We start from the raw sequence: 69,815 nt of genomic DNA, 5'->3' as shown, positions 1-69,815 counted from the left end.
AGAAGATACAGCGACTTTGAGTGGTTAAAGAATGAGCTGGAAAGAGACAGTAAGGTGAGTGAATAATAATTAACAATGCAAGTGCAGAGATTGCATTGTGTGACTTGACCATATAAAATAAGTAATCTGATTATTATTATTATTATTTTCTGAAACAAAAATATGGTGATTAAAATGTTTACATGCGCTTGCACGGCTATTCTACATAAAATTGTTATGAGGGCCCAAATTTGGCGGTGGAAATGTCTACGGTGTTGACTTTGTTTCATGTGGAGTGTGGACTTTTTTTCTCCTTTTTTTTTTTTCTTCTGTTCTTTGTGTCGACCCCTGCCTCCTTCAGATTGTTGTACCACCTCTGCCAGGCAAGGCCCTGAAGAGACAGTTGCCCTTTCGCAGTGATGAGGGTCTTTTTGACGAGTCATTCATTGAGGAGCGAAGATCGGGCCTGGAACAGTTTATCAACAGGTCAGTTAGTCACAAAATTACATTATAGGCGGGAGTCTTGGGTGGAGGGAGACGCGAGCAAGACGTCATTGTGTTTTTTTCTATCGCTGAACTTGTATCAAAGCCATTGCTGTCGTTTCTTTAAGTTTTTCTATCCACTTTAGTGAGCTGTTTGTTGTCAAAACTGTGTAGCCCAACACAAGGCTTAATCTAATCTGTGCCTGGGAAAGGAGAACCAAGCAACAAATCCATGGCTGCTTTTCCACAGTGTTCGTGAAAAGCATTTTAAAATGAGTAGAGAGTGAGTTTACAATGTTTGTTTCTGTGTTTCTGTATAGAATTGCAGGTCACCCCTTGGCCCAGAACGAGCGCTGTCTTCACATGTTTCTTCAAGAGGAAGCCATTGACCGTAACTACATTCCTGGAAAAGTACGACACTAGGGTTATTGAGGGATACGGGCAGTTGGGGGTTAAACTGTTGGGGCTGTAGAACGGACTGCCTCTTGCCTTCTCTTCCCTCCTAACTTCTCTTAATCTCTCTCTTTGTCTGTCTCTCTTTCTTTCACTCTGTGGATATTATTACAAAGTCATATCGTCTTTATCTTGGAGTTAGAGCATGAACTTCGGCAACACATAGAACATGTTGACGATGTTTCAGACAACTTTGACTCCTCTCTTCCGTGTGCGTTTATTTTATAACTGTATATTAAGAAAAGCACCTGTCAGTAGCATTCATAATATCGTTAATATTTGGCACTAAATAGTAATTTGCAGGAATGGAAACGGTGTACGATACATTCAGACTTTCCACAGATGAGTGTCATATATTCATGATTGTAATATAATGTGAATAAAGTAGAATAACGTCTAAATATGTGTGCTGGAGCTAATGTGTACCATAAGGATGTATGCAGACTGTAAATGAGAATTCTGATCCTGTTTTGTTCTCTTTGTTTTTGTTTTATTTTTTAGGTATGAATGAAGTAAGTTTGCTTTATTTTATTCTGTCTCTAAGAGCTTTCTGGAATTAAAGGTGGTTGCATGGGCACTATCAAGACCAAAGGCGATAGTTCACAAATACTTCAGTAAAACAAAACTTAATACCACATGTTAACAGAGATCTGACTGCAATCTGTCATTTCACTTTGTAAGTACAGCCAGACGTGCTCTCTGGTGCATTATAAAAACATGTTATTCCCCCCCCCAAAAAAAGGATAATGTGATTGTGGTGTGTTGCAAAGGTAACTGTACTCTGCAAGCCAGTTTTCAAGCGTTTCTTTTCTAACAGTAACCACTAATGTAAACAGGGTTTAATAAGAGTGCTGAAGTTAATGTGTTTCTTCTAAACTGGCTTGCAGATGTTTCTCATTCCACAAATATCAGGCCAGTGGAAAGACAAACCACCACTAGTATGAGTTATGTGAACTATTGTTTAATAGGGATTAAATACTGTACATCACCTACAACCTCAGCTCTTTTAAGACATTTCTTGTCAAACTAATTCAGATACACTGTCATTATCAATCACACTAATCCCTGGCTGCATGGCACACTTGCACGCTTTCTTTGCAGTACATTTGTGTTAGCCTCGCTGATCAAACTCTCTTACACGACTCTGATCACAGTTATGTTGCTATACCTGTTGATTCTGATCTTTTTTTTTTTTTTCTTTTTTTTTTAAGATGGGTTTTTTGTTTTTTTTTTCTTTTCAGACTTGGATACTGTACATTTGTACAGAAATATCTACGTCTGAAAAACAAATCGGCCAATTGTACCATCATGTAAACCTTGACACAGTATGTCCTGCATTTTGTGTACCAATCAAATGTTTACATGTGCAGTTCATTAGACAAAGTTTATGACTAATGAACTAAATCAGTTTAAGTTATTGTCCATACATATGGCAGCAAAAGAGGGAAAAAAAAAAAAAAAAAAAAAAGCTGCTTATTGGTCACATAAAAGTCTTAAAACGGACAGCATCATGGCATATTTTGGCCCCCCAAAAAACCCCAACTACATTGCATGATGCTTGTTGGTGGCATGTGCTGCACAGAAGCTCAGGAAAGCACTTCGCTTATGGAAACTGCATGAACTCCTCTGTAATGTACCATGTTAAGCTTGTATTAGATTTGCAATCACAACTTCTTTACCTGTCTGACTGATTGAATAAGAGTCACTTATCTTTCAGTCCAGAAAGGTTTTAGAGTAGAAATAGTTCTCCTGATCTCCCGATGCACGTAAAGAGTAGAAGTTGGCATGTCCAGGGTAATTCCTTATTATTGCCTTATATATGTATACTACTATTAAATGACAGACACCCCAGTGTTGCACTTCTCTTCAGTGTGTTTTACTGTTTGGCTGTAAAGCTCAAGCAGCTCTAAAAACTGCATGGTAGAGATTAAACGGGTCTGTCTTGTAAGTGAGACGTTGAGTCTCAACGGGACTACCTGTGTAAATAAACGTTTAAAAAGTAATGATGAATGAAAGTAATGATCATCTGAGAAAAGCTTAGTTGGTGAAAAATGATGCAAAAGAACAGGAGCTGTCATACTGTATGGACCCAGCCTCATCTGGTCATCATGTGATGCTTTCTGCAGATAATCACATTAGTCAGCGTGCATCGTTAGGCTCTATTTAAAAGAGTGTCAGTCAAAGAACACTGTCGATTGCACATTGGTGTATCATTTCTCATGTTTTATTTTTAATCTCTCTCTTTCTCTCTCACTGCAAAGACGGTACAGTCTGCTGCACCTGCCCCGTGTACATTTATTTCTACATCGCGTCATAAAGCTGATGTCAGACCTCGTAAGTGTCAACGATGTAGAGAAAACACAGCTTTCTGCTCCTGGAATGAAACTTAAGAGATCCAATGTATAAATTGTTTGATGTTGTATCTTCATTCAGTCATTCCACTTACTGTATGTACACTATTTTTGATCTAATAATCAGTGAGGAAAACATGCTCCATATATCTTTTTAGCCATTTTTTTGTTTGTTTGTTTTTGTTTACAATGATTGTTTTTGGAATGTCCTTTTTTTTTTTTTTTTTTTTTTTTTTTTTTTTTTTCCATTCGATTACTTTAAAAAGAAAGTAATTTCTTGCTCCTGTTTTCTTTTGCTAGCTGAGATGTGATTTTGATGATAACCTCCCAAAGTCAAGCAACATGTAGCATCATAAAAATGATGGCGACTCCAGTCACTCCAGTCGCTGTTTTTTCCCCTGAGTTTGATATTTCTGGACATGCTCTTACACAGGATTGTTTCACAAATACTTGTTGAGTTGGGCAAATAACCATGTCTAAGCACTGTGATAAGAGATTTGTTATATGAACAGACATTCATTGTTTAAAGGCAGTAACAGCATCTGGTTTATTGAGCTATAAAATGAGGCTTGATTTTCTTTTTTTCTTTTCTTTTCACCTGTATTCTTCTTTCTCTCAGCATTATCGTGAAGTGTATTAATACGTTGCCATCATTGCAGGAACTTCATTGTTAATTCTGTCCACTAATTAAATTTCCTGCTGCCTGCTGTGTGCTGTCTCTTTTGACTTTTACAGCAGAGAAATGGGAGAAAAAGTCAGGGGAGAAAAAAAAGTCAGGTCAGTGAGCAAGAGTAAGTCAGAGGAGATTAAGTGATTGTAGGCTGGCAGGTCTTGAGTTATTCTTTATATCTTTAGATTTGTTCGTGTCGTCTTCTTTTTTTTTTTTTTTTTTTTTTTAAAAGTGGACTTGAGGATTAGTTGTCCAGGATTTCTGAAAGGCCAGGACATTGGCTGCATTTACAGGGAATAGTTTCTTTTCGTTTTTGAACTACTTAACACTGAGCTATGATTAATTCAAGCATAAAAAGGCACCTAACCCAATGAGCTAGTGTTGTTTACACATGAAAGCCAATTTAAAGGGTATCTTTAGCCAATTTGTTACCAGCAACCTGGCACAAAAAACATTTGTTCCCAATTTTTTGTTAAGTATGAAAACAAACTGACAATCATGAAATTGCATTTTTGCATCAAGGTGATTCACAAACAGCTATTAGCTGAAAACTTGGCATATATTATGGCATGCAGTGTGTCCTTAAAAAATGAGAAAAAATGGTGGCAGTTTAAAAAAAACAAAAAAAAACAAACAAGCAGAAATGAATAATTTGTGAAAGTAATTTCCATAAGAAATCCAGCAAAGACCTGACATAGGACCTGAGAGATACATCTGACGCTTCAGTTGCTCGATCTACTGTTCGCTGGGGCCTCGTCATGTCTTGGTGAAAGGGTGGCCGTCAAGAGGCCATTCTTAAGAAAAGGAAATGGGGAGAAAAGGCAGGTAATTTGTTATGCCATATTATACAAAAGATTTCTGGTTTTAAAGGAGATGATCAATATGAAGTCCTCTGTATATACTGTCAGGAAAAGGTACAACAGTGACTCTGCAGCCATCTGTAAAACACGGTAAAAGCTATGTCATGGTTCAAGGTGATTTTGATCCACCATGCAATACCATCTGGAAAGTTTCAGGTTTGCATCCACTTTGTTTTTCCCCATGTCAGTGATCCCAAACACACTGTAAAATGTTGTAAAATGTTGTAAAAGCATAGCTAGAAAACCACAAAAAAGCAGGTTCAGAGCCCAGATATCCTCCTTATCGAAGCATTGTGGGATCATCTTGACAGAGAATGCTACAAAAGGGAGAAACATCCAAGGAAGAACTTTAAATGCCTTCAAGAAGCCTGAAGACTACCAAACTTGTCCAGAAGGCCGCATAAAGAAGTTAGAACGAAGCTTGCCTAAGAGAGTTCAGGCTGTGTTGAAGAATAAAGTGGTCACACCAAGTATTGACTTTTAAGCTTGGTAGAACTCCTGTTTTCCTAGTAAAATATAAAGAAATTAAGGGTGGCTCAAAAGACTTTTGCACGTGGTAATTCTCTGGATGAAAGTATCTTCTTGATGTCAGAGGAGAATGGGCAGACTGCTTCGAGCTGATAGGAATGCAAAAGTAATGCAAATGGGAAAATGACAACTCTTTACAACCAAGATATACAGATGAGCATGTCTGAAGGCACAAGATATCAAAAGTAAACAGATGGACTACAGCCACGCTGGGTGTTACTTCTGTCAGCTAAGAACAGGAAACTGAGCCTACAGTTTTCACCAAAATTAGACAAGAGAAGATTGCCTAAGTCTTGATTTCTGCTGCATTCTGATGGTAGGATAACCATTTGGCGTAAACGAAAAAATGGCCTTAAACAACACGAAAGCATGGATCCATCCTGCCTTGTATCAGCAGTTAAGTTTGTACCTAATGAAGTGGCCAAGGAGTGTATAACGTTTAGTTGTAGTCAGTTTACACTGCAGGTTTGGAGAAAACTGGAACTCAAACTGCCAGACTACTTTCAGCAAAGGTTTGTCAGGGTGTTTGTAATTCTCATTAGCATAAGCAACAGTGACCTAAAAGCTTGTTTTTATCTGTGACACACATGACCACACAAAGCTGCCGCAATGTTGATACAAACAAACAAAAATTTAAGCAGAGAAAAAACAGCATGTAAGTGTGTATGCATGTATGCATACAAGTCGTTTTAGGTTTTACCTAAGACGGTTTTTAAAGTCCTCTAATCGTTTTCTTGCTGAGGTTGTTCTTCAGGAAATGCCGGGATTAAACGGCGTAGGGAAATTCTCGCCACAGGTGGATTAACGTTGTCCCAGAATCTTGTGAGCTGCAGGTGATCCAAAGTAGGCATGACTGTAATTAGACACAACTGTTTCCACATGAATAAAAATAAGTCCAGTAGGTTCATAGAGAGCACAGCCTGTGTGCTACACAAGGCTGGTAAAAGAACACTGCCAGTGTTTGATTAACAGTGCAGAGTTTTGCGTTCTTAAATTACAGTTTTTAGAGGGTCTGCTATTTGTAAATTATACAAAATCCCTCTTTAAGTGTGACACGCGTGCTGTTCTATACCTGTTACACTAAATGTAACATTACAGCACTCACTCACCAAAAGATTCACAATAGATGTTAAAATTGTTCCAAAATTAGAATCTTTTAGTGAACTAAAGAATGTGCCTGAACAATGACATGCATGCAGCGGCCATGACCTTCCTCATCTGTGAGCACAGTGACCTATAGAAGACGTGAGCTTTGAAGTGTTGGCCTTGTCCTGAGTAATGATAGTGTGCAGACAGGATGAGCACGCATGGCCAAAGCAGAGATTAGGTGGTGTTTGGTTAGTCGTTTTAACTGTGGAGCCCAGTTTGTAGCCATGACGCTTGTTGTATTTGCTGAGACACCCAGTTGGGTTAGCTTGATAAAGTGGAAGTAAATTGAAAGAGCAACTCAAAGCACAATGGCTGGGTAAGGACAATAGGTGAGACGAGTGGCTACTATAGTGCCATCGGACAGCGAGAGCAATGGGTGCACAGGAAGAAACTGCAAGAGGTAGCTCTGTACATAGACTCTTTCCTGTTGTGTCCAGTATAACAAAAACAAACATTTACAGCAACAGGAGCCCCAAAGACACCTTTTCAGTTCATTTGGTTTGTGGCGGTGGTGCTATAAATGTCAACAGAAAATCATAACATAACCAAAAGTTTAAAACCTTACAGGTGGGCTCTTTTTTATTGCTAGTCCTTTATATCAAAGTTGTAGAGGAGCAATGCCAAAATGCTTCACTGACTAGATTCCTGAACATTTGACATTAACATTATATGTCCAAGTCAGAGATCAGGAAATATTTAAATAAAGACCCATTCCTGGAATATCTTTCCCATTATATACAGCTGTAGTCAAAAGTTTATGTACACTTGTATGAAGTATGAATGTCATGGTAATTTGGGGCTCCATTTATTTTTTTTGAATTGTTCTTTTTCCAGAGTGGAACGATTGTACAGTGGATCTATGAATGACTTTACAAAACAATAATTGAGGACACAAGTTTGAATTTATTTTGGATTTTCTCTGATTCACTTCAGATCAAATGTATACATACAGGCTCAGATATGTACATACACCTCTTCTAATGTTTGTTTAAATGTCCCTTAGCAAGTTGCACCTCGACCAGATGTTTTTGGGAGCCATCAACAAGCTTCTGACATAATTCTAATTCTCGATGTTTGACAGGTTTTCTTTGCAACATTGGTTAATTTTAAGTTCATTTAAATCGGCTGTTTTTTTGGCACTGACTCGGCTTTTAAGCCACAGGGTGGAGGCTGAGGCTTTTGGGAAGGCCATTACAGAAGCTTAATATTAGCCTGTTTTATACATTCAAAAAAACTGTCCTGTTGGAACATCCAGTTGTGTCTAAGTTTCAAGCATCTAGCTGTTGATTTGACGTTAAGGAAAGAATTTGGAGGTTGTCCTCCTTCTTCATTATTCCATCCACTTTGCGCAGTGTACCAGTACCTCTGGCAGCAACACAGGCACATGATGCTACCACCAACGTTCTTCACAGTTTGTACAGTGTTCTTAGGTTTGAAAGCCTTACCTTTACTCCTCCAAACATACTTCTTTTCATTGTGAACAGCTCAATCTTTGTCTCATTTGACCATAAAACTTTTCTCCAGAGGACATTTGGCTTGTTCATGCGGTCAGACAGAAATTTCACTTGAAGTTGAAAATTCTAATTTTGGAGTGAGTCTTCTTATTGGTCGGCACCCTCTCAGCCCCTGGTGTTACAAAATTCACTTCACTGTGAACAGTGATGCTGCTGTTCCAACAGTTTCCAGATAATGGCAGACTTGAGCCTTGGTGGTTCTTGGGTTGTTTCTGAACATCCTAATCGATTTCCTCTCATCTGAGGGTGACTGTTTGGGTCTTCTTCCAGATCTTAACAAAGTGGTGACACATCCAAATATCTCACACTTAGATTTGTTTGAACTGATGATCCTTGAGTTGTTTAGAATCCGCTGACAAAGTCTTTCCTCACCAATGAGAACAGGCTTTGCCATCGTCAAGTTAAAAGACAAAGTTCCTATTTTTAAAATTTGTATATTGTACAATCATTCCACTGTGAAAAAAGAACAATTAACAAGAAAACAAAACAAAATTTAAAAAAAAAAATACTTAAAAGCCCCAAGTTACCATGACATTCATGTCCAAGAAGAGGGTTAGGATGTAAACATGTGTCACAGCAGTGGAAATATTTTGCTTATGTGCCATTCCTAAGATCAGTATTATACTGTAAAGTCCGCCTGATGCAATACTGAGCTATCTTCTATGCTTTTTCAAAGCTACCACTCAGAAATTTTGTTCACTCTGCGAGGCATTTCTTTAATTCTGATGCCACTCGGTCTTCACGTTGCATCAGACGTCACAGATGATGCCACACAGACCAGCACTCATCCATGCAGCTACACACTGTAAACTGCAGTGCACACGCACACACACACGCTGCAAAGAGGCAGCGAACAGACTATCAGAGAAACATAATTTGATTATCTGAATTTCATCAGGCCACATGTGAGATGACATTTTTTTATTATTATTATTGCATAATTAAACCTAAATAAGTGTGTATCATAAGAGCAGCTCGAGCTAAAATTACTTTATTTGACACCATTGACCTTCAAGAATGCGCAGGTCACCAAGTGCACATACACATGAAAGAAATTGTTTATATTTCCCCCCTTTTTCTTTTAATCTGTGAAACAAAGCAGCAGCGGATATAGTGCACGGTCGGAGTCACGCCTATACATAGTTTTCCACGAGGGGCGTCCAAATATGGGCATCGCTACTACAGCATGTGCTCATATACAGTCTCTCTGTTTATCCCGATATTTGGTCTGTAAAGCACTTGTAGGCGACATAAAGTATATAAAAGTATACAATATACATTAATATGTAAAGATTACTTCACTACTGTGTTTTCAGAAAGTACAGACATCTAACTTCCATTCATGAGTGGAAAGCTCCACCTTGTGATGACGTCACTTGTACACATCCTCTCGCGACTGGTAAAAACCGCACCAGCGAGCGGGTTGTTTCGTCATCTGCTCAGACACCAGCGCTCCTATCTGTCGTCTTTCTTCCTCTCTCCACTCACTTTAAAACCACCAGAAGACATTAAAGGTAACGACGTCGGCTTTTGTTTAACACAACAGAAACGCGTTTTTAATCTAAGATGTACTGTAGTGACATTTTTCTATCTAAAAACGAGCTTGTACTTACGATATAGTAAACTGATGCAATCCTCCTCGTGTGTTGTCGGATGTAATTGGCGCAATGTTGAACAAGACTAGGACGACACTGTTCTTGAGAAGCTTTATTATGTTTTAAAGTCAAATATTTCAATGTGTTTTTTCTCTAACCGAGCGTGAAAAACGTGTCCCGGTTATTCACTGTACTTTCCGCTTTAATTTGTCATTTGAGCGGGGAGTCAGCTGTCTGCGCGAAACGTTACCCGGAAAACCGAGCAGAAACAAGAAACTTAATGAAAGGCGACCATTGTGGAAAATGTGTTTAATTGGTTTCCATCTTCTTTTCAGCACACTCGGACGCTTATCCGTGTTATTAATCGTGGTTTTCATTCATTGTTTTGGTCGTGGTGGGCTAGCACGCCGTGCTACTAGCGTGCTACAGAGACGTGGAATGACCGTAAATGGTGCTTTTAAAGACCCCCGTAGCGCCGAATTTTTGAGAATCGCATGCATTATTCTCAAAGAACACTAATCTTTAAAAATAATAATAACAACTTGGCTAGTTCACGTGCATATTTAAACTGAGCACACCCAACCAGAGCCACTGCAAGAACTCGATTTGTAAGATTTTTTTTTGTAAAGCCTAATAACTGAATACCAATGCAACATTTACTTTTATGTGCAAACGTTATCCAGAAGATTGTTAAATCCAAGCCTGAGCCGTAACGCCGCACTTAAAAAGATCACCAACGTTAAAACCACCGCCATTTCCCGCTTTCTTGCGTCAGGTATGAAATGTATTAAAGCCAATTGCTGCACTTCCTATATTGTTGAAAGCAACACTGGCACCACACGAGAGCTTCCCAGCCACGTAGATAGGTCAGTGGTGTTTCGGTCGCTTGACAGATGGGGTATTTTATCCATATGGACAGCTGAACAACGTCGGCACTGCTCGTGGGTAAAACAATTTTAAACTCGTGATTTTATTTATTTATTTTCTGGTAACCTCGTGCGCGAGTGGCAAAGGGAGAGACGTCCTCCTTCCGGGTAATGTCACCTCGGGAAGGTGTGCCATTTGTGTTGCATCAGCCAGTTGAAAGCCAAGCTTTAGCTGGAGTAACTAATGATCAACTGCATTAATTGTATTGGAGACAAGGGTGTAGAATCAGATAAGAGTGTGTGTCGAGAGTATTCACACCTGCTTGACTGCGTTATTGTGGTTTCAAGGGGTCAGGTTGTATAACCTTGTACCAGAATGCCACGTTACTTTAGGGGCAAAAAAAAAATCAGAAGACCACGGAGATCGCGGAAATTCGGTTTTGAAAAAACACAAAGTCGCCATTTTTTAGTATAATAATATAATAACAACACATAGCAACTCATAACAACACATTATTTTTTTTTATCCTGCTGCTAAACTAATTTCCCCTTGTGGGACAATAAAGAAATTGAGCTGTAAGATTTGTGTTGCTATTCAATTCAATTCAATGTTGTTTTTTCAGAGGTATCCGTCCAGTTTCTGTGGGACGCTTCCTTCTCTTTGTTTTGTTCACGCCATTTGCATCAAACTAAATATTACTAATATTACAGAGTCAACAAAACCCATCAGAGCTGTGATTTACAGCAGGGTGTACTCGATAAACTGCAGCAGTGTGAAGCTGTAATAGTCGGAGTGAATGATTTCTCTCATTATTGGTTGTTTGAATGAAATGCTCATAAATTGAAGTGAAGCACAAATTTTGTGTGCACGTGTGTGTGTCATTGCAGGAAGGGTGTGTGCTAGTCCACATCAAAGGGTCTTCGTGTGACATGTTCTGGGAACATTTTGATTATGGTTAAATCAAAACATTCAATAACAGGGGAAGGGGGGTGCAAATGCTGCCAAACTCAAGAAAGATTGCACGTCTGTTGTGCTACAATGCGGCACATTTCGGCGTGAGTGTGACAAATTGGTAGTTTTGTCCTGCTCTTGTCATAACTGATGATGTTAATGGTGTTGGCAGTGGTCATGGGAAAGCGGGCAGGCTCTCGGTTTGTCACATTCCATTTCACAGCGAGTCCGGTTTTTGGCAAGAGGGGTGGTCTCCCCGCCAGGTGATCTGTGGGGTTGTTCAGTTCAGTCTCCATGGTTTGTCTTTCGTCACTCGGCCTTTTTGTTAACCCGCTGTGCACCTCATATCATCCTTATTGTCCCTGAGTCTAAATGTACTGTTCCTGTCTTCAAACAGCCGGGAAATAAAAACACTGTGTCGTGTTTGAGAGGATGTAGAGCAAGCCGCGATGCAGTGTACACTCCAAATAGATCCGGCCCCACTTTGCAGGGAGCTGAACTTGGTGTTTGTTCAACTGCTGCACCCCACAGATTAACTGAAGTTGATATTTAAGGAGTGACACTAAAGATGTGGATTATTTTGGCAATATTTTGCTATATAAATCCAGCAGTGGATTTCACAAACTAGTGAGCAGCATAGAGTGAAGACACAGCTTGACTCGGTATCACTATCAGCAGCAGTTGTTATTTGTCAACAGTGGCAGTCAAAACAAAGCCATGTGTTGCTCATGAGGATAGAATAAGGAGCAGCAACAGGTTGTAATGAGGTTAGCAGGTTTGTTACTACTTCAAATAATCCTCTTAGTCCTTGGAAGCACTTGCGCCAATGCTAAGTCAAGTAACAGGACTATTATCCCTGAAGCCTGTTGTAACCGGACCGTTGTTGGCCAGAGCTGCTGCTGGTCATAGTCCCCCAGCATAAAGAGCCTTTTAGTTTGGTCCTCAAAAAACAACAACCGTGCTCAAGCTTAGTTTTAAAAAAGCGATAACAAACACAGAAGTGATCTTGGCAACAAGATTCATGCATCATCTTTGGCTTTACAGGGAAATGCTTGTGTTTTCACTTTAATAGCAGGAGCATGGGGGGGGGGGGCGGAAAAGGGAGGAAAAAAAACCCTGCTGGTTATAACCTTAGTCTTTCATACAGGCGTGTGTGGGCTAGTGGAACATGCAGAGGGTACATTTGTGAGCCACACTTCCACACAACCTGCCCCACTTGCACAAACAGGCACCCTCGTGAAAACCACAAGGGAAAGATTAGCAACAAGCTGACGTGACAGAGGTGGCATCCGGGGCTATGGTGGCTCGCTTTAATGAGACCACCCTTAATTATGCTCAAACAGTAAGAGCGCACGTGTATGTGTATGTGTGTCCTAAAAAGAAGAAAAATCATTCTCTTTTGCACGGTTGCCATTGTCCCCACTGAAGGGTCCCGTGTAGCGTTGGGTGAACCCCCGAGGAGATCTAAGGCCGGTCGGGCACAGTAGTTTGGTAATAAATGTTTATTGACAGGACACCGAGCACCTTAGATCTCAGTTCCTGGTGTGCGAGTGGGAAATGCTGCTGGAATGTCACACCAAGTGGGGAGCGGGAGCTTTTCCACCATGTACCAGTTTCCCATCAGTCTTCAGAGGGGAGAGTGTTTATTATGGCAGTCATCAGGTGCTCTCTGTGTTGTTTTTATTTCATTGTTTGACAGTGTTTTGAGTTTTTTCTCCCAACACTTAACTGTACCAGACAGGATATTCTCTTTTGAAATAGTAAGCCTAGAAATGCTTTGATAGTCCGTTTCTGTTGTTTTTGCAGTATTAATAGAATATTGTCATTGTGCTGAAACATCGTGGGAGCTGGGGAAAAGGAAAAAGACTAAAATTGGATCATAATGCCGCCACAGCTGAATGTACATTGCTTTCATTTTTATGAAATTGTACACCTGAAATAAGTTCTCAAGGCAGAAAGATAAAGAAGCACAAGCCTCAAAAGTCCACTGTACATGCCGTAGTTCTCGATTCTCTTTTTTTCTCGAGTCATATTTTTGATTTTTTTCTTTTGAGCATCTGCAGTTTTTCAGAAGCTTCCCATTGATGTCTGGGTTTTGTTTTCTTTTTTTCTTTTCTTTTAGTTTCTAGTGGTCACGTTCTCAGCATGGATTCAATTTCACTCTGAGAACTTCACCCTAAGCAGTAGAGATTTTAATACATTCATGATGTGAGCAGGGGACTTTTTTCCTATTTTTATAAATGTATTTTATCCCTGAAGCTCATTGGACAGAAGGTGGAGGACAAAAACACTTAAACAGCACTGCTCAAAATGGTACTGTGTGGCCCTCCGTCTTCAGTTTTTTACACACTTAATAGGCATTAAAGGGCGTTTTTGATGTGGCCGTCCTCGCTGTGCCGCTGATTCAGTCCGATCTTTGCCGCTGGGTTAGGATTTCACATCTCCTCCTCCTCTTTGCAGACTGATCTGTGAAGTAACTGAAAGGCCTGACATGGGAAAGAATCGGGTGTCGTTGCTGTAATAGCCTCAGACGCGTAGCTTTTAACGCTGCTCCGCCCTCAAAATCCTGACTTCAGCCCTTCTCTTGGAGAAACTGCAGATCAGTTGCACACCAAGAAAGAATGTTTCATTGATTGTTCTTTATTATTTATTCTTGATTATTGTTTGTCAAATCTTATAGTTTAAAGGTGCGGCCTGTGGGCCCAGTGTTGGACTTAAATTTGTCAAACCCTGCCCTAATGAGTTGTGTGAGCTTTTAATCACCAAGAAGCTCAATGTTTTTGTATTTTCTGTTCTTTTGGATAAGTAGATATGCTTCATGATGCAATATCCTTCACCTTGGTCCAGTATATTATTTTGTTGAAATGTTAATGATTAACCATACAAGTGTAGTATTTTGCTGATAAGATAAAAGTTTACAGCGTTCTTATTGCTCTGAGCATGTTTTTGCCTCGTGGACCTGCATGTGCGTACAAGACTGTTTACTGTAAATAACAGAGAGTGAGTACATCTAACATGTAAAGTTTAATATTTCTCTGTAATCTCAGTGACGCTGCAGAAACCAGATCCAAGGAGAAAAAAAAAGGGTGTAAAAACAACACGACGACATGATGCATTGAGCCATTTTAGACAGGACAAATGTGTGATTGCTACTTCCTGCAAGTCACACTCTGTCGTTCTGTCGCACACCCTTCTCGATTTGCAAATCTCTGGTCTCCGTGTAGCTTTTCTGTGGACATCTGACAGCTTTAACCCCACAAAGTGACACGTTACTTCTGAAAAGCTTGCATGAGTTAGCAGCACGACAGTGAGTCCTGGCTGCTGGCGATCAGTTTTATTTTGTTTTTAATCTCAGCAAGAGCTGCAAGACTGACATTTAGCATTTTGTTAGTGCTGCGTAAAGCCAAAACCAGTCTAACCAGTTTTTAAGCACATGGATTTCTCTCTCTTCTGCTTTCCATTTGGAGTAAACGACATCTTATTTAGATAATCAAATTACTACTACTACTGCTGCTGCTACTACTAATACAACTACTTTTACAAAGCAAGACTTCAGACTCAAACGGCAGTATGAGAACTCTGAATAATCTAAATAAGACTGAAGGTGGTCAGGCAACATTTTTTGGGAGTGTTCAGGGTGTTGCTTGTACACACAGTGTATGTACCGACCAAAAGGTTGTTGAACTGCAGGCCTCGGCCGATTACCTTCACTTACTTTTTTGACATGTACACGTGTCAGTAACCCCAGATTTTTAGTTACATTCACTCAGTTATTGACGTCATTCTGCCAATAAAAATGTGTCCAGTCCCCCTCAGACAAACAGAAAAACGGTGTCTGTTTAGGTTACATGTTGCATAAAGTGTCCTTGGCATGTTATGAAGCTGCTTTTGTGTGTCGAAGAAACTGGTGTAATGGTTATCTTTCACCCTGTGAGATCTTGGCAAACAAACCCTGGCACAAAATGTGTTGCTGCTGTCCTTCGGGGTGGTTCATTGTGTTATTTTTCTCAATCAGATCACTGATAATGCATGTAACAGTGAAAACAGTGTATTACATTCTGATTAGTGAAACGGCACTGTCACGAGGTTGTGTTGGAACCTATGTAGTAGTAGTCCTCCGTTTGACCAACCCCCATCACCACTGCACACACTTTCCCAGGCGTTTCCCCGTCTAGCTCTACCTGCTAGTTGACTCCTGGTATTTTCTCGCAGTAAGGGAGTGGTGAGGAATAAGGTTAGGTGTTGTATCAAAATAATTTATTATTTTTCGGGGTGTGTACCATGGAAGGTTTATTTGTCCAGGCAAACTTGAGATTTGATTAAAGCCTAACAGGCTAACGCTCGGATTTCTTTTGTCTTCATGGTTCCTTTGCGTCCCACTGTGTCTCGTGATGTGTAACTGTGCTTTAAAAGGTGGTAGTATTCCAGTGCAGTTTGCAACATCTCCGGGGCTACCTCGGTTCACTTGAAACACACCTAAAAACCTGCCGAGACATTGCATATGATACAATTTATTTTTGTAGCCCAGCTGGGAGCGATTGTGTTGCAAGATTTGATATATTCTCCGCCAGTTTGAACACTTTCCTGGAAAAAAAACAAAACAACTTTGCTACTTGGAAAAAGCGAGGTTTTCATAATCCCTCTGCACCATGCCAAGCACAAGAAGCTGTAAGAAGCGTAAGCTCTGGCTCGTACTGAATAGCGCCCTGTTTTGAGCTCTTGTTTTCTTGTGTTTCCTCACAGGTAATCTGCTGCTGCTGCTAAATTCTGTGACCACAGCCTTTGCTACTTCCTGATCTCTGTGTCGAAGCGACTGTGGCCTGGCTGATACGAACACGAAGGGAGCAATACTTGACGAGTAACTTACCCATCCATCTGTCCAAACTTCTCCCCTACCTGCCGGTCACACGTGTTCTGTTTAAGCTGTGTCAATCACACACACACGCACTCACACTAGAAGGATTTAAAACGCATAGCCTGCTTCTGCGCCCACACACAGTCACAGCAAACATGGCCAGCCATCTGTCCACCTTTGGCAAAATCCTGCTGCGTCGCAGGAAACTAGACTTGTCAAGTGTAGAGACCCAGTTCGCCCGCTGCTTGTCCACCCTGGACCTCATTGCCTTGGGAGTGGGCTCCACGCTGGGTGCTGGTGTCTACGTCCTCGCTGGTGAGGTCGCGCGAGAGAAGGCGGGACCCGCCATCGTGCTCTGCTTCCTCATCGCCGCTCTGTCCTCCATGCTGGCCGGCCTGTGCTACGCCGAATTTGGCGCCCGTGTCCCTAAGACGGGCTCCGCATACCTGTACAGCTACGTGACAGTCGGAGAAATCTGGGCCTTCATAACAGGATGGAATCTCATCTTGTCTTATGTCATAGGTGAGCCTCAGTTTCACTAGACTGAGATGTGCTGTAGAAATCCACACATTAGGAGTCATATCTTGTCACCATATTCTTAAATAATCTCTGGTATTTTTTTTTCCCTTCTTTTAGGTACAGCCAGTGTGGCCCGGGCTTGGAGTTCAACCTTTGACAACCTGGTGGAACAAAAGATCTCGGGCTTCTTTAAAGCCTCCATGGCAATGGAGGTGCCAGGCAAGGTGCTGGCAGAGTACCCGGACCTGTTCGCCCTCATCCTGGTGCTGCTGCTCACTGGTGAGTCTGCTTATTCTTAGTGCTATGAGGGGATAACTTGCTCAATAATAAGGACATTTTTGGGATATAAAAAAACTTGAGCAGTCCAATAAAGGGCTATCCGCCTTCATTTTAACTGCTTTAAACTCATGAAGCTGTTTGAGCATCAGACCCTTACTGTTAGTAGCATTTTAATGCATACAAGTGTGTTTGTTCTTCCAAAGATGACCCACTGAAACCTCCAATATCGAGTACTTTTCTCATTTAAAATTAGGCTGTCAGCTTGGTCGTTGCACACCGCGCTGAAGTAGCCGATTGCGATCATTGCATCCAAATCATTGCACAACAGACAACAGTTTTCACACTAACATCACAGCTAGTGTGGCCTGCCAGTAGCAGTGTTAGAATGAATTGGTGTCGCTGACTGATGGTTTGTTGGAAGTGAAGTATGAAAATGTCCACCCACGTAGCAGGATGTGTTGTTGAAGCTTCACTCTCTTGTCTCCGTCTACTTCCTGCCCTCAGGACTTCTGGCCTTTGGCGTGAGTGAGTCGGCTCTCGTGAACAAAATCTTCACTGGGATCAATCTGGTGGTTTTGGGGTTCGTTATTATCTCCGGCTTCGTTAAAGGGGACACTAATAACTGGCACCTCACAGAGAACGACTACAGGGAATTCATAAACAGCACCAATGGCAGCAGGGAGCTGAAGTGAGTGTTTGATGGCTGATTTACTTCTCTGATCCAATCCTCTTTTATTGTTTAACTTCATGTTTCTCCTCATCTGCCTCCCAGGTTGAAGCAGGAATACGGCAGTGGTGGGTTTGCCCCATTTGGACTTAACGGAGTTTTGTCCGGTGCAGCCACGTGCTTCTATGCCTTTGTGGGCTTTGACTGCATTGCCACAACAAGTAAGTAGTTTTGATGGTTATGAAGAGTGTTGCGTTACATAAAACTTTTCCTTTGTAAGGCCAGGAACTCTGGTGTGTGGGGAAAACCCCGCCCTTGGATAGTACACGCTAACATAATCAGCTTTTGTCAAGGCGTTCAAGGGTTATTTAGGCGCGCCAGTGGGATCCCACTCATCTTTCTCTTGCTTTGTGTTCCCTCAGGCGAAGAGGCAAAGAACCCCATGCGCTCCATACCTATTGGCATCGTGGCCTCGCTGCTCATCTGCTTTTTCGCCTACTTCGGCGTGTCTGCCGCTCTCACCATGATGATGCCGTACTACCAGCTGAACACTCAGAGTCCTCTGCCCGAGGCCTTCAGCTTTGTCGGCTGGGGTCCTGCTCGATACATCGTGGCTGTCGGTTCTCTCTGTGCTCTGTCCACCAGGTGAGGAAGGCATAACCCAAAACATCTAACATGTTTATGTTCACATGACTGTAAAATGTTAATGCAAACTTCCAATCCTCCCCCAGCCTCTTGGGCTCCATGTTCCCTATGCCCCGTGTTATTTACGCCATGGCAGAGGACGGGCTGCTGTTCCGATTTCTGTCTAAGATGAGCGCTCGCACAAAGACCCCTGTCCTGGCTACCATTGTTTCTGGTATTGTTGCAGGTAAGATAAAGATACAACTTTCAGAGACATTTATGTTTGGGCATATTTCTCTTCATGTTTTGGACACGCAGATTTGTTTGTTTTGTTTCTTTGTTTGCTGTATCAATGTACAGATACTACTGGTAACAGGAGATTGATACCAGCAGTATCTGTTGCTAGTTTTCCAAGTTCACAGAGCTTCCTGCTGCCTCAGCTCTGTCTAGCAGCCTATCTCACAGGCTGACATGTCAAGATCAATACTAGTTTTGCAAATACTGATATTTTTGGTGCTTGCAGCTGTCTAAGATCTGGTCTTACTTCTCCTTCCAGCTCTGATGGCCTTTCTGTTCGACCTGGCAGCTCTGGTGGACCTCATGTCCATTGGAACCCTTTTGGCGTACTCTTTAGTGGCCATCTGCGTCCTCATTCTCAGGTAAGCACCTTTATTCTCCACCATCAAATTCACACAGAGGCTTGTAACGTGGTAATCATGTGTTAAATACTCTGTAGCAGCTGATGCACTAATGCCATTGGCAAGCACCCATAAGTTTAAAAGCACAGTTATATCATAATCCGTGTCGAGCCAAAGAACAAGGGTGAAGGCAAGGAAGCTTTACTGGCTCTCACTTGGCTGTGGGCTCATTTTCATAGTAGCAATAAACAGGAAGCAATATATTTAAAGTAACAGAAGCAGTTGTGTGTGACGTCTATGTTAAGTCTGTCATTCATGCTTCTAGGTATCAGCCAGGTACCCTAAATTCACCCAGCCAGCTGGAGAAGCTTATGGAGGAATCGGAGAAGATGCCTGTGAGTGGAGGGGAGAGTGGCGATGAATATGACATGGAGATGGATCAGAGGCCACTAAAAGAGACATTCAGCTTCAAGCTGCTCTTCTGCCCGAGTGGAAAGATCCCCACAGTCCTGTCTGGGAACATTGTCTACGCTACAACTGCTGTCATCTGTAAGTGTGTGAGCGAGAAGGCTAAAACAATCAAGTGTGACGAATGTGATCCAAACCTAGTACCAGGTGTATGTTGCAAGTGTTAGCTAAGAGAACGCCCCATAGCCATATATGCTTTGTATTCTCAATGCGGGAAGGTGCTACAGATATCTAAAAGTCTGTGCGGGCTAGCAGCTAGCTGTGAAATGAACATAAAGTTCTCCATGTTGTCTCATAGTCCGGAGCACGGACACAATGAGCTGTCTGAACACTCACGTGGTTTGTAGTGATGCATTTTGGTTCGCTTGGAGTTTGCTGAGAATTCCTCTGTGTGAAAACAAACTAAATCGCATGGGAAAGCTACAAGCTTACAAACTCATCATCTGATTTAGATCAGAATAAACTAGGTGAAGTAACCAGTGTAAGTAACTTCATCTCCTGCTCTCCCTGCAGCGATTTTGATGACTGTCCTGTGCGTCATCCTGGCCAACTGTTTGCCGGAGCTGCTCGCTGGATATTTGGGTGTGGTGGTGCCGTGCATTATTTTAGCTGTGCTCTGTGCCGTCTGCGTGATCATCATCTGGAGGCAGCCAGAGAGCAAAGAGGCTCTCACCTTCAAGGTAACTTTCCATTTTTTGGAAGCACAGGACGTTGTTGTTTCTGAGACTGATTGGACGCCTTGGGCACATGTTGTTACGATGTTATCTGAGAAAGTGTCTGAAGTTTGGCCTCTGTCTCTTTAAGGTTCCTCTTCTTCCCTGGTTGCCCCTGTTCAGTGTTTTCGTCAACATCTACCTCATGATGCAGCTGGACTTGGGTACATGGTGCCGCTTCACCGTCTGGATGGCTTTGGGTACGTTCGAGCACTACACATCCTGTCCTTCCTTCTGTTGCCCCACATTAATGTGCCCGTTTTATAACTTCCATCCGCCTCTTCTTCTTCTTCTTCCCCCTTCAGGTTTTGCCATTTACTTCTTCTATGGCATTAAAAACAGCAACGAAAGCGGCAACAAGCCACCCCCACGCAAATACGAGCTCCCCGTGGAGAACAATGCCCCAATTTACAAGGGTGCCCCCAACAGTGACCAGGAAGCAGGCAGCAGCCCTTGATGCAGACTGGCACAGACCTGGGGGAGCGTTGCAGAGCTTCCACACTCATGTTTGGCCATGTGGTTACCGCCAAATGTTGCAGTGTAGGCGGCTTGGAACATTGCCCTGGGTTTGAAGGAGGAGAGGCAAGAAAATGCGACACACATCTTACCTCTGATTTTTAGAGGCTGATTTAACTTGATGGTTAGACACACGGAGCCACTTCTCACTACGTGCCCGTTCTAACCCATTTCTCCTTAGCCATAGCCCTCTGGAGACATTTCGCTGCCTATGAGAAAATGCTTCGAATGGACCCAACAAACACCTATGAGTTCATGTTTTCAGTTATCAGAAGCTGTAAACTGGAAGAATGTTACACTTCTCATGTTTGCTTCCTTTTCCGTTACTCCAACCCCCCCATCCGGCCACAAAGAACCACAGTGTAAATCGCTATGACTTAAGCCAGTCAGTTTACAACTGTCAGCTACACTTCACGTTTTCTTTTCCTTTTTTTTTCCCTTTTTAGAAAGAAAAAATAAGCAGAAGGTGCAGACGCATCTGTCCGTTAACCATCTTTCTGTAGAGTTCACCTTCCCTGCTTGTTTGCATCGGTGCATTTATGTCCGCAGCACGCAACGGATGCCATCTTACTCACTGTGCAGCTCAGTGTTTGAGTTGAAGTACATGCTTTACAGATTTTAAGGAGTTCGTAAAGACACTACCGCCCTTGTTGGCTCCAACCCCAACTCCCAGAGACCCACCTTACAGCATGTGTACACGAAATCATTGTGGAATCGGTTAAATGCGCCCGTTTTATGTTATTTTAGAAATTTTTTTTTTGGGGGGGGTTGCATGTAGACTGCATTTTTACACATTTTGAGGCCTTTGATTTGAACCTGGTAAATACAGGTTGTAAGCAAAGAGAAAGTAAAGTCAAGGTAACAAAGGAAAGCAGGAGTTGTGAGATTTTTGTTTTGTCTTTCCTTCTGTTTTCTGGTATTTAGAGGAGGATACCCCATCATCTATCTGTTTGGTTACAAATGTCTATTTTCCCACCCAAGAGCTTTTTCCAATGTCATGGAAAGCTCTCTATGAATTTTAAATGATCCGCGTAGACTTCCTGACAGAACTGCACCCCTGTGTGCCTCTTACCTTCGTCGTCCGATCCTGCGATGGACGGATACTGCGAGTATTTTGGTGTCTGGGAGCTGGGGTTGTTTTCTGATAAAGGACCCATATCCAATCACTACTATAACACATTTTTTTTTATTTATTTTTTTTAAATTTTGTCACCTTTCTTTTGCTTTCTACTTCCTTGTGAAAAATAAGTATTCTTGTTTCCTTTTTTTCACAAAGGTTCTTGTTTAGTTTCAATTGAAACTTGTTCTTGGCAGCTTTGTCTGTTGAGTACTCATCACATTTATTATTTTAAACTTTAATTTTACTGCATTTTTTTTCTTCCTTGGTATAAAATGTTAATATTTAAATGTTTCTAGTATTGTTTGCTTTCTCTTTTTTTTTCCCTTTTCATATAAACTTTAATCAGTCAGTCTGCTTTTTAGATGTTAACGTATTTTAATCATTACATGTACAGTTTAGAGTGCCGTTCCCTGGGGGCTTTGTTTTATTTTGTTTGGTTGGGGGTTTTTTTGTTTGTCTTTGTTGAAAAAATGTCGTCAATCGTCACATGATTTTAATTGTACTTGCCGACCAAATGATCTAGCTTTTGGGACCCGTGCGTTTTCCAGAAACAAGGAGTGACCCCTTAAAGCTGGTCTATAAATTATTTTTCAAACCTATTTTTGCCCATGTCAATAGTCAGTAACTTATTGTCAAAAGTATTTGTTTGTTGTTGTTTTTTGGGGGGGGGTCCTAGTAAAGTGCTTTACTGTAGAGTGTACAGTATTTGTTTAAAACTGTATCTTTATTTGTATAATGCTGTAAATTATATGAATTGTTTCTCTAAAATATGACCAATTATAATTTGATACGGTGAGGGTTTGGAATGACACTTGAAGGCATTTTACGAACACTTGACGCTTGTGCTGCTGGAAGCCACATGGAGGGGGAAAAAAATCCCTGCTTTCTTCAGATAAGATGGTCCCAGCGGACGCTTTCCCATAAGACATGACAGAACTTGAAAATTAGTGGAGAGGGGAGTAGATTTGGATTTTTAGATGTTACTGAAGTATAAACTGGTGCCTGGAAAAATAAAAACCCATCTGTCAGCCTGTGGAAGGTGCTGCGGCTGCTAAGAGAGTCAGTACTTTCAGTGTAAACCCCGCTCTACATTTTAATGCTGCTTGCCGGAAATTCATTATCGGAAGTATTTTGTGACGCGGCCGTGCCTCGTGTCACTCTGTTCTTTACAGCCAGCTCCTGTGCCTTTCACAAAAGGAAAAACAATCATCCCCTCTCTCACTGCTGGATCATTAACAGCAGCAAAATATTTCTTTTATATCCTGTACATATCGCTGCCATGTATAAATGTAGCTGTATTTTCAGTGTTTGTTTGTTTTCTTTTTTTTTTTTTAAATAAAAGTGATTGATGATCACACCTGATTTACCGTCTCTGTCTTGTGCACTTCTTGGTTTTCGTAGAAAAATGTCCGTGTGAGTTGGCTGTGTTGGAGGCAACTGAAGCACATTTTTGTTTTTTCCATGAGTCATCGATGACTCACGTAACTATGTCAACAATGCAGTCTTTATGAGTTATGCCAGGTGCCAACCCTTTTTAGGCAGTTTGACCAGCTTTGTTACGCAACTTTAACCAATTAAATTCTTACTCTGTTAAATTCTCACTTTCGGCTCAAAAAGTTTAGACTGTTCGGTAAGAATTACCTCATTGCATCATTAGATAATCACTGCAACCAAAAGAATTGACAATAAGACATTAACTGGACACTTTATTAGATACACCTCACTAGTATCAGGTTAGATCCCCTTTTACCTTCAGCACTGTCATAAGTATTCATGACATGGATTCAGCAGGTGGTGAGCACTGTTGTCTCACAGAAAGAAGGTCCTGGATTCAAATCCACCACCTCTCTGGGGTGTTTCTGTGAGGAGCTTCCTTGTTCTCGCCGCCCTTCTCCCGCACTTCAAAGACAATTTGCATTACCAAAACCAATTTGAGATGATCTGAGCTTTGCTACGTGGTGCTTTGCAGCCATCAGACGCCAATACTTATGCAGTAGCTTTTCCTTGCAAACATCAGAGAAAACTGAAATATTAGGTATGATAATTCTGACAAGAAAAGCGAGGAATAAATAAAATGTAGAATAAATTCAAACTAGTTAGATACATCTAAAAATGAACACCAGGAAAAGATGCTTATAAAGGACAATATTGAAATGAGACAGAAAAGGCTCATAAAAATATGTCTTTAAGAAGGATTTGTAAGAATGATGTATGACAGTGAGCTCATCACCTCAATAGTGAGATTGGGTTGGCTGTAGGTCAGGAAGTGGACTCTGTATATGTGATACCCCGCTACTCCCGTCTGCATTTCAAAGTATGAACTCTAATCCATCTGTGTGAGTGTGTGTGTGTACGACATGCTTGGGTATAGAAATGGGTGAACGAGGCTTGTAGTAAAAACTGGATAAGCTTTGAGTGCTCAGAGTAAAGAAGCAGTCCATGTACCTAAGAATGGTCACCCTTGGTTCTCAGTTAAGACTGTGGGATGTCCAGCAGAGCCTCAGCTGAGCTTATGACTCGAAATACACTTTAAGAGTCAACTATAAAATATTTAATTAAATTCTAAAATTAACATTAACAGATAACCAATGAAGAGAAGCTAAAATGGGAATTAATAACCATTAATTCTGTTTTATCCATATTTAGGTGCAGGAAGCTCTGTGCCATGCTGAATTTAATGTCTTGGATACAGTCATTCAGTGCACTGACTTTAAGATTTTTACTGTGGTTAAAAGAAATGTATTAGAGTGAAAATGCTGTGCTATGCCCGCGGATGACATATACCAAGGGTAACATGTACAAAGAAAGATGCCTGAGGACAGACCCCTGAGGTACCCCACACATAACTTCCATTGATGGTGACGTCACGTCCAAGTGACTACAGTAAAAGACCTTTCCTGTGAATAAGAATAAATCCACCTTAATATTGAACCAGAAATTTGAGATGCTTCAGAGAAATACAGCGATCCACAGTTTCAAACGCAGCACTCAAATCTAATAACACTAAAAGACAACTAATCAGCAGATCATTCAGCTCTCTGATTCCTTTCTGTTTAAAAAAGCAATCAACTGTTCAGCACCGATCATTTCTGATCTATTGATCACATTTCTCCAGAAAAGGGTCCATGGTTGACATGAGCGGTTATTTGTGATACTGTTGCCATCCTACCAGCTTTAATAGCTCTCTGGCCGTTCTCCTCTGACCTTTGCTACTTAAATAGGCACGCTCTCCCAGAGAGCTACCACTTACTGGACATTTCCTTTTCTCTGGATCATTCTCTGTAAACCCCAGAAATGGAAAATCCCAGCACACTAGGAGATTCTGAAACACCAGCCTGTCTTTCTTCCCCATTCTGGTGTTCAGTTTCAACTTCAGCGGGTTGCCTTGAGCATGTCTACGTGCAAGTTGCTGCCACATGATTGGGCGATTGTTAACAAGCAACAAGAACAGGTGTACTTAATAAAGTTTCCAGTGAGTCGTCCTTACTTTAAGAGATTTAAATGCGACATTTTCCATCTTTTACTCCCCGGGAGGAATGTTTCGTTTTATTGCTTTGAAGCTGTGATAGATGTAGGGTTGCACTTACATTTTCCATGCGACTGAATTTGAAAATCACAACAAAAATGTGGATTTTAACTTCTTTGTTTGTCTCACCTTTGGTAACAGGATGAAAAAGAAAGAAAAAGGAACACATTTTGGAGAAGGAAGAGTCTTTTTTAAAATCTCTACACTATAAAAATGCATAAGAGCTGCTCCCTCCTCTCTTCTCGACACACTAAGGCTGCGCTCTAGTGGTCGCACACTGCAACGTGCCAATCTGGAAACAGTACAGCTATGAACCACTGTGGCAAAGCTGTGTGTAAGCTTGAAAACCTGCACAACAGCGAATCTCCAAAGAAAAACCTTTTCACTTCCAGGCATTTATTTCCAGTGACGATCGAGGTGCATATAATGCCACAACAACATCAAACGACCAACCTTGTCAGGATTTGGTTACAAATAAATTATTCACACGTTTAGTGTAATGTGATATAAATGTGTTTCCCGCCACCTTACACTTCAGACGTCAGAGCTCACAGGAATAACACACAGCTGACTGCATATGAAATCCCCCTGTGAAAAAGCCTGTTCGATGGTTAATGCCACCAAAAAAAGTTAAATCTGTACAGCTGTTGTGAGTTTTAGTCAGTTTTTTTTTTTTCGTTTTATGCAGTTTTGTTTTATTTTTCACATCTCTCATCCATTCTGCTCCTACAGTGAAACTTCAACTATTGAGTTACCTACAATATATCAAAGATTAAAAGGAAAAAGCCCTTTCTGTCTTTGGAAATTTTCAATTAAATGGACTGAGTGTATAAATGAATTTTAAACAGACTCCAAAGACTCGTACTGAGTAAGTACTGAATGAATTAAGAAGCAGTTCATAGGAAGAAATAGTGTTAAATGTATGTGTCAAACAATAATATTGAAGGAATCTAAAAATGAAATAACTATAAATGTTACTTTATCCATTTCAAATGTATGTTCATTATCTCATTACACTGATTTTTTCCCAATAATATCCCTTTTCATTACTCACGGATGTACACGCTGCATGCATGATGAAACAGACACGGCTCAATGGTCTGGTTTTTTTCCATCCAGATGGTTGCTTGTTTTTTTCCACTGTATTCTAATACACGCGAGTCACACAGTGAGGTGAGCCGCACAAGCTGTGGGCTAGTCTGTTTCCTGTGTTTATTCACAGCACAAACCTCTGGGCGTTTGTTTAAGAGGGATGCTGTGAAAGCTACAGAGAAGCCGTGAAATAAAATCTAATGTGGGATAAACTTAGATAAATTGGATTTTAAGGTCCCATCACTCAAAGTGTTTGGTGTCATTTTTCTGTCACAGGAACCAATTTCTGTTAAGCTTTAGCCGTCAGACAGATGGCCTCACGTTTGTCTCTAGAACATTTGGGTAACAGAGGAGTGCATAGTCGTCTCAAAGACTGCAAGGCGCCTGGTCCTGCAGCTTCAAAAAAAGAAAAAAGAAGCACAGATCATCACCCCTCCACCACCGTGCTTCACAGCTGGTAAGAGGTGTTTGTGCTCACATGCTGTGGTTGGTTTGCTCAAAATGTGGAGCTGTGTATTATGGCCAAACATCACCACTTTGGTCTCGCCTGTAAAGGACATTGTCCCAGAAGTCTTGTGGTTTGTTCGGGTGCAGCTTTGCAAACTGAAGCTGTGCTGCCATGTTGTTTATAGTGAGACGAAGCTTTCTGCTGGAAACCCTTCCAGACAAACTATACTTGTTCAGTCTTTTTCTAAGCTTACTTTCATGAATTTTAACGTTGTTTTTTTCTCTGAGCATTGTACAGTCTGACCCTGGGGTAGATTTGCTGTGGTCTCCATTCACCTAAATGTTTTGCACTTGTGAAAACATTCAGGGGGGATGACAGACTTCAAATTGTTTGTAATGCTCACAAGGAGGCCATCTGATTGTTGGAGTTTTCTCTGTTTTCTCTGTATTATTGTCCTTACCTTATAAAATAAAGCACCTTGAGGCAACTGTTGTTGTGATTTGGTGCTATATCAATGAAATTGAATTGGAGTGATCTTATAACTCTTTCCAGGGCAGCAACAAGTGATTTTATAAGTTCATTGCTGATGCTTTTTGTCCTCGGCATTGTATTACCTTGTACCTGAATGCTCCAGATCTGCAAACTATCAAAACATGTGCTTTAATAGTGGTGCTTATACCAGCTGATGACCAATTAATCAGGGCATTTTAATGAGAACTCCTTGCTGCTACTTACCTTGTTAATTCCTGTGGAAGCAGTAAATGTGTACTTTGCTTTTCCACACACTGCGTCTGCATTTTTGTTTAATGTTTGCTGATAAATAAATGTTTTTGGATTACCTGAGGTTGATTTTTTTGTTAGTTTTAGCCTCATTTTAGGGGCTTTAAGGGACCAGATGATTTTTTTAGTAACATCCTGACACACAAAACCTTAGAAATGAAAGGAAGCTTCACTTTCTTTTTACTGTGACTTTATATTTATTTCAAATTGAACACTATGGGGATCTATACAAAAGGCTTTTGGACAGTTTCTCACCTGTTCTCACCAGTAACCCAACACGGAGCAGTAAACATGAACTGAGAACTTGCCATATCGATCAAGTCGTCAAGGCTAAAATAAGCAGCTACAGTAACGTTTTTCTTCCAGCAAAGAACAAATGTACCATTAATCATTTTCACAGTGCAAACTCGTTCCTCCGCGTTCAGGTGAACAAACGAGACATCTGAAACTTTGGTTCGCTTGGAGTTCACCGACCTCCACCTTCTTTATGCGTTAAGCCACTCAGATTTGTAGTGCAGACGTACAATCAGTCGGCGAGGCTGCTGCCTCTTTCTGCCTCCTCTCTCCAGCCGAATATAGTCCACAACGGGCTGCGGTATATTCAGAGGCATTTGAGGAAAAAAGGAAGAGGCGTGGCTCAGTCGTGGCATCGCTGATTCATCAAATTAAAGTCACACAAGAGTATAAATACACTACACTGATAGTCTTTTATACATGTGCAGCTAGAGAAACGGAACTGGCCACTGGAGTATAACTGTACACATCAGGAAAGGCCAAAGGTGGAGTAAAGCTTAAGTGTCGGTAGCAGCTGCAAAGACAGCAGGATGACTAGAGTTACACGCATGCACACAGAAAGATGAAGTGGCAGGATGCTTCTTGTGCTTCTACACCTGTTGGGAACATCAACAAAGTGCTCCAAGTTTGAGCCTTAAACAGGCAATTGAATGTTAAAATAACGTCTATATGAATAAGAATGTAACTGAGCAGGGGAAACATTAAAGTCCCCCAAAACTGGCCTGAGAGCAGCCATGGCAAAAACGATCTTGTACATATGGAGTCCACTGAAGTATTACCACCTCTCACCCTAACGTGCTGCAGCCGAATCAGCAGTAGCACTGCCGGCTGCTCTTGGTGACCTCCTCAGAGGAGTGGACGGTGTTGGGAACAAATCCGCTCTTGACGCCCTCCCAGCCGTCCTGGATCTTGATGTCCCCGTTGCGCACCAGCTCAAAGATGTCCTTCGTCAGATCCACAAACGCCTGGAGGAGGAATCACGAGCAGGCTCAGCAACAGAGATTATTTTCATTCTGATCATTAATTCTTAAAATAACTGCAAAAATGTCAATATATGCTGCTTATAGCGTATTAGGATTATGCATCTTTAAGTCTAAGAGAACCAACATTTTCATGAGGAGTTTTGCATTGAATATTTCAAATTGTTGTCACTTATTTCACCATCACTGCTTACTTTTAATAAAAGTACCTCTTTTTCTTTTAGACACCCTGCATGCAGACGGCAGAGAGAGACAGTCTTCTTCGTGCTCCTGTAGTTATTTATACCACCCATATTATTGTTGCAAAGCAGAACCTTTCCTATAATATCCCACTCTTTCAATTAAAAAAAAAAGATGAACTACATATGGAATAAAAACAAACAAAAACGACACCTTCTCCACATTGATGGCGTCCCGTGCAGAGGTCTCCACATAGCGCATCCCGTAGGCCCCCGCCAGCTTCTCCGCCTCCTGCTGAGTCACCTGACGCTGGGCTTCCAGGTCACACTTGTGGCCGACCAGCAGGAAGATGATGCTGTGCGGCTGGACGTGGCTCTGCGCCTCCTCCAGCCAGTTGTGGACGTTTTGAAAGGAGCGGCGGTTTGTGATGTCAAAGAGCAAGAGGCCACCCACTGAGTTGCGGTAGTAGGCTCTGGTGATTGACCTGCACAGAAAGAGGTGTGCAGGAATGCAGACGTGAATAACTGGCAGAAGACCACACCCACAGTGGAAAAAAACGGTCCCCTACAAATGAACAAGTTGCATCTGTTTGAGTAGTTTTTGCTAAAAAAAAAAAACTACCGTTATACAATTTGTACCGATTTTTTGTTCTTTTCTTTCTTTTGCAGATGAATACAGGTGAACCTCTGTCCGTCCTTATTTCTGACACATTTGGTCACTGTCATGGCGGAAGACCCATCCATGACCCATCTTTGGTGTTTTGGCTGAGAGAAGGAGGTTCTCATCCAAGATTCTGGTCTTTAAATCAGTGACGTTGTCCTGTACTCTTAGCAGAAAAATGTTTCCACCTCTGTGCTTGATAGTGGGGATGGTATTCTTTGAATCATACTCAACATCTCTCTTCATCCAAACACGAAGGGTAAAGTTGATGCCAAAGACCACCTGATCACATCACTTTCTCCTAAGCCTTCTCTCAATCATTTGTTCACCGGCAAACTTAGCACGGGCCTGTAAACGTGACTTCTAAAGCAAATTTTTGTGAGGCTGCAAAAGGTCAGTCCATCATGACACAGTCCAGCGACATGCAAACCAATTATATAACATTCATTGAATGTGTTTTTTCTGGATTTTGTATTGATATTCTGTGTCTCGACATTAAAAACTACAATAAAAATTAGAGACTGTTCATTTCTTTGTAAGTGAAAAAACTCACAAATTCAGCAGGGGATCAACTAATTATTTCCCCCATCTTTTTAAAAATGTTTTCTTTTAAAAATACACTCTGATTTCCATGTTTACACAATATCAGCATGAATCAAAAAGCTGGCAGCTGGGAATGTAGGCCATACTGTTATATACAACTCTTTCCAGCTTCTTCAACACGTGATTAGCATCAGGTTGAAAAAAATCTACTTTTTAATATTTTATTTGTATTTTGTGGACTGTTTTCGTTTGGCTGCAAGTTTTAATATTTTATATCATTGAATTTACATATTTAAAAGTGACCCCTTTAAAAAAAACATAGTCATGACTTCATGAATTGTTTTTTTCCCATGATTGCCAAATCATTAAAAATGTGAATTCTGAACCCAGTAAAGGATTAGACTGGAGATATTCTGGGTTTTTGGTTTGTTTGGTTTTTGTTTGTTTGTTTGTTTTTTAATTATTATTTTTCTTTCCAAACATGCAGAGCTACCCGCTGTGGCGACCACTTTTTGAATAAGGGAGCTGCCAAAAGTAGATTCTTTTTATTTCGAGACCAGCAAAAGACCCAAACCAGCCTCAGGGAAACACAAGCTGGTGTACTGCCTGTGCCAGTCCTGAGCTGGATTAATGGGAGTGTTGCATCAGGAGGGGCAACCGGCATAAGATTTGTGCCAAATAAAACATGCGGATCCATCTGCTATGGCGACCCCTTTGGGAAATAAAGGAGCAGCTGAAAGTCTCCCCCCCCCTCCACTGTGATCCAATCCAACCAAAAGAGCAAAGTTTGTGGCTTCCCTATCCTCTCTCTGACTCTTATTAAGATATTAAAATGATCACAAATATAAACTTTAATTTTCAAATGAGGTTAAACAGCTTAACTACCCAGCTGGTTGAGATAGTTTTCACCTAACAAACTTTTAGTTTAGTGTTAACAGCAGATGGACAGAGAACTCATGCATTAATGTTAATGAAGGAAAATGTCAAAACATGTCATCTTAACGTGGCCTAACTGAGCTTTAATGCCCATCTGACGGAAGCATGTGTAGTGTGTGCTTTTGAAGTATGAGGAGAGTCTTGTTTATAGTCCGAAATCTAGTTTTTGTGGACACATGAGAAAGAAATCAGGAGTCTGTCTTTACCTGAACCTCTCCTGTCCTGCCGTGTCCCAGATCTGAAGTTTGATTCTTTTCCCCGGCTCGATCTCCACAAGACGGGAGAAGAAGTCCACTCCGACGGTCGGGTCTGACACCTGTGCGAAGCGGCCCTCAGTGAACCTCCGGATCAGGCATGACTTGCCGACTGTGGAGTCTCCGATGACTATCAGACGAAACTGGTAAAGCCATATAGTCTCCATTTCTCATTGAAATAAGTTCTGCAAGACAAAAAAAAAAACCCACTCACTTAGTCAGGGTCACCCACAGTAAGCCCAATACTGAGACTAAAACGAGACTCTTAAAAAAATGAAATGAGCATCCTCTCCTCACAAAACCAAATATTTTACATCATCTAATGGAAGGATTTTTGTAAATATAAAATCTAAAACATCAATTAAAATCCTGCTGTTCATGTCTTCAAATTTGGATCCTTCAAAGGGGATGGAAACAGCTGTAGATTAAACATCAGACTTTAAAGCTTCCACAAACCCCTCTGTCTTTTTCAGAAAAAGAAGATCTGCTTAAATGAGTTTAAACAGATCAAACATTACATTTAATCCAGAGATTGTGCTGACTAGAAGGATATTTTTTGGGATTATGGTTTTCCCCTGAACATGGGAATAATAGGCTCATAGCGTCTCAGCAGTGGCCATGTGATTTACAGATGGGTGATCTAATTTGAAAGAGGGAGGGGGAGGCCACTCCTCTCCAACTCAATAAACAGTGGCGTAGTCAGCCCCCATGTGGATAGCAGAGTGGTTGTTATAGAGCAATAACACACAATGAGGCCTTGAATAAAGCCAGAATTCAGGTTTAATATAGTTGCTTAAAAATCACCATAGATAGGAAGAAGGCGTCCTGTGCTACTAATGATGCAACAAACTATATGGTTCTTTATTTAATTTTTTTTGTTTTGATCACAAGGCCCAACCCTCTTAGCTCAATGAGCATTCTCTACTTAGTTAATTCTTTTTCTGGACAACAATTAAATTAAACAACTAATAAAGTGTGACCTACCTCAAGTTCAGAGCTCAGTAGGCCTACTTGAAAAAAAGAAACCCCATATTGATGATTATGTTTCCAAAAAAGAAGAAAAAAATGACCCCTAATCTAGCACTGGTTCTGTTGTTGCTTACAGAAAACCCCAGGCGGTAACATACAGAGCATTAGCAGGGCCTCCGGTGCAGCATCGCTTTGTGAGCCGGTTTAAAGGGTGAAAACGGGGTGAGCGGTGTTTGGCCCGACAGGTGATCCGATCTTCTGGCTCATTACAGCGGGGCTGTTGATATTTCCGCGATGATCCGCCGATGAAATGGCAGCAAAACACAGCAGCAGCATCGCACTCACGTCTCTTCCTCGCCCTCATCAGTACCATTACCGTAATGGCGCGCACAGCAGCGCAGCAGCAGATTCCCGGGGCGATGCATTCACGTGCTATACGGAAGAAAAAAAAAAACGGTAAATAAGAAACGAACACACATGAGATTGTTTCATATCAGTACTTACTACTTACAAAAATATATTTATAATTTTTTTCCCCTAGACCTCCAGGGTGACAGCGAATGATCAGCCAGTGGAAAACAACTAAACTTATTCTATTTGCTCTTGTACTATAAGTACAATATTTGCTGGAGTATTTTCATTTTAACCTACTATGTACTTCTATAAAGAAAATGTATTTTCTTTTGTTAAACTGCATTTCAGTACACTAAAAATAAGTATATGCAGTATAACCACTATTACTCTTCTGCACATGTCCAAAAATTGCCTCTTTAACTTTGCCTCCTCTTCTCTCCAGAGCACACCTCCACCTCTCCAGCCTCGCTTCCACCCTCTTCCTACTCTCACTACAGATTACAATGTTGTCTGCAAAACATCATAGTCCACCCCCACCCTGAACCCATCTGACTTTCCCACCAGTCCACCACCACTCTCCACATACCTCTGTTATCCCTGACTTCATCATGAAGTACCACATTCCAACTCCTTCTGTACTTCTCATATCAACACTCACAAAACAAAAATGGCACCTGCAGTGCTCTTTCTCAGCATGGAGCACTGATCGTTCTTGCACGTTTTATTTGATCTTATTCATTGATATTGAAAACTCCATTCAGTTCAGAAGTAAAGTCCAACACATTAGCCTGAAATCAAGTTTGGATTCTTTGATTTGCATTTGGTTTTCGGGTCCATTACAATAACGGTGCTGTCTGACTTTAGCCATGATGGACACTCCATGCAATCACGATGTAGGGCTACAGAAATGATTTAGTCATGAAAACATTTATTGCTGCTTTTTAAATAGTAAAACAATCTAATATTTGCTAACTTCAGCTTAAATCGATCATTTTTTTCTAATTGAAAACATCCAAAGACGTCATCGATCCATTTTACACAACTTTCTGACATTTAAATGACAGATATTAATTTGTTATTTGCAGAGTCGCTTTATTCGAATATTTTAAAGACATCAGATGGAATTTAAAATGAAGCTTATGTTTACGAGGAGTGTGTGAACGCACCATGAGTTTTCTGCTGAAGTTTGCAGTTTGCTCTGAAGTAAGCGAACTCACGCTGTCCTTATTTTATTTAGACTGTTGGACTCCGGTGATTGCAGACGAGTGCGACCGCTTCTCGACGATAGAAGATCACGTGATAATATTTCGGTTCGCAGCAGGACGGAAGGAAATGCCTTTACTGTAGCTGCTCTGTGGTTTTGATGTGTCTCAGCATCCTTCGGAAAGTTTTCATAATATCACCGAGCCTGCAGCCATGCAGCAGGAGCTTCTTTTCAAAGTCCTGGTCATCGGAGACTTAGGAGTGGGGAAGACGTCCATAATCAAGCGTTATGTGCATCAGATCTTCTCCCAGCACTACCGAGCCACCATTGGGGTGGACTTCGCCCTGAAGGTGTTGCAGTGGGACAGTAACACTGTGATCCGGCTACAGCTGTGGGATATTGCAGGTCTGTCAAACTTTAACGACCCACTGGTTTAAGGCTTATATATATCAGGTGATACAACGGTGTGTGTGTGTGTGTGTGTGTGTGTGTGTGTGTGTGTGTGTGTGTGTGTGTGTGTGTGTGTGTGTGTGTGTGTGTGTGTGTGTGTGTTTGTTTTGGGGTTTTTGGGAACAAGAACCATTTGTTTCACCATCAGCAGCCGTGAAAGCTGCTTCTGGAAGGAAAGGCGCTTTGCAAATTCACTTGAGAGGATATTTAGAGGAGAGTTAGAACATAAATATCTTCATCTTAATCTAACTCAAGTCTTTTTGTAGTGTCATAAATAAGAGGATAACACTTTTTTTATTTAAGAAGTGAAAGGCAGAAGAAAAACAAAGAAAAGAAAAGCAGATTTTCCACCCAGTGAGTGTGTTTCTGTGTGTGTGTGTTGGATGCCTGGGTCACTCCCTGCCGTTTGGTGCCTGGTTGAGGAATGTAGATCCCATGCTCATAATATCAGGCACATGATGGCAGCTGCTGGAGACTAAACACACACACAGAGCTCCATAACTGGCACTCATAAACCATGACGTGACTTGATTTAATTTGATGGACTTGAAAGCAGTCTTTGTATGTGCGTATGTCTGATTGATGGCGTCTCATCCCAGGACAGGAGCGGTATGGGAACATGACTCGTGTCTATTACAGGGAGGCGGTGGGAGCACTGGTGGTGTTTGACGTGACGAGGGCCTCCACGTTCGACGCCGTGCTGAAGTGGAAGGATGACCTAGACTCCAAGGTCAGATGGCTGAACCCGCAGAAGCATAAAGCTGGGCTTTTCTGTCTTCACCATCATTCTCTCTGTCTTTTTTTTTTTTTCACCCACACGTGACTGATCGCATGGTGGTTAGTGCTGTTGCCTGAGTTCAATTTCACCATCGGGTCGGGGTCTTTTTGTGTGGAGTTTGCATGTTCTCCCTGTATTTGCGTGGGTTCTCTCTGGGTACTCCGGCTTTTGCCCACAGTCCAAAGACATGCACTTTGTGTGGATAGGTTAATTGAAAAATCTAAATTGCCCATAGGTGTGAATTCGGGAATGAATGTGAGTGTTTGTCTCTGTGTGTTAGCCCTGCGACAGACTGGCGACCTGTCCAGGGTGTACTTCGCCTCTCGCCCTATGACAGCTGGGATAGGCTCTAGCACCCCCGTGACCCTGAAAAGGATAAGCAGAAGCAAATGGATGGATGGATGGTTGGTGACTGATCGCAACTAAAGAGAGAGACAGAGTTTTTAGCCCCTCCATTCATCTGTTTTCTTAAATGTTTATGCAATTCGGGGTCACGGAGGGGCCGGAGCCTATCCCAGCTGTCACTGGATGAAGGGCAGAGTGCACCCTGCACAGCTTGCCAATCTACCACTGACTCAAAACCTCTGTTATTTTCTTTGCAGTATTTCAGTGTTTTTTCTCCTTCTCACAGGGATCCAGCAGCGTTTCCCATAAAAGGCAAAAACCTCAGGTTGCTACATTTACCCACATGTTTTCTCCTTTTTACCCCTGCATCACTTCTAGTGTTGTTTTTGGGATCTTGCATTGGGAGCTATAGTTGCATTAGTGCAGTGAAAGTTGGAAAAAAAAAGCCCAACAGATCACAATCGTGCTCTTGGTTGATATTCAGGTTGAAGGGTCCTCATTTTTATACAACAGAGGAGCGAACAAAGCAGAGCAGAGGCGACTCAGCAGATGATCTGAAAGACGATTTTGGGCAAATTTAAATCAGGTTTTTGCTTTTTTTTATGGGAGTAGTCATGCACATTTATGATCTCCTTTTGTATATGTGGAAAATTATCAGTCATTGTTCAAATGTAGATTAATGCCACGGGCTTTTGAAAAACCTTGCACTTTGATGTGCATGAAATGGCAGAAAATGAAGAAGCAGAACTTGAAAGGGAAATAAAATGTACAACTTATTTTTTGCAGACTGTTGCATGAAAAGCGCGTAAAGGGGAGCATTTTTGGACAGAGACATCATAAAAGATGTGAGAGGATTTCAGAGGGTGAACACGCACCTCTGAAAAAGCTTCCTGACACTTTAAAGCAGACAAAAACCACTGCATGATGAGAACAAGCGAAAATTAGCACTCTAGTCTCTTCAGCTCGTATAGCTGTCAGTAATACTTTGTTATTGGTTTGCTTTTGTGTTAAAATGTCTTTACAGAAAGACTACAGGGCACACTGATACTTTTCTGTTTGTGTGCTTTAAGGTAAGACAGGGCCATTTAACAATTTATTTAAAAAATAATGTGATCCAGCTCAACTTTCTTCTGTCCAAAGGTGACACTGAACCATGGGAGGCCAGTTCCAGCTGTACTCTTGGCCAACAAGTCAGACCAGCTGGTTTCCCAGCAGCCCAAACTCGACGTCTTTTGTAGGGAGAACGGCTTCGTCGGATGGTTTGAGACTTCTGCAAAGGTGTGAGAGAGGAGACCCACGTGGCTTTTGATGCAATCTCTGCAACAAGCTGTAGATTTTCTTAGACAGATCGTTGAGTACACCAAAGATTTCTGTGCAAATTGTTAAAGGTTAGAGGTCTTTCTTTGACTAGCCAAATGATAACTCTGTGCCATACAAGCAAGGCCCAAAATCGGGTTATATTTGCATATTTGGGGGGGAAACTGGAGCAATGTTATTTCAACAGAAGCTTCCTGTAAAAACAAACGATTCAAAAAATGTTTCACTCAAAGTCAGACAGGTTTATTTGCCGTCCTCTTGGGAGGCAAACAGAGGAATTCCAGCACTCTGGTGTGAACTAGACTCTTTTTCTTCTCATTTAATGCCTTTCCAATGAGTTACACACAAGAGTGTGAGGTAAAGGCTGTGATGTAGTTACTGTACACAAAGGTTCATGTACATAAAGAGTGACTGACATGTGGGCAGTTTGAAAGAGAGCTGTAGATGTGTGACAAATGAAAGGAAAAGCCTGGACCATTAAAGCCCTCAGTGAGGGGCTCTGATACAAAGTTATGCTGTGGGGGGCGTTTGGGTCCACAAATCAACACAACGCTGTCCTGATTTCCTTCATCCTACAATGAAACATGCTGCTCACACTTAGAAATCAAATAATATGACATCAGTCCCCTGCCAAGCATGCATTCCTAGTCCCAAAGAGTCTAGCTCTGCTCTAAATTAATGCGGTAATAGTAATTTTTTTTCTTGGCTAAATCACTATAGTAACCTATGGCGAATGCTTAACCTGGCCAGGAGCAATTTATGTGCAGCGTTTCAGTTTAAAATCAGCTGAAAGCGTCACATTTTCACTGATTCCAGTGCGCTTTAGGCGTTGTACAGATTCTGGGCTGAAGGAAAAAGGTTTATAAGTTGTACCTTACACCACTAAATGAGGCCCAGCTGTAAAGTCGAGTCGCATTCTCACAGGATTTTGCTGGCATTCAGTCGGTGATGCAGAAAATGAATGTTTACGCTCGGTCGTAGATGTGCCGCTATGTCTGATTTAAACTGCTGCGATGGCAGCTACTAGAACCCAAAATAGTAAACATTTATATTTGTTGGCTATTTATTTCTGAGAATACCTGTTAAACCAATACAATTAATTGACTGCATCACTCTGTGTAACCGCTGGTGTTTCAGAGCTTTAATGTGCTGCCGTCACATTAGAAGTGAACGGCAGCACAGAGCGGTAAAATAAATATAATAGAGTGAGATATTTTACCCCTTGGTGCGTTTTTGATGCTGGTAAATTCACAACATAAAGATAGCCTTATTTGCAGCAATGTTGCATTTTATTGCTATATTCTCTATAATTTTTAGAGATCACCTGTTCCTCTGATAATGTCTCTGATTGGAGGAGGCAGTGCTGAATTGCTCCACTGGAATAGGCTCTCTTACAGTATGTGAGTGTGCACAGAGGCTGAAGCAGAAAAACTGGGTTAACAGAGAAGGCGGGTAACCACTGCCATAATACTCGTTATCTCTGACTGGGAAAAGCCTGGATATTGAACTTTATTCACCGTAAACCTCTCAAAAAAATCTTTGGAGAACAACAAAATCAGATTGCTAAGAGAAGTAGCGATCCAGCTGTCATCAATCCAGCTGTCATCAATCCAGCTGCCTACTCTAAGGTTGACCTAGATGTGTCAGACGGCCGCCCCTCCCTGAGCCTGGTTCTGCTGGAGGTTTCTTCCTGTTAAAGGGAGTTTTTCCTTCCCACTGTCGCCAAAGTGCTTGCATCTGGTTGTTGGGGTTTTCTCTATATTATCGTAGGGTCTTGACCTTACAATACAAAACACCTGCAAGCAACTGTTGTTGTGATTTAGTGCTATATAAATAAAACTGAATTGAATGTGTTGTCACTATATGAAAAGTAAGGAAAATTACAGCTTCTATAGGACTCATTCTGAGTTTAATATGAATGTGCGTCCATGGCAATCAATTCAACTTCTCTTGAGATATTAAAATCTGTGTGTGTCCGCTGCACCGGTTGGCTGTAAAGATTTCATCACAGCTGTCTTACTTTTTCTATTTTTTTTCTCACTCAGGAAAACACAAACATTGAGGAGGCAGCCCGCTGCTTGGTAGAGCACATTCTGAGAAACGAGGAGAGTCTAGTGACAGAGCGAGAACCTGGTTCGCTCATCCTGTCCGGATGCGCCACGACATCAAAGCAGCATCTTGGCTGCCCCTCGTGTTCAAAATGGTAATGTCTGACATCAACAGGCGACCAAGACGGGAAGGCCACGAGAAATGTTTGACTCAGGGACCGCTTTAAGAAAAATTCTGGCTCAGAGTGATAGATTTGATTTTAAAAACATCTTAAAAGTGTTTAAAGTCTTTGAAGTTCTGTGGGTATCAAAATGTGATTTTTATTACTTTATTTCTTTATCCATTTTTTTTGTCCCTCCACACAAATTTTAACAATCTTAGAAATCAAAACACTAAAAAAAAGACAAAAAAGTTGGTACATGCAGTTTTTATTATTGGCACTTTCTTGCTTCTTTAACTTGCTTTGAATCGACAGTGTGACACTGATATTTGAACTGACGGCTCTCTGTGGCACTTTCGTTCTGACGCTGATGTAACATGAAAAATAATTCCAAACTTTGATTTTTTTTTGCCTGCAGTGTGAACACAGACACGAAAACATGAATCTTCCTTGCGTTATTTGCACTTTTCCTCGGCCTACGTTTCTATCTGTGTTTAGCCGCTCACTAAAAATGTCAACGTCATGAATACTGCATTGTGAGCTTGAGATACATAAAAGCAGCTGCTCAGCTTTGGATAACATATAGACTGGGAATTGGGAAAACAGCCTGACTCAGGGAGGGGCTTCATACTGTTCAACTCTGCTGCTTGAAGCACTAATACTGACCTCAACTCAGCTGGGACGAGAAGTCATATACAGTCTCTTTGCGTATGACTCGGTAGCATTAGCAGTTTATAGCAAGCACACTGTGTTGGCTATGTTTTTTTAATAGGATTTTCAAGGACCTACATCACTCTCTTTTGTATATGGATTTGAGTGAACATTTAATATTGGGTGGGCCACATGTGAGCGCCACACTCTTGGCTTCAGAAATAACTGCTGTATGGGAATGAAATCTCTTTGCAACAGCTATCGCCACCTAGTGGCTTCAGATAGAAGGCAGGTTTAAGATACTTTCCTACTGACTTAATTTTTCCAACCCCAAAATTAGCTCAATGTTTTATATTGCCTATGGGGGCATTTGGTCTAATATCCACTGCCAAGCCAATGGATGTGGTGCATCAACAGTGCCTCTATGATAAGGCCCAGATATTTGAGGAGATAAGCCCAGAGCAGAGGTGGGCAATTAATTTTCCCACAGGAATCACATGAGAAGCTGGAACTGCTGTGGAGGGCCACACCAATCAGCTTGTTGAGATATGAAATTAATACTGAGCAGAATTCAGCTCATCTTATTGGTGTGGGTGCAGTTTATCATGTGGCCCCTGTGGGAAAATTAATTGCCCACTGGTGGCCTAGAGGAATAATAATAATAATAACAATCATAACAAAGAATTTAGCCAACAATAACACTAAGTGGGATTTTTTTGCTTTGCACCAATCTCGTTGAATATATTTTCCTTCTACACTGCATCGTGAGCTGATGAAGTGGAAAATCTGTTCTGGCACAGTGCTGAGGAAACTAAACAAGAATCCTTTTTAGTCAGGAACAAACAGAGAAGTATCGGGGACCCTGGAGGGGAGACAGTTTAGCAGATATGGCCACTAAAAAGACCATTCAATTAGCTGATAAGATACTAAAGACTGTTTCTGAATTCATTAATTAGAAACAGCTGTAAGAATAAAACAATTAAGACATCTGCGGGTCCTCCAGTGCTCTGCCTCTTCCTGATATACTGATGGATATTCAGTTGGCTGCTAATTTACATGTGTTGCCTGTATTTTAAATGTGGTTTCAGTGAAGAATCTCATTTTTGAAGTATTTCACTCTTAACTTTCACCACAAAATCTTGGCTCTGTTGTTCAAATGGGACATTTTCTTCAGCTTTAAAATCAACTTCTTGTCAGTCCAATAAAAAAACATGTGGTATGTGCTACTCTTCTTCTGCACAGCCGCTTTTGTTGAGCTTGTCTTGTGTGTTATTTGAAGGTCCATGTTTTCAAATTAGGCATCTGTTTTATATTTTTCTTCACTGCCTTTGATGTGCAATAGCACTTAAGCCCTTAAGAATAAAAGGCATTTGTCTGCACCCTCTGTGGACCAGACTATGTGTATATAGACATGTACTTGACATACTTCTGCATATGTTTTAAATGATGATCATTCAGGATTTTTGCCTCAACTACATGTCACTTAAATCAACACTCCTTCAAATGAACAATAATACTGAAAGAATTATCCAATTAATCTGTAGCTATTCATATAATGCATTTAACTTTACTTTAAAGCAAAGTTTCTCTTCCTACAGCTGCATGCTTCTGAGGATTTACAGTTGTTCTCTTGATGTCATTCTGAAATTAATATCTTTAGGTTCTAGTTTGTTGGCAGGGAAAATTTGAGGTTGTTACTTTGCATTTTAAGGAAATGTTGATCAATATGTTTCAGTATTTTAGGCATTTTTTATACCAAGGTAAATAACTGAGCAGCAGATTAACTTTAAGATTGTCTATTTGTTGTATGGCTGTAGTCAAACGTTTACATTCAGCAATCATGGGCATGAATGTCATGGTAATTTGGGACTTTTAATGATTTCTTTGACCTGTTCTGTCCATGGTACAATGATTATGCAAGCATCCTCTACCAGACACTTTTGGTAGCCGTCAACGAGCTTCTGGCATAATTCTGGCGAGATATTTGACCACTCTTCTTGACAGAATTTATAGACCTCATTTAAATTGCTTGTTTTCCTGGCACAGGACTAGTCCATAGATTTTCTATTGGTGTGAGGTCGGGGCTTTGGGAAAGTCATTCAAGAAGGGATCATTGTCCTCAATTTGAAGCTGATCATTGTGATCATGTTGGAAAATTCGGAGGTAGCTCCCCTTCTCCATTAAACCGTCCACTTTGCGCAGTGTACCAGTACCACTGGCAGCTAAACAGCCCCAGAGAATGATGCTACCACCACCATGCTTGACAGCTGGTGCATTGTTCTTAGGTTTGAAATCCTCACCTCCTTTACTCCTCCAAACATACCTCTTTGTCATTGTGACCAAATAGCTCAACCTTGGTCTCCTCTGACCATCAAACTTTTTTCCAGAGGACGTTTGATTTGTCCATGTGAGCAGCTGAAAATTCAAATAGAGCTTGAAGGTGTAATTTTGGAGCAGGCACTTGCCTTGTTTGGCGCCTTCTCAGTCCAGTGATGTAAAACACACTTCACTGTGGACTGCGGCACTGCTGTTCCACAAGTTTCCAGCTCACAGTAAGCTTGCTAGTTCCTGGTTGAGGGTGACAGTTTGTGTCTTCTTCCAGATCCTGGTAAAGTGGAGATGGTGACACATAAAAACAACTTTTACTTATGTACAGTAGTTTGAACCAATGATTTTTGAATCCACAGAAATTAAAATAAATTGACAAAACAGGGACAGAGGTTCCTGCAGGGTTTAAATTTTAGCAGTGTGAATATTTTGTGGTCCAGAGAATATCTTCTAAAGCTTTCTGGATAACACAAGGAAATATTTTTTAAGCTATTTAAGTAATATCCTCCTGTGAGTTATTTTACCATTATGAGAACACTGTTTCATTCCAGGAACTACATTTCACTGTAACGGTGAAAAGATATTAAAGCAAAAACGATTACTTAAAGCTCCCTCATAGTATTAAGTTAAAAACTGGAGGTGGAATATTGGTGGGGAATTATTTACAATAAACGTCACCATCTGGTTTTCCTGGGATTTAAAAGCACAAACTAAAACACACGGGGTCAGAGGCACCTTTTCATAGGAGGTGTTACAGGAATAAAACATCTTTTTGTGTGTTGTTATTATTAGTGGTTTTTCCTCACTATGTGTCTACATTTCATTGGACAGCAGATAATCAGCGCGAGTTTGCACATCACACTCTTGTGCTGTCCGTATGCACTAAGGTGATAAACCAGCTGATGCTTTTCTCTCCTTGAAAAGCCTTCTGCTTTAAGATGCCCTCCCCGGACCCGAGAGGTGGTCCAATCGCCCTCGTTTCTCAGTCACCTGATTCATGTGCTGCCATTTTACACACAAGTTTGACTGACAAAAAAAAAAAAAAAAAAAAAAAAAAAAAAAAAAAAAATCAGAATTGGCCTATCGGAAACCTCAGCAGAGAAATACACCCTTTTGTAAAGAAGATTAAAAAGACTGGGGATAAAAATCACAGCGGCTGAGGTTTGATGCAGCCAGCGCGGGGTGCTGTGTGCGGATCAGAGAGGCGCTTGCAGTCGGATCTGTGCACACGTTCAGAGGAGATACCGGGTGAAGAAGAAGGAAAAGGGGAGGGAAAGGACAATGCTACAGCCCGTGTCTTTGAAAAATTAGTCTTCAGTCATGGTGATGCCGCATAGATTTCATAATCATCGCCGGCCGTCTTTCTATCACTGACATTGCTTTTTTGTGATTCAGCGCTCTGGCACGGACTCTCTGCGCCGGCATTTCACCCTCAGCAGCGTCTATTTCAGGGATACTGTAGATTATATTAATACACTGACCAGCTTTGGATGCAGGCCGCTCTGACAGGCTACACCGATTTTCTTCTTTTTTACAAGCAGGTTGATTATTTCTGTAGCTGGGCCACCCTGTTGCCCTGCGCTGGATTTTTGGATGCTTCTCTGGATGTGTGACCGTTTAACGCTTTATTTGGCCGCCGCATGAATTCTCCCACCGGATCCTCGTCCGTGTACGCTGCTGTCCTCCTCCACCACCACCACCTCCTCCTCTTCTCCCTCCTCTGGCCGATTCTCACAGAGGGCACTACCCTCCTCCTCCTCTTCCCTGCCGCTAAAGACATTTTGATCGTCCTCCCCGGTTCCCCCCACCCGGACTCGACCATCACTCCTCCGCCTGCCTCCTCATCCTCCTCCTCCTCCACCACCACCACCACCGCCTCCTCCTCCTCCGTAACATGTCGGGACAGTCTTTGACCGACCGGATCGCCGCCGCACAGCACAGCATGACCGGGTCTGCCATCAGCAAAGCCGTCTGCAAGGCCACGACGCACGAAGTCAGCGGACCCAAGAAGAAACACCTTGACTGTAGGTTAAGCATACCATCACTGCTTACTGTATAGATAGGCAGCCTGCCTGCATGCATGCATCAAGCGACCAGCATCTTTTTCCTCACAAAGGGTAGCTTGTATAAACAGCATTACGCTCCCCCCCACCACCCCTCTCTCTCTCTCTCATCCGGCCCGCTTATGTTCACAGCTTCTTTAATTAGGCACCGTTACATTCCATTAGATTAAAACGTGATTTACGCAGCAGCCGAGCGCACACAGGCTCCACCACTGACCATCAGAGCAAGCGGAGATCTTCTTCGTCTCTCTTTTTTTAATATAAGGCGAGAGGGGGGCAAGCCAGGCATTATCTGTGCATGTCATTCAGGGGAAATAGGCCACTCTGGTATAAGCTAATCATATTGCAACCAGTGTAGGCCTATCCATTATTAATGCCACTATCAGGAGCAGCAGCAGCAGCACTATGTCCCTTGGAGACTCTTCAGTACAGAATGTGCGTTATTGTGCAACATTTTTCTGCCATGCATTCTCGCTGATAAACGCGCTGCTGGTCAGTCCTAAACGTGCTGAGGACCCTGTAAAGGTTTTAGGAAGAGCAGTGCACTTTTTCCACTCCCCAGCTAATTGTCTATGCAATCAGTAGCAATGATGCACACAGTGATAAAGAGGATTTCTCACATGTGGATTGCATCAGTGATTATTAGGTGGCTGTTAGGTTAGGTGGCTTTTCTGCCTCACTATAATTACTTGACATGATCAATAGAGAGCATGGGTGATCAATGGCACTGCCAGTCACACTCACATGCAGGCAGGCAGACAGACAGCAAGACAGCGAATCTGCAGGAAATGTGGATAAATCAGTCAGAGAGAGACCATGAGGCAAGTGGCCAAACAGCCAGTCATCCAGCTACACACCCACCCAGTCAGTCGGTCGCCCGGCAAGTTTGGCAGTGGATTGGTCAGTCATGTCCACAGCAGAGGGTACCACTGTGGATTTTGGGCTCCCTTACAAGATATGCCACCAGGCGTTTCAGTGTAATATATCTAAAGAGGGCTGCCTCACTAAAAAAAAAAAGAAAAAGAAGAAGAAGAAGCAGGAAACACCCAGTGGGGGCTCAGAAGCAGGTTTCTCTGAGCATTTACGATGAAGGAGCCCTTTTGTGACTCTAGAGCAGGGGTGGGCAATTCCAGGCCTCGAGGGCCGGTGTCCTGCAGGTTTTAGATCTCACCTTGGGTCAACACACCTGAATCACATGATTAGTTCGTTACCAGGCCTCTGGAGAACTTCAAGACATGTTGAGGAGCTAATTTAGTCATTTAAATCAGCTGTGTTGGTTCAAGGACACATCTAAAACCTGCAGGGACACCGGCCCTCGAGGCCTGGAGTTGCCCACCCCTGCTCTAGAGTAATTCCTGCTGCTTTGATTTCATATTAATCTTACCTCGATGGTGGCAGGCGCTCAGTGTTAATTATTAAGGTTTTTTGGTGGTAGTGTTGCTGTATCCCTGTTGTGAGGCTGATGTTTTACGCTATACACAGTTTCACACATCCTTGGAAAAATAAGTAGAAGAGAATCAAACCTACTGATGGCTCCACGTTCAGTATCGCCGCAATTGCATCAACAGACTGGTACCGGTGCTGGTTTGTTATTGTGCTCGCCACAGACGCCCCAGTTTTATGAGAACATTGCACCCCTGCAGATATTAAACGGCAGAAGGTCATCCACCTTCAGCGCCCGCCACGAGTGGGTGTATCTCAGAAACTAGTAAATGTCACTTAACTCAAGGGTGAGAGCAGAAAATCTTAAAATAGAACCGGAGCATTTACATGACAAATGTCCATCTGTCAAGTGGATTATAAAACAGTTTTTGTCACGACTCACAAGGGCAGAGAAGTTTCTCTCAGAGTCGGTCAGTTTATTCTGGTGAAGGTGGTTTATTCTCCTTTTCCACATTGATACGACTCCTTTGTAGATTTGATTCACTCCCATGGAAGTGTGAATCACATTTTTTAGTTAAATAAGCAATTTTGTACTGAAGCCATTCAGATGCAGCTGTTCTAATAGATGCCGCAATAAAATACTTTCTATTTCCAGCTAGAGAGCCTCTCTTCTAAGCCAACATCCAGCACTCTCTCTCATTCGCATTAGGGCACACTTTTAAGGTTAAGGAAGCGATCCAGGAAGGAAGTGTGTTTGTCATCAGGCGGTCAGTGGGCCTGAGCCTTAATTTGACTGAGAGGACCTTGGTGGGGAAGTGAATAAAGAATGCAAAGAAAAGGCAGTGAACACAACTGCTCTCAAGGAGCTTCTGATGAGTCAGCTGTACAGGACTGCATGCAATCACAGGTCTCTTTGTTCAACCATCAATGCATCTGAGACTCTTTTCTAACCGAACCTGCGTGGTAAACTCAGGTTATGAGAAAACGGCGGACATTTGGTTTGTATTTTCAGATAATGCAAAGCTTATTATAAAAGCTCTCTGCATGGAGGACACGAGCGAGTGGAGCAAACTCGGTGTGGCTAAAAGAATACAGAGCTGCCGGGAAGAAACTGTTCAGATTGGAAAGAAAGAATCTGTTAAAATAATCTGAGGTTAGTTTGATAAGCAGAGTTAAAATACACTCTAGTTGTTATTGATCCACCACAGCAGGCACAGCATAGAGTAAATGCTACACACAATAAATCTATTCAGAGTGACCAAACCCAGGCATCCTTTTTTTCCCCCCTCTTACAGGGTCATGACCTTGCCGCTGTGGTAGGTGACTTCAGTGGCAAATGTTCATCTTTGATGACCCACAGCAAATAATGAGCATGACACACACACAAACACAGGGTAATGACATAGTAGAAGAGTAATCAGGCTAAAAATTACCTTCTGCCCCCAGAGCACAGTCAGCAGTGGTATTCACTGTATGATTTCTTTGCTTGTGCGTCACTGCTGAAATGCTGTAGCGTCACGTTGTAGATTTATTCAAAAAGAAGCTAATTGTGTTGAGAATAATTATCTGCCTTTTTTGCTCCGATGTTCTTCGCTTTTGGCCTCTCGGCTGGATTTAGTGAAAGGCAGCAGCGAGAAAGAGGAAGAAGTGACGACAGATGAGCAAAAATACAACGGATGACGGGGCTCAGCCGCACAGGCGGTCAAACAGAAGAGTAATATACATGAATCCCCCCCCTCCCCGCCACGCACACACATGCTTACTCTGACATCTTGTAGTTCAATTACACGCTCTGAATGATATTCACTTTTTTTTTTCTTTTTTAACGCCAAGGCCTTAAAACACATGGGAGGGGGAAAAAAAGTTTTTATTGCATTTTAAAGTAAATCTCTTTATGAGCTCAAATCCCTTCAGTCATGCATACTTTAAAACTCTGCTCTTACATTTGATCCTAACCAGTATTACAGGTGTCTTAAATTTAGCGCCGTGTTGTCGTGTAATCGTGCAAACCTTTGCACGCTTGCAGCATAAATCTCACTTCTTTTTGTGTTCGTTATCTGCATTTTTTTTCCTGTGTGGATTTCGGCTTATCGATAATCCCAGCTGGCAATCGTGCAATCAATACTTCATCATCATCATTGTCATCATCATCACATCCCTCTGGCTATTTGCACAGCCACACATCGATGGTTAAATCCCAGCTGATGAATTGTCACCCAAAGGAACAAATAGATTGGGACATGGAAATGTAGTAATTACCCTACTAAAAGTTAAATATCTCTAAACCTCCAGTGAATTAGTTACTGGTTACTCACAGGCAGTGTGAAACTGAACACCTTTTGACCTTGTCTGCTGTTTAGTTACAGCTTGATATAGATGTTTGTTTGTTTGTTTTATATTTAGTTGTTTCTGAATTTCCTAGGATCATCCTTCAAGCTCTGCTTTTGAGCTCAGCTACCTCTAAATATGAGGCAAATATGTGGTTATTTTTCCACTCTGTTGCCTCATCTTACATCGTTTTTATTCAAGTGTCACATAAAACTACTAGAAGCTCTAGTCCTTGCAGGTTAAAAGGCCATGAACATAAAAGCAAACATGCAGGGTTTCAGAGAAATGGTCCTAATTTAGACATGGAATGCAAGAGGCGCACATTAAGGATTTTAAAGGAGGAATTGAGGATTTTATTGTTGCGTATATATACATATATCTATTCAATATGCGTTAGTTTGGGAATTGTTTCTTGTGCCAATTTTATTGCTTCCTGTGCATGTTACATTTTCTGCTTTCAGATGTAGGGAGTGGACAGACCTTTGGCTTATATTTGGCCCTAAAGCAGGAGACCAAATGTCATGACATTAATGCAGCAGAGTTGAGAGTCTGACAGTCTTGGCTGCGTTCGTAATTCATTGTAGGCCAAGCTGAATGAGGTGACGACCTATAATCAATACTTTTACACTTATTATTGGCTGTGCTGTTCCTGCTGAGGCTTTCGCAGTCGAAACTAAAATAAAATAAGACCAAGCTGAGTTGGATCGAAGCATCAGCTGCCGCTGGTCGCTGTTGCTTCGGGTGTGTTTCGACATGCATTCAATGGTTAATCAGGGTGTGAACCGGGACTCTTTGGTATCCAGCGTTTCAGTGGCTGCAGAAAACCTCATCAAGCTTTCAAAACAAAACACTGATAACCTCTGATCCTGCAAAAAAAGAAAAAGAAAAAAAGAAGCAGATCTCAGAAACCAAACAGCTTTCTCAGTATCTCAGCACACAGATGCTCTCCCCGTCTGCCTGTGACTACAGTGGTTTTCTCTGATTGCACAAGGGACTCTTTAATTTAGTTCCTTTCATTATAATTGTGCGACACACTTTTGTTGCTGGTGTCTTGTTACCAAATTCAAGTGAAACCGCGGATCGTCTTGATTTCACATTTCTCATCTCATCTGGTAACATTTTAGATTCATTTCTTCTGTCTGTTTATCACTTTTGGTCCCAGTGTGTGTTTTACCAGGATTAGCTGAGACCCTGTTACCAGCTGGCCTTTAAGCAGCCTGCACAATCTCACTTTTAACAGCATCACTGAGAATTTGATGCAGATTGTTTATCCAGGAAAAAAATCTCCAGCTTGCTGATAAATGTCACTGAGCAAATAGCATGAGCTATATATTATGAATGCACTCTGTATAGTGTGTTTATAAAAAAAGGTTTTTTACTGTAGAAATGCCCCAAGTCAAGATAAGAAAATCTGTCCCTGAAGATTTTAACAACCTTTCGTTTACAGTAATTGAACATTTCAGAATCACATAAGTGGATCTGTAGGCTATGCAGTCTGTAATGCACTGTGTAAAACACGGGGCATGTTTGCACCATTTTACTAGAAGCCTGCAAGTCTTTGTGCTTCAACAGATGCCAAACATACTTTGCATTTTGCTTCTGAGCCCAGTTCCTTAAAGAATGTAGGGCAACATTCCTGCAACCCATCCCAGCAACACTTCTTATCTCTATTTAATTATTTTTGTTGTATCTACAAGACTGAGCACAAACAAAAACCCTACTCCTCTGTTTCCCTGCCAGTTCTCAGATGTGAACACGCACATGCGAGCACACACTCGACCTGTCGTTTGCCAGACCTTTGAGTCTGACATACAGCACCGAGCTGTTTTTCCCCCTTTTTTAAAACGTGTTCCACATTTGCTTTGAACGGCCAATTTACATTCTAGATGCGACTCTCGGATGTTAACTGTTGGGAGGGTGGGGGTCATCTGTTTTAGTCCATCATCGCTAACAAAGATGCTCGGGAAGAAAACTCACAGTCAATATTCATCATCACTCCATTCATCTGACAGTTTTTTTAAGTTTTTTTTTCCTAAATAAAATATGTGTCGCTTAAGTTCATTACGCGGGAATGGAATCGACCTTGCAATGTACCTTTCCATCTTCTGAGTTGATATTTTATTGATATTTTTGTAGAGGAGGCTGGCAGCGTTGCTGAATTACAGTCTCAGATGTGCATTTGGAGATACATCCATCTATAGAGACTATATCATTCATCGATATCATTAATCCATCATTTGTTCATTGAGGCGAGATAAATGCACCGGTCAATATGACTTCAGTCTGTGTGATTGTTCACTCCATCAGCAGCTGTTGCTTTTATTCACAATGACTTACAGTAAGTGAACAGGCGGGGTTGGAGTTTATTTGTGTGTTCCTTCACCTTGCTTTCACACTTTTCTCCAGATTGTTTCATGGGTCATCTATTTTTTTTGTCTCCTCCAGACCTGATCCACTGCACCAATGAGCTGAACGTCAGCATCCCCCACCTGGCAGACACACTGCTGGAGCGCACAACTAGCAACAGCTGGATTGTGGTTTTTAAAGCGCTCATCACCACACACCACCTCATGATGTACGGCAATGAGGTGAGTCAACCCGCATCGACGTATGGATGCCCGGGGAAATTCGGAGGATGTTTGTCCCCTCTGATCTTGTGACAACAGGAAAATTATTTGTCATCCTGACAAAAAACGCTTGTTTTAAAGAGATCTTAAACGCACTATGGTGCTTCTAAAATGATCCGTCTCACTGTTTTTTGAGGTCAACATTTCCTGAGTGGTGGGACGTGACTTGAAAGGCCAAAACGATTCTGCCGAAGCTCTAAATAAAAATGTAGAAAAGCTTATTCATCTATTTATCAGTATTGCTCTTCCAATAGAAAAAGGCACCAAATAACCTCTCATTATCAGTGACTCCTGTGTGTGTTATCAATTAATTACACAATTAGTCACTAGGCAGCAAAAGATGACGATCAAACCATTTCCTGTACAGTCTAATACTCTGTGAATGAGCACGAGAGAGACTCTGAGCTTGCTGGTGTTTTGATCGATCCTAAATACTTTGTAGAGATTTCTCTCCAACGCACCCTCAGTGAGATTCTTTGAAACCGTGTCTTCCATGTGTCCAGCAAGGACAGATGAAATACTCGGCTGACATTTCAATGGCCAGTATGACAAATCGCAGCGCTCCACTGCGCGCCCTGCGAGAGCAGCGACCAAAAAACATCAAACATGTTAAATGATGAGCTTCTGAGACTAGATAGAAGTGCCGTGGCAACGATTACTCCGGGGACGATGACCCTTTCAGAGCATGTGAGCAACAAAGCTTTCAGTGACATGAGCAGTGACATGATGTTTTAAAAATTTGTCAGGGTTGTTTAAATTGGGCGTTTTTAGCCTGGCTTTTTCCTCACTGGTTTTCACCCTGGCCAGAAAGACTGCGTGTTTACAGGCCTCTGAATTGGCATCAAAGCTTGCTTAACGTGATCTGATCCTTTTAAAAAGTGGATGCTGGAATGGGTTTTGCTGCAAATGGGATATCAGTTAAGGAAAGAAGGGGTTGTTTTGTATTGGTAGTGAGGGCAGATTGTGAACGCTAGATCAAGGAAAAGTCGTATGAGTCAGCTCTTAATGTTAAAACACCACAGCGAGCTGACTGACCTGATCCACCCTGGCAACCACGACTCAAATAAACTAAACAAATACATGTAGCTTTTTCCAGAGGCTGCCTTTTTTCTCCATTGAGCTCTTAATTGTCTGCCTGCTTTCAGTTGTTACAGGAAAGTTAATCTGCTTTTTTTCCCCTGGGTAACTCAACCTAGACAAACTACATCAAGCCTGGACATGTTTATGAATGATGATACAGTTTTCAAGGATGTCAGTGTGTCTGTTTCATACAGTTTCAGGAAGATTATTTCACTGTTTCCTTCTTGGCTGTGAAATTAGTAAAAGGCAAAAAAAAAGTAGGGCAAGAGCTTTCAAATAAAGACGGGGCAAACGTTCAGTGAAACAAGTAAGAAAGTGAGTTACACAGCGATAGCTAATATACCCAAGTTTGGTAGCACTGGCTACTATAAGATGCTAGTCAAACCCATAGACTGTATATTAGACTTTGTTGTAGACACAGTGATGTCACCCACTGGCTTTAATGTTTGCTGTTTTCAATTTCTAGCACCAAATCACAACAATAGTGGCTTTAAGGTGATTTTTTATTGTAAGGCCAAGACCCTACAATAATGCAAAGACAACAGGAAAAAACCCCCAACAATAATATGATGTGACAGCGGGAAGCAAAAACTCCCTTTTAACAGGAAGAAACCTTGACAGAACCAGGCTCAGGGAGAGGCGGCCATCTACTGCGACCGGTTAGGGGTGAGGGGAGGAAGACAGGACAAAGACACACTGTGGAAGAGAGCCAGAGATGAATAATAACTGATGATTAAATGGTGGTGTAATTTTTGCAGCCTTAAATCTGCTTTTGTGTTGCAGATGTTGTGTTTTTTAGATCAGATGCAACTTTGAACAAGCGCCAATTGCTAAGTTAGCAGCTAATGCTGACTAGCTTAGAATTTGGCCATGTGCAGGTTAGAGAGTGCACTGCTGATAGCAACCACTGATTACTAATGAGAAATGTGTTATCCCTGACCATTTGGTGAGCAGTTGCTGGAGATTGTTAGTTGAAATTTGGAGCAAAGAGGTATACAGGGGTTATGAACGCTTTGGGCAACAAGCGTTGGGCATTGACAGCAATTTACACTATATCTATAAACACTTGACAATTACTCACTGAGTGGTGGAGAAGCTGTAAAGCATAGCAGTAAAATATGTGCAAAATATATGGGCAAATGTTGAAGCCTGCTAGCAAACAAAGCAATCACAAGAAGGTTTTTGGTGCAGCACCACGAGGTGGCTGTAGCTCAGAAGGTAGAACAAGATAATTGAAAGGTTGGTGGTTCAATCTCTGGCAGCTCCAGTGTTAGCTAGAAAGCACTTAGGTGCAGAAAAAAAGTCCTTTTATTAATGGATGAATAAAGCATGTTGTATAAAGTGCTTTGAGTGCTCCAGGACAGCAGAAAAGCCCTCTATAAGGACCAGTCCTTTTAGCATTTACCCTCTTTGCCAACCACTTGCCAACTGCTCAGGGAATACAGTTTTCCTAGACCTGCATGACTGAGGCCTTAGCAAAGTGCATAGACAAAATGCCAGGCCTGTGGTGCTTTTTCAAATTCTTCTTCCGTGTTTCCGTGGTGACATGAACAAAAGTCTGTCACAGATACAAACTTTGGTGACCTTTAAATTACGTACGAGCAATGTATGTGGATTGAGACATGTGAAACAAACACAAATGGAGAATATAACGTCACATTTGCAGGGAGGTGGTGAATATGAAAATCAAAAGAATCGTGATTTATAATAAATCTTTTAAAAAAACATATAGATGCTAAAAATCGCTGTACGTGTGACGATGTTTGTGCAAGGTTTCATTCATATATAATCATAGGTAGGGTAGATACACAAATATATACATATGCTATGATCTTTACAGTAAGATGCCACAGATATTCTAATTATTGATAACATATAAATACAATAACACTAGATTTTAATTCACTGAAAATACACAGAAAGCACAGATAATATTACTGTGCACAGTGCACAGTAATATTATCTGTCACACTACTGCATTAAAAAGGCACCGAAACAATAAACAGAGTTCAACTGGAAGGTACATTTTTATTACTCTTAAATTTAACTTTGGAAAAAGAAGAACTTCTTTTGTCAAACGTTACCTGCGTCACCCAAGCCAGCACAATTACCCTCTGAAAAATGCAGATAAAGCTGCAACGTTTGTGTACATACAGGCTGCCCATGTGGCAGTTTGGCCTTGACTTGAAACTGTCAGGCCACAGAAAGAGAGAAATCACTAACTCATTCTTCTGTTCTTTTTCCTTCAGAGATTGATGCAGTACCTTGCCTCCAGGAATACACTCTTCAACCTCAACAACTTTCTAGATAAGGCTGCACTACAAGGTGATTTAATGCCATTTGGCTCTTTGTAGACTCAGCAGTGCTGTACATCTAACAAAATGACTTTATGTCGGACTCTCGCTGCCTCTGTAGCGCTATCAATAAGCTGCTGCTCAGACGGACCGAATCTGAAAAACCTACCGATGACTGTACCCTTTGTTTGTTACAAAGGGTGCGGAAAATTAAAAAAACATGCTTGGTGACTTTTTAATTATATATACAAAAGGAAAACAAGATAAATAAATAAAGTAAGGTAATGCATGAGCACTGGAAATGCGGGTTGGTCACAAAGAAGCGACTATATTTTTAATTAAAATAAGTGTAGCTTCTTAATCTAATGTGAAAATTGGTCAAGCTGATCAATCTCTAACTGCAGCACCCTCTCTCTGCCCTACAGGGTATAACATGTCAACCTTCATCAGACGCTACAGCCGCTACCTGAATGAAAAAGCCATGTCTTACAGACTAGCAGCTGTGGACTTCACAAAAATGAAGAGAGGGTAGGATACTCTTGCTTGTAACACTTTGCCTGTTTTTTATCTTCTGCTTTACCTGTATAGTAGGAACAGTAAATATATTTTCTATTTTTCCTTAAATGTACATTTATGTTAACAAGTAGTCATTGCAGCCCCAAGTGGCAAATGCATGTCTTGTAAAAACAGTGTGTTCAAAATGGTTTCTATTTTTGTGTCAAGTGGTCTTGTGCCTATGTTTGAGATGAGCAACACAACAGTTTTGTTTGCATATGGGCAGCCAATCAGAAGAGAGTAGGACCTTAAAGAGACAGAGCTAAAAGGGCATAGAGAGTAGATGAACTGAGCCTTTGAGTAATAAAAGCTTAGAGTCGCTGTTAGTGATATTCTAGAACAATGTTGAGCAAGAAATTGAACAGCCTTTGATGCTAAAATGCTGTATTAGAGTCAGTATATCATAACTGCAATCTTAAAACATTGTAATTATAAGCTAGTGGTCATAACAGACCAAACAAAGGAAAACAATTACAAGTATTGAACCAACAAAGGATGAGTGTGAGGTTGGTTTAGGACATGCGTGAGGACATTTTTACATTTTTCAGTGGGGAGGTCAGAGTGGGATTACATCAGGGTTAGATGAGGTCAGGCAGGACTTGGATTGACAGTGGATTGTAGTGTTTGCAGATGATAGTGTGACCTGTAGTGAGAGTAGGGAGGAGTTGGAAGAGAGCCTGGAGAGGTGGAGGTATGCTCCAGAGAGAAGAGGAAGAAGAGGAGGGAACAGTTGTAAAGCTGAAGCTGTAAGCAGTACAGATAGTTAAGGCAAATGAGTTTAAACATCTGGGGCCAACCATCCAAAGCAATGGCTTGTGCACAAAAGAGGCAAAGAGGAGAGAGTGTAGGCAGGGTGGAGTGGGTAGAGATGAGTGTCAGGGTGATTTGTGACAAAAGGATAGCAGGGTGAAAAGGAAGCTGTACAAGACTGTAGTGAGACTTGCTATGACGTATGGTTTAGAGATGCCACTAACAAAAAGACCAGAGGCAGAGATGAAGATGCTCAGATTTTCACTGAGAGTGACCAAAATGGACCAGATCAGAAATGAATACATCAGCGAGACGGTTGATCTGTCAGCGAGACAGCTCAGGATGACCAGTTCGGAGATAAAGTTAGAGAAGCGAGGCAGAGACTGTTTGACACGTGCAAAGGAGGGCTAGTGGATATGTTTGATGCTGAAAATGAAGCTGGCCAGGTACGACAAAAAGAGGAAGACCACAGAGGAGGAAGTTACATACTCTTGATTTTCAGTGCACATACATCACTTCCTCTACAGGCTTGATGAGTTCTGCGTGTGTTCTCCTGTGTGATTCTTAGGGCTGATGGTGTGATGCGCACCATGAACACAGAGAAGCTGATTAAGACTTTGCCCATCATTCAGAACCAGCTGGATGCACTGCTGGATTTCCAGGTAAACATCTGCCTTAATCGCTCCAAACCCTTTAATGTAAGCAATTGTAGCTGTCACTTCAATATCTCATCTCTCGTTCGTTCCTCCTATCGTCCAGCCAAACTCCAACGAGCTGACGAACGGAGTGATCAACACAGCCTTCATGTTGCTGTTTAAAGACTCCATACGGTTGTTTGCCGCTTATAACGAAGGCGTCATCAACATGTTGGGTACGCACGACACGGCAGATCCAGAGTTCATCTATCTTTAGTTCGTTCTATATTTATGTGGTAATTTTCCTCTGATGTCAAGATCACAAGACTGTGACTCCATCCAACTCCACTTAATCCTTCTTTAGAGAAAATCAATTTTTCCTCCCACTGTCTTCCAGAGTTCAATTAAGGACCACTGTGTAATGATCAACTTCTTTTCTTCCATTAATTATTAAGGCAGTGAGGTGTGAGGGTCTGATAAGAGACCATCAGACTCTATGATTTTATTGTAAGTGGGAGTCTTAATGAAAATTAATTTCATCCTGCATGGACAAGAATTGGACAGGCCTAACAGGGAAAATCAGTACCAGATAGATTTTTAAAAGTTGTTTTTTACAGTATACACTGCTGCAGGTCAAAGTAAATTCTGTTTCTTGAGCTGTTTCTCGTCTTCTGGCACGCAGAGAAATACTTTGACATGAAGAAGAACCAGTGCAAAGAAGCTTTGGAGATCTACAAGACCTTCCTCAACAGGATGACCAAACTGTCCGAGTTTCTCAAAGTGGCGGAGGTAACGTCCGTTTGTCCTGCCGCTCTTCGATGGAGTTAAACACCTGTAAAGACGATGGGAATATCTATTTGGAGCGAATCTCAACGGCCTTCCTTCCTCTCTGATTTCATATAAATATATTAAATGCTCCTTTCTCATTTCGTCCTGTCACTCAGGAGAAATTTAATCTGCAGAAAAGTGCACTTGAACCTGTTGAGATTTGCTCCAGACTTCTGTTACCCCGGGAACTGATTTACGGTCAGTCTTCTCAGACCTAAACTGACCGTAGATCAGCCTCCGGGAGCTTCTTCTCTTTAATCTTCCAAGTCTCTTTTTTGCACTAGATCTTCTCCTGTTTCTGTCCCTCTCTTGCCCTGGCCTAGGGAGGGGTTTACTTCAAGGCAGTCATTAACGCCAGAGTCTTATAGGCTATCAGAGAGACACTCATGTAGAGCTTCCAGTTGAGAGACCCCTCGTGTGCTGCCTGTTCACATGCCTGCACTGCATGCCCAAGCAAGCTCTTTTTCTATCACTATCTCTTTCTCTTGTTCTAATAGCTTAATTTCCACCCTATTTCTTTTTTTTTGTTTTGTTAATAAATAGAAGTTTCTTTTATTTTTAAATGGCTGTTACTCCGTTAACAGCTCTTGCTGGGCTTCACAATAAATATAAACAGTTTTATGATCTGTAGACTGCGCAGTATAATCGTGTACATCTTCAAAAGCTGCCTCGCTGCTTGGTTTCGTTCCCATTTGGAAGAAGGTTTGGGATGCAGCCACTTGATCCCAAAGAAAGAGAGAAAAAAAAGGAAAAAGAAAGAAAGACTAACGTTGACTTTAAGGACCCATTCATTTTACCTGTCTAACAAAATGTGTTTGTCTGTTTGTGTGTCATCTGTGCTCCCCCTCCCCTTCTTCTTTCTGTTCAAAGTCAACATTAGTTGAGTGTCTTCCTTTTGGATGTTTCTTATCTTGCAGTCACATGACCTGTTGTCTGCCCTCTGTGCCCTGCCTGTCCAATCAGTCGTTGTGCTCAGCTTTCATTTCCAACCAGATCTCATCGTGTGTGTATTTATAAGTGTGTGTGTGTACATGTACTGTGTGCGTGTGTGTGTATATATATATACATATATATAGGTGTTTGTATGCGTGTGCATGCGCCCTCCTCCTCTGTTGTCTTTTCTTTGTTTTCCTTTACAGCCACTGCATGAAGTAATGAATGCTTGGGTTTGATTCTTCTTTCTCCCTCCTCCTCCTCTTCCTCTTCTTCCTTCAACACGCCTCTTCCCTTTATTTTTTATTACTATGTGGTCTGTTGGGTTTCTTTCTTTCTTTTTTTGGTTATTCCCTGATTTATTGTTACATTTGGTTTTATTTTTATTTTGCCTCCCTCCTCCCTCCCCCTATCCCTCCTTCCTTTTTTTGTGACACAGCGAGTTGGGATAGATCAGGGCGACAGCCCCGATCTCACACAGGTCAGTCTACATCTCATCTCAATCAGTCAATCAACCAGTCAGTCAACCAGTGTATTAAATCCGTCAAAGTCAGTCCCATAATGCTTCATTCTAAACGCTCCCGTTCCCTACTCACCCTACAGACCTGCCCACACTGCAGCTGCCCCGTCCTCCTCCTCTCTTCTTCACTCTCCTTAACTCCTTCACTTTGTCTCCTTTTCTGTCTGAATCGAGAATAGAGAGGACACATGCAACTAGCCTGAAAGCAGCATTTCCCCCCCCCCTGACAATTTTTAGTCATGTTTTCCTATCTGAATCCTTGCAGAACAAATTTTACTCTAAGGTAAGATTTTTTTAAATCAGTTTTTATGCAGCACAGCCACAAAAGTTTTCAGTCTCTCTCTCTCTCTTTTTTCAGATTAATTTTAGATGTCCGTGACTGGGGCATATAATATGTCAGAATTTTTTCTGGCAGTCTTTCAGGCATTTTCCCAGTGTAAATATCAAAGCTTGTCTGTTGACTCAAAGGCTTATCATACAAAAAAAAGTCAGCACAACTTTATGAAATAGGCTTTTGTCCATCTAAGCAGTGTTCACATCACTTTCTGAACAGATTATGTCCCTTTGTATTAGCTGTGGGGAGAGCAGCGAATGGTTTTTGTTAAATAGGTTTCTGCAAATATGACTTGGATAGGTGTACATAATGCCATCATAAGTACTGCATACTTTGCTATGGTCCTTGAATACAGCTTATCCTTTTCATTGGATTTTAACAATGTGACAAAAAAAACTTAAATGGAAAAAAGTTGTTTTTTCTTTTTCTTTTCTACATTTATGTCATGTTTGTAGTGCTTATGAAGACCTTATATGCCCTTATTCAACAACATAGTGAACCATGCCTTTACTAAGCTCTAGATATGTGTCTGTTTTAATTTTAAACTTTTAGCATATTCTAGATTTCTCTGAAGAAGGATGCCCAGAATTCGCATTTTACTCTCTTTCCCCCTTAAAATAAGTATATGAGAAATCTTTTCTTTGCCTGTTGTGTTTGCCTTGTGTTCTCTGGTGCTGAAATGTAAAGCTCTGGGTGAAAACTGTGGTATCACATGTGGTCCAAATGAACCCATCCATCCTTTTTGTTTTCCAGTAATGAGTGCAGGCCAGCTGTTCGATGTGTATACCTGGTTTTTTCACCAGATGTTTACATTTGACTGAGTTAACTTCCTTGGCTTCCAGCGGGACACAGTTTTGGTGCTTAGCTCCAGTGATTACTTCCTCAGCCAATCAAACCACTAACACATGAATCTTACTGTGGAATCCACAAGTTAACTCTTAAATTTTGGATAGTGATTTTCTTTCTGTGTATGCGTGTGTAAGTGTGTGTGTTTACGAGAGCATTTGTGCACTGCTGGCCTCTGCATGGGCTCGTTAGATGGTTCACAGACGTGTTTGTTGTGTTTCGACTCTGGAGCCCCGCAGCGATGATGCTCTGCTCTGTCCCGACCTGTCAGTCCTGCTGTGGACTCGCTTGCATGATCCAAAGCTAACATGTGCATGCTGGCCAACCAAACCTGATGAAACCAAATGAAAAAAACAAAAAAACAGAACAAAGAGCTGTCATAGAGTAGATAGTGAATTTGAGGGTGATGTCTAAATTTTGCTGCTGCTTTGTGTGTGTGTGAGAGAGAGATGAAATGAGAAGTGAGGAGAGGAGGGAAAAGCGAGCTAAGTGCCCCAATTTGCCTACTTGCCCATGGTTGTAATCTGCTGAACCCCACCCCCCTCAGGCTCCCAGTTCTCTCCTGGAGGCTCTGGAGCAGCATCTAGCTTCTCTGGAAGGCAGGAAGCTCAAGGACCTGTCCACCGCCAGCAGGTATGATCAGATCACAGACAGGCACCTCAGGCCTGCTGCATCACTCACTTAATGCTACTTTTAAAACTATTATTTCTGCTACAGCTGTTCTTTCCCTTACTGCTACCAGTATTAGCACTACAGCAACCACGGTGTACTGCTGATCTGCCACCGTGAATTTTACTACTGCCAGATTTTTACAGTTTCTCTTATAGCAAACATAAAACTTGCATTTTACCTACATGCATCATATGCTGTTGCTTAAATGATACTTACAATCAGATTTTACTCAAAGTTCGTTTCTGATCACTACTTTGAAACATTTCAACCGTGGGTCATGCTGATGGTGCCCAGATAACTAAATGTTTGGGGTTTTTTTTAGCTTTACATGGTGTTGTTAAAAAGTATCAAAGAGTAAAGTAAAAAATATCCCCCCAAAAAAGAAAAAGAAATTTAAAGAGACCTGTAAACCCTGTGTGTGTTTGCGGGTGTGTGTCTTACCTTAAGATCCAGCACCTTGTCCAGTGCAGTGTCATCTCTCTCCAGCACGGGGATCTCTCTCAGCCGTATGGAAGACAAGACGGAGGACAACCGACTGCAGCAACACAAGGTGAGTCAAACCTGTCCACATACTGTGGACAGGTTTGCACAGTTCATACATACCACGTGCCAGAACTATTGCAGGGATTCAACCACAATATGATTGCCTGTGCTTTTAGGTTCTTTTGTCTTCTATGCTAGTGAAACACTCTGAAATCCGTTCACGTGTGTGAACCATGTAGACCTCGGTGTCTTAAGACTTTCTGCCCTCCACACTGTTGTTAAAGTTGAATAGACAAGTGCATTAATTCTGCAGTACAGTGAAATACGCTGTTTCTCTGTAGTGTACAGAGATGCACACAGAATAGAAATGAACTCTCAGTCTACATACTGCACTCCTGCAGTGGAGTTTATTCTCAAACAAACCATCCTGGCCTTTCATTCGATAGTAACAATTTAAAGGAAGATTAACCCTTGAAATACACACTCACTGGATGCTTTGTTATTTATATCTAATAAAATTCTCATTAATGAAACTATTAAACTGGGCAATAATATGGCAGCAACTCATTTAGATGAGTTAAAGAATGTAGACATGGTCAAGATAACCTGCTGAAGTTCAAACCAAGCATCAGAATGGGGAAGAAAGGTGAGGAGACTTTGCATGTAGCATGGTTGTTAGTGCCAGACGGGCACTTTCCCACACAACCATCTCTAGGGTTACAGAGAAAATATCCAGCAAGATGCAGGTCTCTGGGAGAAAATGCCTCGTTGATGTCAGAAGAGAATGACCAGACTGCTTCAAGCTGATAGGAAGATAACAGTAACTAAAAAAAAACACTTGTTACAACCATGGTATGCAGAAGAGCATAACACATCCAGCTTTGAGCACAACCTTAATTGCTTTTGGACAAAAGAAGATTTGATCTGATCTGGTCTCATAAAACCATGGATCCATCCTGCCTATACGGATGGTTCAGGTTGGTGGTGGTGTAAGGATGTGGGGGATGTTTTCTTGGCATACCCCTTGATATCACTGGGTATTGTTTAAACACCACAGCCTGCCTGAGTATTTATGACTGCAGTGTACCCATCTTTTGATGGCTGTTCCCACCAGCAACTCTAACTGGCTTCTTGAACATGACAATGAGTTCACTGCACTCAAATGGCCTCCGTAGTAACCAGATCTCAATCCAATAGAGCACCTTTGGTATGTGGTGGAACAAGTAATACTAGATGTGCAGCTGACAAATCTGCTACCATGTCAACATAGACAAAATCCTTTGAGGAAAATCGCCAGCACCTTGTTGAATCGCTGCTAATAAGGATTAAGGAAGCTCTGAAGGCAAAAACAAAAAAAAGAGTCTGACATAGTACTAGCAAAGTGAACCTTGTGTGTATTATACTAACCATAATCATCTACATTGTGTTGATGTATTCTGTCTAGGAGGACGGTCACAAAGTGATCGACATTCAGACACCTAACGTGTCACCCAGCACCCAATCAGTGGGCAGTGCCAACAGCAGTGGAGGGGCCACAGATCTCTTCTCTAACTCACCTATTGTACCCGTCAACAACCAGTGAGTGTATTGTCTGCGCTTATATATAGTTTCTACAAAGAAAAAAAGTGCCTCCTATCTATACTGCTAAAAAGAGTGTTTTTTGTATTAGTTAAATGTCACAAGTCTATTTCCTCGATCTTATCCTGATATTTTGTCCAGTTACCCTACGTCTTTAGATGAAAGCCTTTAGCCTTTACATTTTTAGACTAAAGTGAGGAAAAAAACTGTGCTTTCCACTCCATTTTCCTTCCTGCAGTGTGCCAAACCTGACTAGTGAGCTGTTCACCCTGCAGCCTAACTTCACCCCCATCCAGACCACACACACTGTGCCCAACAACAACAACGCCTGGGGAGGTAGGACCACGCATGCACGCGCACGCACGCACATGTACACATAATCATGTTAACGTACAATGAAGCATGAGAGTAAATTCCCACTCACTACCTCACACACACACACACACAAACAAGCACACGCTTAAAGCATGTTATGCTTTGACAATGACGGCTAGCTTCTTCATGCTTTTTGACTCATTTCTTCTCTTTTCATGTTACCATGGTTACCTGTGGACATCAGGTGACTTGCTAAAGCCATCCCCACCCACTCAAATTCACAGTCCTGGAGCCCCGTTGCACTCTGGGAAGATGCTGCCCAATGATTTGGACTCATCCTTAGCCAACCTTGTTGGCAGTGAGTACAAAATGTGCAAATTTTCTCTTCACATTTTCCCTGTTAACCAGTCTTGCTGTGTCTCCCTTTCAACTGATGCTATGTTTATTTTTGTTTTATTTCTTCTCCCAGACCTGCAGTTTGGGGGGACGCCAGCTAAAAAGTGAGTGGGTTTGCCTTACATCAAAAGCCGAGCCGCAGGCAGACGACTGCTGTCGGATCTCTCACGCTGTTCAATGATTTTTGCATCCTCTGTGCACCTGTAAATGCACGTGTTAGATCGTGTGTGTTTTTGTGCATCAGGCCAGAGCTCCAGTGGAGTCAGCTGGTAGAGAAGAAGCCGACGGGTGGTAGTGGCTGGCAATCGAAGACCATGTGCACCAGCACCAACTGGACTCACACCACCCATCCCATGGCACCTGCACCCATGCCCGTTCCTCAAATGGTAAAATAAATGCTACAATTACTTTTTAATTGCCTGCAAGAGTTTGTGCTTGTGTCATCAAGGTCCTGTGGTTGCACTTACACTCCCTCTGACACTTTTTTTTCCCACTTCTGCTGCTTGATTAGACGTCTTCTCAAGACAGTATGGGTGTGAAGGTTTCTGCTTTATTAACAGTTTCTCCAGTCTCCACTTAGTATGGTTGGTTAATTTGGGATTAAAATATAATTTCACATATAAATTTCTGCAAACCAAAGCTAGCTATAAGTGGATGAGGGATCCTAGGTGAATTTCTAAATGGATGGGTTTGCTCCAACGCGATGGCCAAGAAACTGAAAAGGTTTCTGGCTTCCATGCTGTTTAGTCAGTTGCTTTATCGCTCATTAGTGTTTCCCTACTGGCCGGTAGACTTTACAATGTGATAAGGTAATAAAAACAAAACAGATTTTTCTAGGCGCTTCTGAGCTTTTAAAACTGGAACCCCAAAGCCTCAGCTTTTTTAAGATAATGATAAAAACTGACATTGCGCACAGTTGGATTTTTCTCACAAAAGTCTTTATAGATGTCTAATAATTGTGGTCATGTGAAAGAGACCAAGTGACCACTGAGAAGATTGGCAGTGAGGCTGTATCCAGCTCTTTCAATGCATCAGTACTTTTGAAGGAGCTCCCAAATGTGTCTGTGCCTTTTGTGCTCCATGCCAATTATCTACACGTCTCTTCAATTCAGTCTGGTTTCATCCTTTTAATTTTGGACTGATTGACCTCTCAACTCAAACTGCTCATTTTCTCGGCAAATGGTTTGGAAAGATGGTGGCACGCCTTGAATGGAAAGTAGATGATTTTAACATGAGGAAAGTGCAAAAAATTCCGCTTTATCTTCTCTGCCTGTTTGGAGAAAGAGAGCGGGCGTGGCTGTGATTGTGGTATGCGGAACTATTTTAGAGGTCTTTAACTGTTTTTCTTTTTTCTCTTTCCTTTAACTCGACAGAATGGGATGATCTATACTGGCTATGTAAGTTTCTTCAGCCCCCTTTCCTTCGCTCCTCGTTTTGTCCACGACATCCTCCAGAACCGCACTGCTTTGCTTTCTTAATCATTTTCCTTATTGTACTGTCTTAGAACTGTCATTTTATCCCTTGTGGTGTCATCTCGATTCAATTTTGTTAAACGTTAAAGCTGATTTTGTTTAACAAGATCTTGTAAAAGCCGAATAAATGGGAATATTTATTTGGCATAAAAAAACAAAAAATGACTTTCTTTGAGGTACATCTTTGACAGATTAGAAATTAATTGCCCTAACAGAATTAGCGTTAATTTTAATTTATTTCTTTTGGTCACTATTAAAAAGTATTGTGCATTACGCCCCTCCCTGTTTTTCTGTACAGGCTCCAGCACCAGTGGCTTTTCCTATGACGACACCCCAAGTGCCTGTGTATGGAATGGTAAAGAACAACTTCCAGTCTTATCGTGGTCTTACAGTCAGAGATTTTTAATTTATCCAATAAATACTGTTTATTTTTATTGTTTTGTCTCGGTTCACGTTGCTCTGTTTACTCCCCACCTGTTTCGCGCCCTCATACTCTTCTCCTTCCCTGCCTGCTCTCACCTGTGCTCTGAGAAGCTCCCTCCTCAGATGAATCATCAGATGGGGGGCGTTCCCATGATGCCCCCACAGCATGTCATGTATAACCAGCCTGTCCTGAGACCCACCAATCCTTTTGGACCCATCCCAGGAACACAGGTAACATCAGCCTTCACAAAAACAAGCAGAAATGTTAATGAACATGCCAGAGAGCGTGGGGACAAGAGCATAGCATATGGGCACTAATGGGATCATCTCAAGTAGTGCAATGGTAGTACGCAGTTGTGTTGCACAAAGACACAAGTTTAGTAGTTTTGCCTCTGTACACCACCACAGTGGATTTTAAATCAACCAATCATGATGTGGTTGAAGTGTAGACTTTCAGCTTTAATTCAAGGGGTTTAACAGAAAAATTTGACAAACTTTTTTAGGAATTGCAGCAATTTTTATAGATATTCTCACATTTTCAGAGGCTTCGCATTAATTGGACAGTTTACTGTTTCATGACCGGTTATGCCTACTTCTCTGTTCTTGGACAAGCTTTGAAGACACGATATCTGAAGATGATTCAAAGTGTTGATTTTTCACTGCACTTTAAATATGAGGCCCAAGGAGATGTCAGTGCAAGTGAGGGACATCATCATTAGGGTCAACCCCCCCACCCCCACCCCGCCCCGCCCTCCACCCAAAAAATAAAAATAAAGCAATCAGAGAGACGGCAAAAACCTGGTACATTCTTAAAAACCATGAATTCACCAGCTTGGCAACAACAAAACACCTGAAAGAACATTGAAGATTAGTAAACAGAATTATAGACAGAATTATAATGATTATAATCATATCCATGGTTAAGAAAAACTTCAGAATCTAAATGTGTTAACAACACTTAGGTGTTGGACATAGGTGCATCACTGTCAAGGTCTATAATCAAGCGATGGCTTCATGAATGGAAATATAGAGTTTTTGCAAAAAGGTGCAAACCACTGGTTACACTCAAAAACAGGAAGGCCACATTAGACTGTGTCAGAAAAAGAGCCTGCACAGTTATGAAACAAATATTTCGACAGGTGAAACCGAGATGAACTGGCTACCAATGGAATCAGGTCACTAGTGTTTAGTGATGATGTAACTGCAGATAGAAGTAGTAGCATGAATTCTAAAGTGCACATAGCTATACTTTCTCTATACTCTCTCAGATTGCAGATCTGACTTCCCAGTGCAAATGATCCATAGTATACTGCAAGAGCCACCCAAGAGTTTCTCAATGCAAAGAAATGGGAAATTCCTCAACAGTGAAGTCAGTCACCAATGAAGTATATCCTATATATACACAGCATCCCAGCTGTTTTGTGGCTACATCGATGTAGTTAAACGAGCAGGCTGGGGCCGCTGGTTAGCTTGGCATAAAGTCTAGAAATGTAAGGGAACAGCAAATCGGACTCCAAATTATCCAGCAAGTAATGCCTCCACAATCCCACAACTTGGCATCAAATAAGAGAGAAAAGTGATTTTCTTTAGGGTTATTGGTGTGCTGTTTTTCTTTTTCTTTGTTTGTATTTTTTTTTACTTTTGTTTCTGCTCTTAATGCTAAGGTAAGCTATCCAACTTCTGTTCACATGCAAATCACATGTCAGAAAATAAGTGCAGTTGTCAAGCTGTGCATTCCTTTGTAAACCATAAATCAAACATGCAGCTTGTCTGGGTGCTTTTTTGTATTTTTCTTTCTCCTTACACTTGACCAATTACAGATAATCTGACACCACGCAGAGCAATTTTGAAAGCAGTCACAATACAGTAGGGGAAAAAACTGCCTTGTTGAAGCAGCAGCAGCAATGCTATTACAAACATGACCAATAAAAAAACTAAATGTTTAGTAGGTAATAAGGAGGGTGTGTGGATGGAGAAACTGCCCAAACTAAATCATCTGCAAATATTGGACAGCTCTAACATTTATGGTTTTCAGTGCGTAGCTTCTGAGAAAAGCAGATTATTGAAGCAGAAACAGATAAAGGAGAAAACTGGGAAGTAATAGGAGCTATTTAAATGATTTGAGCACATTAACGGGCTGCATTGCACATCTTAAACCAATGTGTACCAGCACAGAAACAACACGGGCAGAATATTGCTTTGGTACAAACACTGAATCTGTGCCTCTTCAAGTCCTCGGGAATAACAGAGGCCACTCGTTCATAGCTGTTTCTCTAGGGGTGATTAGCAATGTTCAAGTAGTGGCTCCATCAAGAATCTCAATGATGAGTCATGTTGTCAGGTAATTTAAAAATTGACCAGGAAACATGAAAAAAAAAAAAAAAAAGTTCACTGCGAGCAATCATCAGCTGGAAAGGTTACAAGACTCACAGGAGCACAAACGATCAAGTATATTTTGACCAATTATTCAAAACATAACAGAGTAATATAATTGTTTACTGAACAATCACCGCTCCGAGGTGCTGTTTTCTTGGCACTGCGGCAGCTAATACGCTTGTCAATAGATGCCTGAACACTTGATGAGCTGTTTTGTTGAACTAAATTACTCTTGCATGTCTCTCACCCCCCCACCACCCCGTCCTCTGCAGATGCACTTCATGTAGGGGATGATGTTGTAACCATGGCAGCAAAGCTGGGAGAGAGAAGGCGAGAGGAAAGAGACAGAGAGAAAGAGTCGGCAGCGAACGCAAATCCAGAACCAAAATCCAGCGCAGGGGAAAGAAAGAAGAGGGCAGAGAGGAAGAAAAAGGGGAGGGGAGGGGAGAGGACGAAGGAGAGAGGAGGACCAGAGGATGGATAGAAGATGAAACGCTGATGTCAGTTTCCATGTCACCTGACCCTCTAATCTCCTCTCCTCTCTCTGTGTGGCTACTGATCTCTCTGTCTTTGAATCTATAGTGCTGGGGCACCAGAGGCTCTGCATTAGTCCCATTCATCCTCTGCTTGATTTGCCAGTTCAAATGGCAATTACGACCTGTGATGACACTATGAGGACTGACAGCTCGTTGGAAGTGCAGAAGCTCTTTTGCCATTTCCCCCCCCGCCCCTCACCCCATCATACTGATAATTTCCTGTATAAAGGCTTACCCGCATCTCTCTCCATCCCTCAGCTGAATCAAACTTGGAGGACACGCGTCTCTTTCTCTGATTGGATCGTTTGCTGGCACTTTACTCTATGTGACCTTTGCCAAGGGTGTATTTCTGTGTAGGTGATTTTTAGCATCTTGTTCCGATTGGTTCCCGGTAACGTGTCATCCATCCGTCACCTGATGTCAGAAGTTATTGATTTGAATGCGTGCGTGTGTGTTCGTGTGTCTGCGCGTGCGTGCGTTCCTTTTTCTACATTTCAGCGTGCTGCATCCACGCATCCATTTGAGTCTTTTTATGAGCTCCATTTGTTCTTAATTGCCAATTTCACAGAGAGAATCGGGCGTAAAACAATTGGCACGCTTGTGTGATTGTGGATGGACGTGGAGCTGTGTAGGGTGTGCTACAGCGTGTGTTTCTCTTTTGGTACCTGATGTCATTAATGTGTTGCCAGGTACCAACATGTTACTGCACTGGAATTAACTGATGAAAGCACTGAGCCAGACCCAGGCATCACATTTGGATGTAAACAAACCTCCGCTGCTTGGGGACGTGATGTACACACTGTGTTTCGTTTCGTTTTTTGGGGGGGTTTTGCCCTCTTCTACAGGCGTGCAATATCATGCAATCTCATTATACACCCATTTGTAGCCCGGTTAGAAGCCTTTTTCTGCTGTAGTGTCAGAGTTCCTGTATGTCCACATGAGATTTCTGTACAGAATACTGTGGATTTTTTTTCTCGTTTTCTAAGCTGTTCTGTTAACAACTGAACTGCTCTAAAAGTTGTGAAAAATGCACTGAGAGCCACACAGGAGGTGAGTTGACATTAAGTGAATTTCAATCTAGCAATCAGTAATGGTCGAACTCCCAGCTGTATGATATCCTCCCTGTCCTGAGCATTTGTCCTTCCAAAATTAGTCTCCTGTCAAGTCCTTATCACCCCCACCCTACCCACCCCAAAAAATAATAAAATTTTAAAAAAAAATGGATGAGGGTGGAAGTCTCACCTCCACTGGGAGGATTTAAAGAGAGCCACTGAGAAGCGAGTTATTAATGTAGAGTGGAACGTTTATGGACAGGACAGCTAAAGGTCAGTCTGGAGCATCAAGTGAACGACAGCAGTGGAAAGCAGCTGAGGGTAATGTCTGTCGATCGCGGCCCGAGCAAAGCCCGCAGCGACGGCGCGCAGATTAATTCGGACAGCCAGAGACAGGGAGGCTCTAATGAGACATTAAATGTTAATGTGGATTTTCTAGGAGATCCAAGGTCGAGTTAGACTCACAGTCAGATGATATATATAAAAATATATATAGCACAAACCTTCAAAGAGGGGACAATGCTCTGCTGCACAAAAACCTAAAATCATTGCTGGGATGTACAGTCGACAGGGGCAATAATCAATTGGGTATGAAGTCGTTTTTTTTATTGGTTGTGTCCGTTCTATGTACATGTACTGTATGTGTGTTTGTGTGCACATGCCTTCCCATAGAGATAAACAGGGTCATGTTCCTCGGTTAGAGGTTACACATCTCTATCGAGCTGGTAGCTTGTACTAACTTAGCAATGAGTGTTATTGTGACCGTGTCTGTACAACATCACATCATTTTAAGGTGGCTCTAGGTTCACTCATCTGCTGCAAAACGCAAAAAACAGGGGGGGAAAAGAAACCCCCGAGTCATCAGATGTGGAATCTGTCAAAGTGAGTCTGAAGCAAACTTCTCCAAAGAGCTGGAAGTGCACAGGCTGGTGATTTCTAACAAAAAAAATAAATAAATAATCGCAACTGTAACTGCTGGCTATGTAAAAACCAGTCTCACCGCAGCTACAACTCTACTACCAGCAGAGAGAGATTTGTGCTAGGAATCACCGGGCAGGCAGATGTTCTCTTCGAGGTTTCACTTTTGAATGAACATAAATGTAAGAGGTCAGCTGAGATTTGGGTATTTCCTTCGGGAAAATGTCGCGCCATTACTCCTTGTTGCAGTTTTTTGTCGTTCTCGGTCAGATGAATGAGCTTTTCATTGTGCACTTCACTCCCACCAACAGAGCTCGATCC

The 69,815-nt window shown here is 41.7% G+C and overlaps 5 protein-coding genes across 10 annotated transcripts in view; 4 read left to right on the top strand and 1 right to left on the bottom strand.

The window, feature by feature from the left end:
• snx12 (sorting nexin 12) overlaps positions 1 to 4,020 on the top strand; it is a 5,932-nt gene extending 1,912 nt beyond the window's left edge. The window contains exons 2-6 of one of the 2 annotated variants that reach the window (XM_040032131.1): positions 1 to 54; positions 341 to 465; positions 783 to 873; positions 1,417 to 1,427; positions 3,177 to 4,020. The exon at positions 1 to 54 is cut by the window's left edge and continues 42 nt beyond it. In XM_040032131.1, coding sequence (XP_039888065.1) covers positions 1 to 54; positions 341 to 465; positions 783 to 873; positions 1,417 to 1,422 — 276 coding nt within the window. In that variant the 3' untranslated portion in view covers positions 1,423 to 1,427; positions 3,177 to 4,020. Of the gene's footprint in view, positions 55 to 340; positions 466 to 782; positions 901 to 1,416; positions 1,428 to 3,176 lie in introns of those variants that run through there. The other variant, XM_040032130.1, reaches the window with a different exon arrangement.
• Positions 4,021 to 9,375: 5,355 nt separating this feature from the next.
• slc7a3a (solute carrier family 7 member 3a) lies at positions 9,376 to 23,165 on the top strand. Its single transcript, XM_040032118.1, has 12 exons — positions 9,376 to 9,501; positions 16,144 to 16,777; positions 16,892 to 17,053; positions 17,558 to 17,741; positions 17,826 to 17,941; positions 18,143 to 18,365; positions 18,452 to 18,591; positions 18,901 to 19,003; positions 19,308 to 19,531; positions 19,964 to 20,130; positions 20,255 to 20,363; positions 20,469 to 23,165. The coding sequence occupies exons 2-12, from the start codon at positions 16,411 to 16,413 to the stop codon at positions 20,618 to 20,620; spliced, it is 1,947 nt and encodes a 648-aa protein (XP_039888052.1). The 5' UTR covers positions 9,376 to 9,501; positions 16,144 to 16,410; the 3' UTR covers positions 20,621 to 23,165.
• A 4,658-nt stretch (positions 23,166 to 27,823) lies between these two features.
• Positions 27,824 to 34,088, bottom strand: LOC120733743 (ras-related protein Rab-39B-like). Its single transcript, XM_040032128.1, has 5 exons — positions 33,982 to 34,088; positions 32,477 to 32,893; positions 31,445 to 31,677; positions 29,313 to 29,583; positions 27,824 to 28,904 (listed from the first exon to the last, which is right to left on the bottom strand). Exons 3-5 carry the CDS (start codon positions 31,657 to 31,659, stop codon positions 28,749 to 28,751), a joined length of 642 nt encoding a protein of 213 aa, XP_039888062.1. The 5' UTR covers positions 31,660 to 31,677; positions 32,477 to 32,893; positions 33,982 to 34,088; the 3' UTR covers positions 27,824 to 28,748.
• Positions 34,089 to 34,204: 116 nt separating this feature from the next.
• On the top strand, positions 34,205 to 41,148 carry rab38c (RAB38c, member of RAS oncogene family). The gene is made up of 4 exons (XM_040032129.1): positions 34,205 to 34,424; positions 35,069 to 35,199; positions 36,733 to 36,870; positions 38,955 to 41,148. The coding sequence occupies exons 1-4, from the start codon at positions 34,232 to 34,234 to the stop codon at positions 39,114 to 39,116; spliced, it is 624 nt and encodes a 207-aa protein (XP_039888063.1). The 5' UTR covers positions 34,205 to 34,231; the 3' UTR covers positions 39,117 to 41,148.
• Positions 41,149 to 43,151: 2,003 nt separating this feature from the next.
• On the top strand, positions 43,152 to 69,529 carry LOC120733741 (phosphatidylinositol-binding clathrin assembly protein-like). Of its 5 annotated transcripts, none has more exons than XM_040032119.1 (19): positions 43,152 to 44,121; positions 50,317 to 50,459; positions 53,828 to 53,903; positions 54,298 to 54,400; positions 55,746 to 55,839; positions 55,937 to 56,048; positions 56,495 to 56,601; positions 58,013 to 58,054; positions 59,821 to 59,906; positions 60,393 to 60,495; positions 61,873 to 62,006; positions 62,245 to 62,342; positions 62,566 to 62,679; positions 62,791 to 62,821; positions 62,962 to 63,103; positions 64,091 to 64,114; positions 64,488 to 64,544; positions 64,724 to 64,843; positions 67,261 to 69,529. In XM_040032119.1, the coding sequence occupies exons 1-19, from the start codon at positions 43,992 to 43,994 to the stop codon at positions 67,273 to 67,275; spliced, it is 1,731 nt and encodes a 576-aa protein (XP_039888053.1). In that variant the 5' UTR covers positions 43,152 to 43,991; the 3' UTR covers positions 67,276 to 69,529. The 5 variants fall into 5 exon arrangements, with proteins under 5 accessions (XP_039888053.1, XP_039888056.1, XP_039888058.1 ...); XM_040032122.1 differs by having other exon boundaries at positions 43,992 to 44,121; positions 60,432 to 60,495; XM_040032124.1 differs by lacking the exon at positions 58,013 to 58,054 and having other exon boundaries at positions 43,992 to 44,121; positions 60,432 to 60,495.
• Positions 69,530 to 69,815: the final 286 nt, after the last annotated feature.

The sequence above is a fragment of the Simochromis diagramma genome, unplaced genomic scaffold, assembly GCF_900408965.1.
Source record: "Simochromis diagramma unplaced genomic scaffold, fSimDia1.1 OVJJ01000216.1, whole genome shotgun sequence".
Taxonomy (NCBI): Eukaryota; Metazoa; Chordata; class Actinopteri; order Cichliformes; family Cichlidae; genus Simochromis; species Simochromis diagramma.
This window is presented reverse-complemented; position numbering and strand designations above follow the sequence as displayed.

Excerpts from the sequence above, each read along its gene's own strand:
- slc7a3a (XM_040032118.1), top strand. The coding sequence starts at position 16,411 with ATGGCCAGCCATCTGTCCACCTTTGGCAAAATCCTGCTGCGTCGCAGG. Across the intron at positions 16,778-16,891 it reads CATCTTGTCTTATGTCATAG|GTACAGCCAGTGTGGCCCGG; the intron begins GTGAGCCTCAGT and ends CCCTTCTTTTAG. Across the intron at positions 18,366-18,451 it reads CTCTGTGCTCTGTCCACCAG|CCTCTTGGGCTCCATGTTCC; the intron begins GTGAGGAAGGCA and ends ATCCTCCCCCAG.
- LOC120733743 (XM_040032128.1), bottom strand. The coding sequence starts at position 31,659 with ATGGAGACTATATGGCTTTACCAGTTTCGTCTGATAGTCATCGGAGAC. Across the intron at positions 29,584-31,444 it reads GCAGGACAGGAGAGGTTCAG|GTCAATCACCAGAGCCTACT; the intron begins GTAAAGACAGAC and ends CTTTCTGTGCAG. Across the intron at positions 28,905-29,312 it reads ACGCCATCAATGTGGAGAAG|GCGTTTGTGGATCTGACGAA; the intron begins GTGTCGTTTTTG and ends TTCCTCCTCCAG.
- rab38c (XM_040032129.1), top strand. The coding sequence starts at position 34,232 with ATGCAGCAGGAGCTTCTTTTCAAAGTCCTGGTCATCGGAGACTTAGGA. Across the intron at positions 34,425-35,068 it reads ACAGCTGTGGGATATTGCAG|GACAGGAGCGGTATGGGAAC; the intron begins GTCTGTCAAACT and ends GTCTCATCCCAG. Across the intron at positions 36,871-38,954 it reads GGTTTGAGACTTCTGCAAAG|GAAAACACAAACATTGAGGA; the intron begins GTGTGAGAGAGG and ends TTTCTCACTCAG.
- LOC120733741 (XM_040032119.1), top strand. The coding sequence starts at position 43,992 with ATGTCGGGACAGTCTTTGACCGACCGGATCGCCGCCGCACAGCACAGC. Across the intron at positions 53,904-54,297 it reads AGATAAGGCTGCACTACAAG|GGTATAACATGTCAACCTTC; the intron begins GTGATTTAATGC and ends TCTGCCCTACAG. Across the intron at positions 54,401-55,745 it reads TTCACAAAAATGAAGAGAGG|GGCTGATGGTGTGATGCGCA; the intron begins GTAGGATACTCT and ends TGTGATTCTTAG.